General features: G+C 41.0%; 1 protein-coding gene across 1 annotated transcript; it reads left to right on the forward strand.

Annotated features, from left to right (window-relative positions):
* Nucleotides 1–20,416: 20,416 nt before the first annotated feature.
* KIAA1210 lies at nucleotides 20,417–59,847 on the forward strand (the record flags this gene model as incomplete). Its single annotated transcript, XM_081126360.1, has 11 exons — nucleotides 20,417–20,477; nucleotides 26,827–26,998; nucleotides 33,014–33,140; nucleotides 33,460–33,591; nucleotides 39,923–40,057; nucleotides 47,268–47,459; nucleotides 49,805–49,910; nucleotides 52,070–55,882; nucleotides 56,850–57,013; nucleotides 57,889–57,988; nucleotides 59,684–59,847. The coding sequence occupies 11 exons, from the start codon at nucleotides 20,417–20,419 to the stop codon at nucleotides 59,845–59,847; spliced, it is 5,166 nt and encodes a 1,721-aa protein (XP_080982486.1).
* Nucleotides 59,848–72,089: the final 12,242 nt, after the last annotated feature.

Here is a 72,089-nt window from a genome sequence, read left to right on the forward strand (position 1 = left end):
TGCCTCCATTCCACTAGCCTCATTGGCACTTTGCTTTAATCAAGTGAGTTGCTAGGTTACCAGTTTTGGTGTTTAAATTCTGAACTGGTTATTGTAGATAAGCTCTTGCTTAAGATAACTACCTATTAAATTCTATTATTTTCATAGACATAGAATGATAGCAGGTTACAGGAGAATTGTCATGGAATCAGTGAATACACTTACTAGTAGAAGGGAGAAAATAGTAGTAGTCTTGAATTATGTGATACTGTTTTATGCAAGTATATGAGGAGATGAAGGAAAAGCAAAATAACTTTCTTAACTAGACAAGATCCTGTAATGGTGGGATGGGTGAAAATATCTTCATTTTAAGGATGATGAAACTGGATCCCAAAGATGTTAAGTGATTCTCCGTAGGTCACACAGTCAATGACAATTCCAATATTAGAATCTTGAGTACCCTGCCTTCCAGTGTAGAGCTGTACAGCCTAGGATAGAGGAAAGATCATCCTCTGAGCAAAGGACCAAAAGCCTGCATTATGGAGTTATGTGGCTGGGACTGCTGGAGACATAGATTCAGCCCAAGGCAAGGTAGTAAGCTAGGGCAACTTTGCTGTTGGCAACCCCAAAATCTCCTGTTACAGCCCCTTTCCCATTTCAGCATCCTTTCTACTGCAGGTGTTCTGGGCCTGAACCTGGCCTTTCTCTCCAAGCCTGTCTTCTCAAGCATCTGGCATCCTAAGCTGTGGACTTCTCCTTGGCTAACACATTGTCATCCTGTGGTCCAGGGGCTAGCTCTTAAACTGACCTGTGATGACAGGATAGTGGGCATGGATGGATTAGTCCTGACAATGTGCATTTCAATAGGACCTGGATGCTTTTGTGTCACTTTGATGCTTGGTGGTCATCTGGGGGAGCTTGCTAGGTTGGTGGGCCCCTCACATCATGCTAGTAAGTTTTTCCCACTCTAAGAACGGGATTCAAGAAGGTGAGACTGAGCACTTCTGAAACAGGCACCTGCCACTTTACCAGGGAAGAACTATTGTAAATGATGTGCCGGCCTGCTCCCCTTGGCTCCAAATCTTCCCTGATGCCCTCCCCTCCCCAAGCAGTGTGGGCTGCTATTTAAGATTAGAGGCTACGAATACTGACATGTTATGAGTTTCAGTTGCTGGTGCACAAGAGGCCCATGCATTCTTTCTTGGCCCTGGGTAGGCCCTAGCACCCAGATGCTGGAGGATCCAACCTTGCAGATCCCTCCAGTGGCTGAGTCTCACCACCCTATCTGCAAGCTGTTCTCCTGAACCTGAGGCCTACCTGCACCCAGGGAGCAATGATGAAAGTGAAACCTGATCCTATGTGAGCTTCCAGTTGGGGAAGGCAAATATAGGCTAGCAGAAAGCAGCAGAAATATGTAGCTGCAACTACTTAGCCTACTAGCTCAGACCAAACTTCCACTCCTCACTGTAATTAAGACCATTTAATGTGATCATTAGAGATCCCTGTGGTACTTCACTTCCTTTTCTCATTCCCATCTTCCCTGTGTTTTTTTTTCTTCCTTCTAGTTTTAGGAGAAAAGCTGTTAACTCTAGTTCCCTGGCCAGGGGCCCAGACTGGCTATTGCATTTTGCTAACCTGCATTCACCCTATGGCATCTGTCCTAAGTACTTTCTGTTTCATTAGAGCACTCTAGGAAAGCGGATGGAGTGGCAGGTGTCCACCAGGGGGCAGCACTATCCCAGGCCCCTCCCCCCTCCTTTTCAGGGGGTGTGCGGTGGTGGTGTAGCATATTTACCAGTTTACCAAAAGTTTGTCTCTTTTGACTATAGCATAGTTAAAATATTTAACTCTAAAAATTCATTTAGGGGGGAATGGTTTTAAAGTCTTTTGGAGGTTTCTCTAAAGATGTAGTTGATAGGTTTCATTTGGTCTTTAGCAGCATTGGAAAAAGTGTTCCATATGTTGTGGGGAGGTTTAATTTCCTTGGGAATATGTTAAAAATGTGGAAAAATATATCATTTCATCAGTAACCAAAATTTCAGCTTTTTATATGGAAATATTTCCATTAGTTTCCCTTGAATCCTTTAAAAGCCCATTTTCTGTTGGGCCAACTTTAGCAATTTTGAGATTCTAATTTTTTTTGGTTATTTCTAGAAATTAGTGGGCAAAATATAGTATGCAGTTTGGTTGCTCCTGTCATTTACTAATTTATTTTCTACTTCAGCTTTCAATAAACCAATTCATTTTTATCCTTCCTTCACAATTTCATAGTTACAGGAAATGTGGGCAGCTAATTATACAATACATTAGAGTAATCCTTCATTAGTATTTTCACTCTCATTCTGCTGCTTTAAAATGTTTTATTGTTTTGAGAGAGAGAGAGGAAGGGAGAGAGAAACCAATTGGGTGTTCCACTTATTTTTTATTTTTATTTTTTGTCAATCCTCACCTGAGAATATATTTTTTTCACTGATTTTTAGAGAGACTGGAAAGGAGGAAGGGAGAGGGAGAGAGAGACACACACACATCAATTAGTTGCCCCCTGCGCACGCCCTGGCTGGGCCTGGGGCTTGAACTTGCAACCGAGGTATGTGCCCTTGACCAGAATCGAACCCAAGGCTCTTAAGTCCGTGGGCCAACACTGTAACCACTGAGCAACACCAGCTAAGGCAGGAACTGTTCTCAGTATTTATACAAATTAACACATTTAATCTTCCTTACAGTTCTGTGAATGAAGTAGGTACTCTTTTGTTTTCTTCTTTATCTTACAAATAAGAAAACTGGGTTACAGAGAGTATAGTATGTGACTTGCCTAAGGTGCCAGAGCTGAGATGCTACAAAATAGCCTGGCTTTAAAATCCATGCATGCTGTCCCTGGCCCAGTAGCTCAGTTAGAGCACCATCCCATTGCACCAAGGTTGCTGGTTTGATCTCCAATCAGGGCACATACAAGAATCAACCAACAAATGCATAAATAAGTGGAACAACAAATTGATATTTCTCTCTTTCCCCCTCTCTGCCTGCCAAGGCTCCAACCACTGACCTACACCAGCCAGGACTGTTTCACTTATGTGCATTCTTTGGTTAATTCTTGTATGTACTTTGACCTGGGATCCAACCTGCAACCTTGGCTTATTGGGACAATGTTCTAATCAACTGAGCTACCTGGCCAGGGACTCATTCTGCTTTATTTACTTAGTTATTTAATTTTTTTGCTTTTCTTTGTTTGCTTTTAAAAAATTTATCTTTATTTTTGAGAGTATTACAGATGTCCCCTTTTTTCCCCCAGTGCCCCTCCACCTGGTTCCCACCCCACCCCTTCACCACACTATTGTCTGTGTCCATGGGCTATGTATATATATTATACGTATAAGTTCTTTGGTTAATCTTGTGGGTTTTTAAAAATATTTTTTTGGCTGCAGAGATTATCATTTTAAAAAAATTGATTTCAGAGAGAGGAAGAGAGAGGGAAACATCAGTCCAACCCGCAGTCTGGGTATGTGCCCTGACCAGGAGGGAATCAAATCCGCTACCTTTTGATGTACCAGACAGCACTGCAACCAACTGAGCCACACTAGCCAGGGCTCATTCTGCTACTTTAATTGGTTTTTACTCTTCCATGAAATCTTCAATAGCTATTAAAACCATCCATTTAATGCAAATTTCTGTAAACTATGATTCACTATAAGAAATAGTTGTTTTCAAAAGGTCAGGTTTAGGCAGTGAAAAGATTTGCTGTTTGATTACTTCAAATACATATGCTGACCTTAACCCAGAGGTTCTCAGCAGGGGTGTGGGACTTTTGGCAATGTTTGGAGACAGTTTTAGTTATCAAAACTAGAGAGAAGGTGTGCTACTGACCTCTAGTGGCTAGAGGCCAGGGATGCTGCTCAACATGTAGGCTCTCCCTACCATGAGTAACAAGAAGAGCCCTCTACAACAAAAGATTGTCCAGCCCCAAATGTCAATAGTGTCAAGACTGAGAAACTGCCTTAAACTAATAACACTTTACCAAAGTAGAAGTCGGAGGAGGAACACCTTTAAGTATTTAGATTAGCGTTATTCAATAGAAGTTTCTGTGGTGATGGAAGTTTCTGTGGTGTTCTCTATCTGTGCTGTTCAGTATGAGAGCCACTTAGCCATGTGTGGCTACTGTGCACTTGCAGTGAAGCTAGTGTGACTAAGGAGCTGGCTTTTTAAAACATTTTAATTTTCTAAAAATCCTCACTCGATATGTTTCTTGATTTTAGAGAGAGAGGGAGGGAGAGAGAGAGAAAGAGAAACATCGATTGGTTGCCTTCCACATGCGCCCCAACGGGGAATATAACCTGAAACCTGGGTATGTGCCCTGACTGGGATTCGAGTCCACAACCTTTTGGTGTACAGGACAATGCTCCAACCAGTTGAACAACCCAGCCAGGGCAGGAGCTGGCTTTTAATTTCATTTCATTTTAATTAAAGTTAAATAGCCATATGTGACTAATGGCTTTCATATTGGACTCAACTTTAGTGGGACTGCAGTCTAGTGGAACGTGATTCTGGGATCAGACAGTCTTAGGTTTGTGTTCACGGTCTACCAATTCCTAGCTTTATGGTCTTGAGTATTTCATATAAGCTTTCTGAGCCTCAGTTTTCTCATCTGTAAAACAAGAGTGATAATGGTATCTACTCCTTGGAGTATTATGAATATCCAATGAAATGTTGCATGAAAAATAAAGCATGTAGCAAAGTGGGCATTTAAAAGATGGTAGTAATTTTTGCAAGAGATTTGTGATTAGTATAGTAATTGTCATCATGTAAATGGGGCTTCAGCAGGACTTACAAAGGAGATCTCCCGTGGGATATTATTTAAAGGCCATTTCAGCCCAGCTGGCGTGGCTCAGTGGTTGATCATCTACCTGTGATCCAGGAGATCCTGGTTGGATTCCTGGTTAGGGCACATGCGAGGGTTTTGGGCTTGATCCCCAGCAGGGGGCGTGCAGGAGACAGCCGATCAATGACTCTCATTATTGATTTTATCTCTCCCTCTCCCTTCCTCACTCTGAAATCAATAAAAACATATTAAAAAAATAAAAACAAAAACTTTTTTAAATTTTATTTTGTTTAAAATATTACAGATGTCCCTTTTTCTCCCCAATGACCCGTTCCACCCCATCCCATCCCCCTCCCCAGTCCCTCTCCCCACCATTGTCCATGTCCTTGGGTTGTGCATACATGCATATAAATTCTTTGGTTACTCTCTCCCCCTCCACCCACCCGCCCTCCTCCATCACTCTGACATTCGTCAGTCTCATCTATGCTTCCATGTCATTGAATCTATTCTGTTCATGTTTACTAAGTTCTTTACATTCCACATATAAGCGAAATCATGTGATGAAAAACAAAAACTTTTAAAGGCGATTTAATAAGTAGAGCCCTAACTCTCAGCCCTCATAGCGTTACCATAGGCATGTCCCCATGCCTCTTTAGGCCTTGGTTTTCTCATCTGTAAAGTGGGAGTAATAACAAAAATGATAATCATTTATTGCAACTTCCCTGTCTATATCACAGAATAGTTGGGAGAGTCAAATGGCTGCAGAAAAGCTTTGAAGAGGCCAAAGCTCTCTGTAAGTGTAAGGTTAATGTTACAAGTTGGCACAAAAGAGTGCATTTATTTAGATTCAGTGCAAAGTTCTGTCTTGGTAGAATTGCCTTAAATTCAGAATGAGAGTGCCTGAATTGGAGAAGTTGTACTGGAGAGCAGCAGGAGGCCAGGAGCGCTTCAATGTCAGATTTGCCTCTGTTCGTCATCCAGCCAGTAGTGTTTTAGGAGAGCCCAGGCACCACTTTAAGGATGCATGGAAGTTTGACATTTGGGGTTGGACAACCAGAGCGGTGTGTGGACCAGCTTGCCTCCCAGGCTACTAATGAAGGAGCAAGGCATCTGGCACACTGGGAGAGAAGAGGGCTCCTCCCAGGAGCTTTTAGTGTGCTATCAAAGGCCATACTGCTCAAGGGCTCAGCCACCCAGCATCGTGTTTGGCCCAAGAGATACACATGTACACACACTGAAAATATTTGGCACTGGAGCTTTGGAGTCAGACATGGGTTTGAATCGTCACAGTGCTACTTACTAGCTGTGGCCATGGGCGAATGCCTTCATCTTTCTGAGGCTTAGTTGTCTCATCTGTAAAATGGAGATAATGATTTCTACCTCACAGGATTGTCACAAGGATTAAGTCAAGTAACTGGCAGGGATATAGGCTGCTAAACATGAGTTCCTTGCCACCTAATGTTGATGAACAAAGAGCAACTTTTAACCAATTAATTAGTCATAATCCCATTTCTGTTTCTCTGAGATGGAAAAAGGAAACGGAAGTTTCTGCTGATGCTATGGGAAAACCATACAATTCTTTCTTGAGAAGAGGAAAGGGAAAAGGACCCTCCTTGCTGTGCCACTACCATGTCTAGAAGAGCAGTCTGAACTGTTTATGGACAGACTAACAGGAGTGATAATGGGACCTACTCCTTGGAGGATTATGAATATCCAATGAAAATGAAGCACAGGGTTCTGAGTCAGTCATAAATACAGTGTTAATGAGGAGCCTGAGCAGCCTCACTTGGACTTGGGAGTTTCCCACAAGAAATTACCATACTCTGTGTGCCCAGAGAGAGGCTTTCTGGAGACAGTGGGTTTCCCAGGCATCTGGAATCTAAACTCAAGCCATATCTGTGGCTGGTTGATCCAGTGGCAGCTAAGGAGCAAAGGGCACAGACTGGATCTCATTGACTTTTCCCTCACACAGCTATGGGTTCCATCCCTCAATGCAGATAGCTATTTACAAAGCTGCTGGTCATCAGGGGACTGCTGGAGAGAGTATGGATAACTGGAGGAAGTCTCATCCCCTACTTTTGAGAAACCCATGGAGAACAGGGGACCTAGTTCATTATCACCATGGGAGAATAGTAATGATAATAGCTAACATGTATTGAATGCTTCTTATATATTACACTCTATGCCAATACCTTTATACGTGTTACTTCACAAAATTGTTTGTGAGAGCAGAACCCTTCTCTTTTTCAAGCACTATTTTGATCTCTTAGCACATAGTAGGTACTCAACAAATAGTTATTAAGTGAATGAGTCCTCACATTTAACCTATGATGGAGCTACTGCTCTTAGCCCCACTTAAAAAATAAGGAAATTTAGGATTTGAACAATTAAGTGACTTGCTCAAGATCACAGGCTAGTAATTGACAAAAGCCAGGAGTCAAATCTAGATTTGTCCAACCTCATAGCCTAACCCTTCTGCAACTATGCTCCCTCCTCAGAAGGCCAAGTTGCCAGATTTCTCCTTCTATGACAAAGGAACATCTGCTCAGAAACTACTGGATCAGAAAATCAAAAACACTGCAAAAGAGCATGATATTGTGACATTCATACCTCTTTCATCCTTGGGAGGAGGGAGGAGGTTCATTTTATGGATAAGGAAACTGAAGCATAAAGAAATCACATGACTTGTCCAAGGCCACACAGCTTGTGACGATCTTCATTAGTTAGATGTTCTAGTCTTCGGAAGACTCAGAGCCTGATAGGGAGAGAAAGAATTTTATCTATTGGCTCCAAGGCTAAATGGGAAAAATTTAACAAAGGGCCCCCTATTGTTAAAATGGCTTCTTTGAATTTCTTTGATAGTAGAAACAAAACATTTTACTCATCTAACCCGAACATTTGGAACTGTATTCCTTGTTATAAACACAACAAATTATAACAATATAATTCAGTTATCTACTATAGCATATAAGGGAGATGTTCAAAATGAGGAATGGGGAAAAAAGAGAAAGAAGAGTACAAACATGGGAGGGTCTAGATATAGATTTTTAAAAAAGTAACAAATGTAGGCACTGTTATTTCAGAAAAGATTGCTACTAAAAACTGGTAAAGTCACGTTGTGCTTTTATATCAACAAGGTCATTATGTCTTATTTTCCATCCTGGGAACCCCATGGACCAAAGACCAGTTCACTTGATAAGCTGTGGGTTATGTTACTAAGATTTCCTTATTGCATTTAGAACTCCCAACTGTCTTGGAAAAATGAAGAGGGAAGTAAATGAAAGGGAGAGTTCTGAGACCCATGGGGGTTGGGGAAAGGAAAAGGTCCTGGGAGCCCAGGCACATCTGCCTGCACACATTCTGAGCAGAGCCCAGTAGATAAGCAGGAAAAGTTTACTTTCCCAAATTTGCATAAAGCATATGGACAGAGGTTTCTACGTTAGTTCACTATTCATTTGTGGTAGTTGGAGAGGGTTTCCAGAAGCCCTTTAAAGGAATCAGGTGGGAAAAATATCCCCACTAAACCTCCGTCACCTATTTTTGAAGGACATAATTTTGCTTTTACATGTGAGGAATGTTTATTTCTTCTGTGCCTGTGGTTTCAGAAGCCAAATATTAGTGATCCAAAGGCCTTATTTGATGCAGAAATGCCTGTTTGCTTATTCAGAGTTTGAAGAGGGAGGAAAATCTCTGGGACGTGGTAGTTTTCTGATAGGGATGAACTCTTGATTTGAAGAATTTTTTAAAAAATTGCTTTTGAAAGGGAAGAAAGAATGAGTGGGGGGTTTTAAGACAAATCTGAAACCCTGTGCATTTCTTAAATGGGAAAAATAGCTTAGTTTCTAAACAATCTGAAGGTAGAAGAGTTTTCTAAAAATACTGTCAGGCTTCTGAAGGGTTGCTCTGAAGGCTGGTTCTCCGTTGGCCTACTCAAGTAGGGCTTGTAGTGGGCTTCTGCAAAGTCTGGCTCTCTGGGAATGAACTAGGAACTTTGAAAGAGTGTCTGAGTGACTCAAAGAATCCCAGAATGTCTGAACTAAAAGGAACTTTGGGCTCAAGTCTAGTTCAAGTGTAGTTCAACCCCTTAGTTCTTAGGTGAGGAAGCTGAGGCTTAGAGAAAGGACTTGGTGTGCCTGAGGCCTCACAGCTAATTCATAGCAGAACTGAGGTGTCAAGTCTCAAAAGTTGATTGGTCATGTTGAAGGCTAAAGTCTTAGAGATGTTTATTAAAAACACAAAATATCTTCTTTTGTGGTCACAATCCTTCTTGGATATCAGTCAGTTTCCTTTTTCTTCACCACCCTTGCCTTGCCATCCATTTTTTATTTCCCCAACACTTTATTATGAAAAACCTCAAATATACAGAAAAGTTTAAAGAATTGTATATAGTACAATGTTGTTATACAGTTGTACATTGAACACTCCTAACCCACTACTTAATTTCAACAATTCTAATTAAGTTTCAGACACTTAAAGGCTTCATGTACATATTATAAACTAAAACTTAATATTTTTTTCATCTTCCAATTACAGTTTACTTCTAATATTATTTTGTATTGGTTTCAGGTGAACAGCATAGTGGTTAGACAATCATATATTTTACAAAGTGTTCCCCCTGAGATTCCCAGTACCCAACAACCATCAGTCTGTTTTCTGTGTCTATGAATCTGTTTCTATTTTGTTTGTTAATTTTTTTCCTTTAGATTCCACACATAAGTGAAATCATATGGTATTTGTCTTTCTCTGACCGAGTTATTTTGCTGAACATTATACCCTCTAGGTCCATCCATGCTGTTGCAGTGGTAAGATTTCATTCTTGTTTTAAAAGTAATAAATATATGTTTTTTTATTGATTTCAGAAAGAGGAAAGAAGAGGGAGAAAGAGACAGAAACATGGATGAGAGAGAAACATCCATTGGCTGCCTCCTGTGCACCCCCCACTGTGGACCAAACCTGCAAACCGGGCATGTGCCCTGACTGGGAATTGAACCAGTGACCTCCTGGTGCATGAGACAATGCTCAATCAACTGAGCCACACCAGCCAGGCTCATTCATTCATTCATTTTTTTTTTTTTTTTGGCTGAGTAATATTCCAATGTATATATGTACCACCGCTTTTTTTTATCCACTCGTCCATTGATAGGCATTTGGGTTGCTTCCTGCCGTCCATTTCTTATGGCTTCCCAACATGACTTGCAGCAGGGTTTCCTTAAAGCGGGGTGTCTACCTCAGAATCACCTGGGAGTTTATGAAACATGCAGATCTCTGGGCCCCACCCCCAATGAAGAATGAGAATCCCTGGGGGTAAAGGCAGAGTGTTGACTTACAGCTTTCCTCCTCACTCATTTCTCATGCCATTGTCAATATCTGTAGCAGTGGTTTTTAAAAACCTTATTATTTATTGAGCACTTACTTTGTATCAGGTACTTTGCTATTTTTCATGCTTATCTCATTTATTCCTCAGATGCTGGCTGTGTGCTTCCTTCTCACTCTTAAGTGGACAACAGAGCAATGTCCAGCTGGGGTAAGGGGCCAGCCACCTCCCACCCTCAGTCAAGCTCTCTTCTGTAATTTTATTCCCAGGGTGGCATTTATTTCCCTAGGCCATTCTGACTAGGGATTCTTGTGCCTTAAAGTTTAAGGAAGTTCAATAGATTTCTACTCTCCTGGTTCTCACTGCCACTTTTCTTTTTCCCTCGAGGTGGTGACTCTAGTGGAAAGAGCTTTGCATATGTCATTTACTCCTTTAAAGAGACAATCCCCCTTCTCTTCCTGCATAGGAATGACTTCAGTTGAATGAGAAGGATTGTGAGAATGCTTTGAGCACTGAGTGTTGTGATCCTTTCTGCTTCTAGGCCTAAAGTGAACACAGGAGGATGGTACCAGGAATCTTTTTTCTGCTCTTGGCCATCTGAGCCTTTCTCTCCCCACTCCCATTAACTGTCTTCTAGCCTCTCCCAGTTCTAAGCCCTCCTCTTTCTCTGACCTCTTGCTGTCCTGTCTAACCCCGGCCCCTGGGGCACTCCATTTTCCAATCCATTACTATCTGGTCTCCCTTGTCTTGGAGCCTCCTTCCTGTGTCCTTCTCCAGAAGTTCTTTTCTAGGCAATGGATCAAAGAGGTACAAGAATCAGGTGTGAGAGCAGATTTGACCCTGGGCAAAAGGGATGTAAGTAAGCCAGGTGCCACCTATGCCTCATTGCCCCCAAGAACATCATTCCAAGTCAGAGTCCTCAGGCTCTTCCTGGTAATCCAGAGTTTCTGGCTATCATCTGCCCTCTCTGCCTCATCCCCAACTCACCTCTGCTGATTCTCAGTGCCTCAGTTCTCAAGCTGTTAACAAACTTTCTTACCTAGCAAATGGCCCATCTTAAGGTGGGCTTCCTTTGCTAGGCCTTTCATGGTTACTTTAGCCTACACCAAGAGGTTCCTTTTAGTCCCTTTTGCTGCTTTAAATGGAGCCAGCCACAAAAGCAACCTCTAGGACCTCCTGTGGCTAGACTGCCTCATGTCTCCTAATTCTTCCATCTGCTGTTCCCCTCTACTCTCACCTTCCCTTGTTCTTTGACCTCATTTACATCTAGGCCTCAGCTTTCTAGCCTTGCTTTGACACTCCCTGACCAACTTGGCTTTGCAATGTATTTTGGTGTTTGTTTGTTTTTGTGTGTGTGTGTGTTGTGTGTGTGTGTGTGTTGGTTTTTTAAAAAAATATATCTTTATTGATTTCAGAGAGAGGAAGGGAGAGGGAGAGAAAGAAACATCAATGATGAGAGAGTCATTGATTGGCTGCCTCTTGTAAGCCCTCGACTGGAGATAGAGCCCACAACCCTGCATGTGCCCTGACCGGGAATCTAACCTCTATCTCTTGGGTCCTAGGTTGATGTTCAACAGCTAAGCCACGCCTAGCCAGGCTGTTTTGTTTTGTTTTTGCAACATATTTTAGACACACTTCTCTGGCTTACTTTTGCCTTCTGCCTCATTTCTGCCCTCTGACTCCCTGTACCACACATGCAAGCAACACACTCTATAGCTTCCTGTTCTATGGTCCTTGCGGCCTATAGCCCCCCACATATACGATTTTCATGTTTTTTATTATTATTATTATTATTATTATTATTATTATTATTATTATTATCCTCAGGGAGTGAATGATTTTAGTGTAACACTTATGGGCTCTGGAGTCAAACTTCCCTGTTCAAATCTTGCCTTCACCATGTACTTCCATGTGACCCTGGGCAGTTACTTAGCTTTGTACTTTTCTCATCTACAAAATGGGGGAGGAGTGATAACAAATAGTACCTACCTCAGAGGATTGCTCTGAGGATTATATGAGATGATGTATGCAAAACACTTCAAATAGTGTCTGCACATATTAAATGTCCAGGAAATGTTAACTGTTTTATTTTGTCTTTGTCATTGCCTCCATAATACTAAAATAGGTTGGATCACAGAGTAGGTTGGCATAAAGACTTTGGAGTACTAAAGAGAGAGACAGACCCTGGGAAATAATGTTTTGACTTTGTTGTCTGGTTGAAGGGGAACAATGCTAATGGTGAATATTTTAGGCATCCACTTGATGGCCTTGGTGGTCAAATACCCACCGGTGAGGGTATGGAATGTAGAGAAGTGATCCTCTATCCCTTGTATGCCTTCTTACTGACACCCACGGGCATTTTGAGGGTTGGCTTTGCACAGGTTGCTGAAGATGTTTTTTCAAACAATGTTCCACAAAAGCCATGTTACAGTTACTGCTTTGGGCAGATATCCATCAGGGCTCAAGGAGCCAGGATAAATAATCATCAAGATTGCTGTCCTCTATCCAGGACCCCATGAGGGCACTCACATCTGCTCTTAGGAGCATAAGAAAACAGAAGTTCTAGAGCTAACTAGTTGGTCTAGAGCCTGCTAAGAGTTGCTGCTGCTCTTGGACCTTGCTGGGAAAATGCCAGTTATGCTGACTACCTTAGAAAGCTCTGATTTTTGCATGGAAACAGTTGTATCATGAGTGGAACATGGTATCAAACTCCTACCACCCCAAATGAACTCTGCCAATCAGTGAGGTGACTGTCCACATCAGATCCATCCTCATTGCTGATGGGCTCATGGAGCAAGACTTCTGGAGCTCACTGTGTGAGTCCAAGAGCTGGTTGAACCTCTAATGCCTTCCTGCCAATTTCATGCAAGGAAAAGAGGAAAGGGGAGTAGTCACAGACTCCTCTGCCTTGGAGGTTAGCTGGTTTTATAATTAATAAGGAGAATGGGGGCCTTTTCTGGTGTTTTCATTTCTGGGAGCAGCTCAGATTCCTTTATGAGTTGGCTTCCTGGAGGCAGATATTTCCTCTAGAATTGGCTGGGTGGTTTTAAGGAGGAAGGCATTTGCCATCATTCTCTCACCTCTTCTGTGCCAGAATGTTCAACTCTAGGACTCTTCATTCACTGATGGCAAATACATACACGCTGGTTGAGGAGATCACGAGTATAGCAATAGTTGAAAGGGGTTGGAGACATTCTCGTGTGGGTAGAGAAAGCCATCTCAAACAAGGTAAGCCTTCAGGAGGCTTTTGCATGTTCTAACATTTTGGCAGAGCTTAACCTGCTCAGCTGTCAACTCACTTGAAAGAGTGGCAACTTATGTTCTTAAAAAAAAATGTTTGTGGTGGAGTGGGCTGGGAGAAGGGAGCCAACAATACCCTCATTGGCTTCTCACTGAGTTCTGTGTTGCAGCTTACATAGTTCCAAATTTACTCCACTTTACTCAGTTAGAGCTTGGAGGACTTGTATCTGTTTTCCATTGCTGTGTAAAAAGTTCCAAAAATTTTAGTGCCTTACAACAACACAAATTATCTCTCAGTTTCCATGAGTCAAGAGTCCAGGCATGGTACAGCCAAGTTCTTTGTTCAGGGTCTCACAAGGCCGTAATCAGTGTATCAGCAAGAAATAAAGACTCATCTGAGGTTCCAGGTTTTCTTCCAAACTGACTGGTTGTTGTTAGAATTCAATTTTTTGAGGTTGTAGGGTTGAGGTCTCTGCTTTTTGGATAGCTGCCAACCAAGGGTTGCTCTCAACTACTAGAGGCCACCTGCCATTCTTTGCCACTTGGTCCTCTTTACAACCTGGCAGTTTGTTCCTTTAAGGCCAACAGGAGAGTATCTGCTGTAGCTTCAAATCTCTCTGATGTCTATATGTGACCTCTAGACACTCTTTTAAAAAAGCTCACCTGATTAGGCCAGACCCACCCACACTCAAGGACCAGGGATTTATAGGGCATGCACACTGGGGGAGGGACAACAATCTTGAGGGCCATCTTTAGAATTCTGCCTACCACAGACTCTATGAAAAGTATTTCATCCTATCAGATTTTTTTAAATGAGTCCAGCTGCTTTCCATTAGCATTCCCCACTCTGGGAAGGCAGCAAAGTTGTCAAGTCATCTTCTGAATTCGTGAACCTGAACCAGACTGTAGTTAAATAATTTCAACAACCTTGGAAAATAGGCCTTTCCCCCTTGTTCTCTCTCTCTTCCTCTCTCTCTCTTTTCCCTAGAGCCCTTGTTGAGATCTCAAGTCAGACAGTCTGAGAAGGAAAAGGCAACTCTGGGGCTTAAGCATCTGGGGTTGGCCAAGAGAGAGTGAGCAAGCAAGCATTTAAATAATGACCGATAATGCAACTTTATTTATCTGTTGGGCCAGACTTTCTGATGACCATTATTACATGACTTTTATACTCCTTGGAAGTGGTTCTGAAGGCCTCTCATCATTTACTGGATAAAAACCTACATTATTTCCCTTTTCCTTACTCAGTTTGCCAGCTTTTTCATGGACTTAATGCAGAAGGATCTTTCACTGAAAGTGTGTCTCAAATTGTCCCATATGTTTTAAAAAAGGAACCACTTTTCCAACTGATTTCTATTCATCACTTCAACCCTCTCCTCCACTCCTGCATTCATCCATCTATAAAAACACCTAGTGAGCACCTTCTGTGTGTCTGGTATCAGGATAGATGCTGATGATATCCAGATAAGCAAATGTGGTCCCTGTCTTCAATGTGATACCAGCTATGACAGAGGCATGTGCAAAGGGCTGAAAGCATGGAGCGTGGGTGGTAACGTTTGAGCTAGATCTTGAAGAATGTGTAGGATTTCAAGGATGTGGGGACTAAAGGTTGGTATTACCAGGCCAAGTGGACAGTCTGTGCAAAACCCAAAGAATGTGAAAGAAGCCCAGCCGATGTTGCTCAGTGGTTGAACATTGAGCCAAGAGATCATGGTTCCATTCCAAGTCAGGGCACATGCCCAGGTTGCGGGCTACAGCCAATCAATGACTTTCATCATTGATGTTTCTATCTCTCTCTCTCTCCTCCCCTTCCTCTCTGAAATCAATAAAAATATATTTGGGGGGAAAAAAGAATGTGAAAGAACATGGTATATTTAAGGAATGACTAGTGATTCTGAGAGACCAGAACATGGCAGTGTGAGTGGGGGTGGACTGCTGGTAGAATGGAGGAGGACAGGAAAGGTCAGATTGTGGAGGGCCTTGAGAGTTAAGAACTTGGCTTTCATCCTGCAGGCAGCAGGAAGTTGGTGAACTAGTTTAAGCAGGGAGGCTCATGGTCACACTGGCATTTGGAGAGAACATTGTTACTTTTTTTTTGAGATACCAGTAAGGTGAAAGTAGTTTTTGCTGAATTTCATAAATAATAGACCAATGGAGGCAACCCCAAGGCTATTGTTAAAGAGCCCTGGTACGGTTAAGAAACAAATTAACTTTAAAACTTTATTAGCCGCAGCGAGAGACATGAAAAAAACACAATGATGCCTCTATGAGGTGATAGTGGGAAGCAAAGCTCTGGTTAATAAGTCAGCTTGGGGGCAAAAAGAAAGAGGTTGTGCCAGTGGTGGTGGCTATAAAGTAGGAAGGGGCAGGGTATCTGTTCCTGAAACCTCCTCCATGAGGGTCAAGGCCTAGCCCAGCTGAGTGGGGCTCTACACCAAGGGGGTCTTGTGGCTAGGACACCTGAGAGTGGACTCTATGCACCAAGGACAAGAGAGGCCCAAGAGTACTTGGTTCTGCACAGGTGAATAATTTTGGGGTGGGACCCACTTTGCTGGGAAGGAAGGCAGGTCCTGCTAAGTTGGGCAAAAAGGGGGTTCCTCTCCCAGGACAAGTCTTCTGCCTCCCATAGTACACCTCTACTTCTGAGAAATTGCTGACTGCAAAAATGGTTCTTACATTACTTCCCCTTCCTTTATTAAATTTGGGCATTCACTCAACAAATATTAATTGAGTGCTTGCTATGTGCCAAGTACCATTCTAGGTGCTAGGAGATCCAGTAATGAAAAAAATAGGCAAGGTCCCTGCCCTTATGGAGTTTACATTCTGGTAGAGGAGACAAACAAGATAACAGTAATGAAATTAATATAGAATAAACTTTTAGGTAGTGAAGTGATGAATGCTATGAAGATATTAATAAAGGATGATGTGACGAGAGAGACTGGGGAGGCTTTAACTAGGATAATCATGGAAGTCTTCTCTGGGAAGTAACATTTGAGCTGACTTGAATGCTACAAGAGAGTCAGCCAAGCAGCTAACGTGGGGGCAGAATCCTCCTGGCAGAGGGAGCAGCAAATGCAAAGACCCTGAGATTGAAAGGGGCGGGGTGTGTTGGGAGTTAGCAAGAAGGCCAGTGAGGCTGAAGCAAAGGGATGAAGTAAGGGGGTAGCAAGATCGGTGGGCACTGGGGCATTGTCATGGGGCCAGGTCACATAAGGTCCAAGGTAAGGAGCTGGGTAAGCCACTAAGGAGGGGGGGGGGGAGTGAGCAGAGGGCTGACATGACTGATATGGCTGCTGTGTGGAGTATAAGGAGGCAAAGATGGAAACAGTGAGACCCATTATTGCAGTAATCCAGCAAAAAGATAATGGTGGTTCAAACAAGGCAAGAAATGGTTGCATTACAGAAATATATTGAAGGAAGAGAGGAAGAGTCACAGAATTTACTGTTGGATTACATGTGGCATGGGAAAGAAATAAAGGAATCAGTGACTCCTAGGCTTTAGTCTGAGCATCTGGCTAATGGCATTTCTTGAGATGAGGAAAATGGGGAAAGACAGTATGAGGAGAACCAAGAGTTTGATATGCACTGTGAGGTGGAGATGGTAGCTGGGCAGTTGGTTATAGGGATATGGAGTTCAGGGAAGAGGTCTAGTCTGGATACAGAGATTTTGGAGTTCAGAATGTAAGTAGTATTTAAAGCCTGAATGAGATCACCTAGGATATGGTAGCCACTAGCCACATGTGTCTATTGAGCACTTGAAATGTGGCTAGCCCAAACTGAGATGTACTATATGTTTAAAATACAACCCAGATTTCAAAGACTTAGTATAAAAAAGAATGTAAAATATCTCATTGATATTATTTTTATAATGATTACACTTTGAAATGATAATTTGGTTCTATTGAGTTAAATAAAATAGTAAAAGTGACATCATCTGCTTCTTTTTGCTTTTTAAAATGTGGCTACTAGAAAATTAAAAATTGCGTACGTGGCTCATAGTAACATTTCTATCTGGGCCTAGGAAATGCTTGTAGATAAATTAGTAGGAGGGCCCAGGTCAGACCCCTTGGGTGCTACAACATTTCAAGTTTAGTGCAGAGGAGAAAGAACCAGCAAAGGAGATAGAGAAGGAACAGCCAATGAAAATTAGAGGAGTGGTTTTCGTGATAAAGGCAAGTGATAATAATATTCAAAAGGAGGGAGTGTCAGATGCTGCTGGAATATCAAGTAAGTGAGGGTTGAATTTAACAAGAGCAGTTTTGGTGAAGTGGTTTGGAAGCCATTCTGTTTGGAAGCCTGATTGGAGAGAGCTCAGGAAAATAAGAAGTGAAGACATAAAGATAGTAAGTATAGGTAACTCTTGAATTTTGCTTTAAAGAGATGCAAATAAATGGGGTGGTAATAGGAAGAAGATTTTGAATCTAGGGGAGGTTTGTGTGTTTTGTTGTGGCTGTTGGCTTGTTTGTTTAGAAGGGGAGACAGCTCAGCTGATGGTGGTGCTGTCCTCAGGGCCCTAAGATGCAGTTGGGGAAATAAGGCAAGTATGGCAAAAAAAATTTGAGACAGTCTAAACTCAAGAGTTAGTTAAATGGAATAATATTTACATTGAATGATTCTATTAGTGCTCTAGGGGTTCAGATGCTGCCAAGATGCCCCCTTTCTTTGTTTTCCCTTTAGTCTTCCATATGGGGTTCTCCCAGTAGTCTTCCATACAAAAGTAGGTCTACAGTTGTGAGTATGTGAAACAGAGTTTATTCTTGTATTAGTATTCATTAATTATTGCATTATTTTCCATATGAACAACTGCAAACTTACTTTTGCCCCACCCTATATATTTTCTCTTTGGTTGTTTCCCTTTCTTCTACTCCTGACAGTAGTGGATCAAGGACAATGTTAGTCTTCTATGGCCTGACATTTTGGAAAACAGGGTCCTTTTTCATGTTCTTCTCTAAAGCTCAGAGATAGCTTATTTCCCTAGTATCTAAAAAGCTTTCCTTAGTGGCCGGGGTGGGGTGTTGCCATATTTAGTAAGATGGTCCAGAAACTCACCAGTGATGGTCCAAGGAATTTTTATGTTCTTCCTCTGAATTTCTGAGGGGCTTCTGAATTTCCCTACCCCTTTGCTTCTTTCAGATGTCCCAATGGAATGTGTGTGTCTGTGTGTGTGTGAACTAGTGAGCATTGTGTGGGCCTGGAGCTTAGTCATCTTCAGGCAGAATTGTGATATTGGCTGATAGAGTTTGAGTGGCTTGAACAAAGTGTCAATAGCATTCAGCCAAAGCCCACCAGGAACACACTTGTTGTTCAACAAGTTGTGTTTATGACTCATTGCAGTGAGAAATAACTCATACCATTGGACTTTTCAGTGAGAGAGTCGGATGCCATCTTGACGTTAGGGCCCTGTCAGCTCTCACTGTGGTTTGGAAGCTTTTGCTTTCCAAGGCCTCATTCTAGTTGGGTGACCTCTCAAGTTCACCTTAACCTCAGAGCTTATGGTCACCCCTCTTTACCTCCAGAAGTGTATCAGGGGTTTATGATGTATGAGTGCCTATTTTTCCCATATATGACAGCAATGGAACATCATCAAAGTTAATTTTTTTTGACAACCTGAAAGGAGAAAATGTTAACTTTATATATGTAATTTTAAATATGTTTTTATTGATTTTAGAGAGAGAAGGAGAGAGAGAAACAGCGATGTAAGACGCCCCCTACTGGAGATCTGGCTGGCAACCCAAGCATGTGCCCTGACCCAGAATCAAACAATGATTTCCTGGTTCATAGGTCAACATTCAACCACTGAGAAATGCCGGCCAGGCCTAACTTGATATTTTGATTTACAGTTTTTAAATTATGAGTGGAACTGAGCCTTTCTTGATGTGGTTATTAGATATTTGTATCCCTTTTTCTATAAACTCTTTGTTGTATCCTTTGTTCCCTTTTATATAGAGTTGTTTGTCTTTTACTGATTTATGGGGATGGGTAACAGCTTTACCCATACTATACAATTAATCCATTTGAAGTATAAAATTCAATGTATTTTAATATATTCAAAGATTTGTGTAACCATCACCACAATTAATTTTAGAACATTTTCACCACCTCAAAAAGAAACCCTGTGTGCTCTGGCTGGGAAGCTCAGTTGGTTAGAACATCATCTCCATAAGCCAAGATTGTGGGTTCAATCTCTGGTAAGGGTATATATAAGAATTAATCAATGAATGCATCAATAAGTGGAACAATCTATGTTTCGCTCTCTCCCTCCCTCTCTCTCTCTCTCTCATCAATAAAAAAAAGAAACCCTGTATTCTGCCATTCAACTCCCATCCCCCCAAAAAACAAAAACAAAACCTATCTCCCCAGCCCAAAGTAAGACACTTTCTGTGACCATGTGTTTGCCTATTCTGGAATTTTATTTCAATGGAATCACTGTCTTTTTAAAAAGAAGGATAATTCTCTCTAATAGCAATTCCCTTTGTATACTTTTCTTGAATAATTTAAGACTCTAACTCAGCCATTTTCAACCTTTTCCATCTCATGGCATACAAAAACTAATTACTAAAATTCTGCAGCACACCAAAAAATATACATTTTGCCAATCTGACAAAAAATAGGTATAATTTTGATTGATTTACAAATACTACTACTAATAATAATTACCTACCTTTTTTCTTCCAAAGTGGCCTTTAAAAAAATCAGGTGCTTATACTTGGATATAAGGATTTTTGGTACTAAGAATTTACCAATCAGACACAACCTTATTATGTGACATGACCAATAATATGCAACTCTATTATATGACCTATATATTTACGGTTGAAGACAGGGCATTCACACCAGACAGCTATTGTTGTGTTGGCTGTTTTCATTTTTAATTTGACAATATAAGGGAAAAGAGGTCAGTGCCCTTGACTAGTCAGGTATTGAATGTTTTTAAAAATTCTTGCCTTACACCGGTTGAAAATTGCTGCTCTAATTGAAGGATAAGGGGTAGGGTAAAATGATTGTGTTATGTTCTGGATATAAGTGATGATTTTTTGTTTTTTTACTCTATATTTTACTTTAGTGATCTTAGTATGGCTGACTCACTAAATGAAGCTTCTGGCAATCTGGAAGTTCTGGAGGGCAGTGATGAGGGTAAGTAACACAAGAAAATCTTGGTAACTAGAACTAGATTTGTTTACTGTGTTTAACAACCCTAAGAAAGAAAATCAAGTCACAAGCAAACAAGTTCATATCAAATTTCTAACAACATGAAGTTCAGTCCACATTTACTTTTTAGTCTTCTAACCGCTTCACTTTCATTTCCAATCTGATACTCAAAAGGTTTGTCTGAGGCCCTGCAATCTTATTAGGGGATGGTTAACAGGTTCTACTTACTAAGGCAGGGGAAGTATTTCTGCTTAATCAGAAAAAAAAATCAGAGCAGCCCATGATCAGAGAGATTCAACTGAGGTTTTACTGTAGCTAGTAATTCAGATTTAGCCAATAGTAAAGGGGGAATAGAAACAAAATATGCCACCATAGGCTTCTGTTAAATAGGATTCAATTTAGAAAAATTTTCTTGTTGCAAAACTTACTCAGATGTTTATCTATTACTTAAATTATGGTACCAACTGTGAGTGATAGGTGTCCATGAGTGATAGAAAGGGAGGCAAAAATCACTAAACAATGATAAGCTTTACTGACACCAAAAAAAGTGGAAAAAAGGAATCTAAGACATAAAATGAGATATTGAACTTAATGACAGAACTGAATTTAACAGTTCACTGGGTTATTCTTCAATTTTAAAAAATATATGTTTTTATTGATTTCAGAGAGAGGAAGGGAGAGAGAGAGAGAGAGAGATAGAAACATCATTGGGAAATTCATTGATTGACTACCTCCTTCACACTCCCTATTGGGAATCAAGCCTGCAACTGGAGCATGTGCCCTGACCAGGAATTGAGCTGGTGACGAGTTGGTGCATGGGCTGATGCTCAACCAACTGAGCCACACTGGCCAGGGCTGTTCTTCAATTTTTGCTGAGTTTTCTTAGTGTATTGTGTAGAAGACTTGGTATGGAAGGACAGGGAGGGGAGTGCCTTTTTGTGGTTTCCTGGAGGCCTGACCACTGAAGATGAGAGGTGGAGGATACTGAGCCTGGTACATGGATCTCTGAGGAGAGGGTTTAAGTCTTCATCTCTGTGTCACCACTGTTTAGTATTACGCCTCAGAGAGAGTGATTAGACACTCAAAAATATGTAATGAGTGAATTAATAAATGAATGATAGGCCTCTTCACCCAGGCAGTCCCAACCACTAAACTAACTGACCTATCTTTTTGTAATGAGGTAGACAGATCCCTACAAACGAAAATGGCAATGTAATGCCGCTTGGTGAACAATGAAGGTAAGGAAATGCCTTTTCTCTATTCCCAAGATTTTTTTAAAAGACCAAACATTTGGGTACATTTTTAGTATTAGTCATTGCTAGCCAGAGAATAAGGTGGCTGTTGGGAGGTTGAAGGGAAGGAAGGTTAGTTAGAAAGGTTTTTTCCAAGCAGCAGTGCAACAGAACAAGGTCAACATTATGTGATGCATTTTAAAAGCTGAGTTCAACTTAGATGGGCTGCCTGTGTGCATGGTGGATAAGCAAATATACAACCCAGCAGCAATGATTCCATCACTGGATTTAATGGTGTTCTCTTCTCTGGGGGGGGGGAACCTGCCTACCATGGGCCATTTTCTGGCATGTGACACACTGCAGGCCCTCATTGGATGAGGGTGTTGAAAGCTACTGCCTGTTTGAGATTACATAGTCCTTAGGCTTGGACAGGGAAATGAATGGCTTTGTTATAGGAGAAGTCCAGACAGCTGTCAGCTCTCACCTGTCAGTTCACTGACCACCACTGCTGTACCTTATGGGGCATAAGGTACCCAGTGTATAGGTGATCTACATAAACATTTCTGGATACAAATGTCAGTTTTGACCCAAACCTGCTGCATAGGTCTATCTACCCTTTACATTTTTAGCAGCTCTTGAAACCAACCCACACAGGACTCAGTTGCTGGCAATTTAAAGGCACCCCTTTACAAAGAAAGCTTGAAAGGCCAATTTATACACTTGAATATATGGCAACTGTCTCAGATTCCATTAGGAGTTCAAAAGTAACATAGATGTGGACAGTTCCCAGCTTTGTAGCTCACTCCCAGGGCTCATCTCCATACATGGGATCTGATGTAGTTCAGGATGGGGAGGTCTCTTAACACAGAGTAGGCTGAAGACCTGGAATATTGCAGCTGACATTGACTGTCTGGCAATAGGTTGCTCAGTAAGGCTGTTTCCATCTGCCCTAGATCAGTGAGCAGCCAACCCACCATGTGGTATGGTTACCATCTCTTGGTGACCACTCCCAACTCCTCACCAACAAAACTATACTACCACTATACCTAGAGCTACCCCACAGGGAGGAGTGGACACATTCTTTTCCTCCTAGAGCCCAGAATAAATAGATACACATTGCTTAAGGCACTTTGAATCCTTATGGGAAAATAAGTTGTTTCAGCTCAGTAAAAATGGAAAATTGGGGGGGAATTGGAATATATGCATACTTAAATTTTAGTACCTGTTACAGTTCTAGAGTCTCTAGTCATTTTGTTAATTTAGGTACATAAAAATGTGTTAATAAATACTTTCATTTACTCATACAGTGGTTATGGCTGGTATGTTCAGTTTTGCAGCCTGAAAAGTTTATTAGAAGTGCTTTGATTCAGTTATTTTTTTGTTAATCCTCGCCTGAAAATATTTTTCCATTGCTTTTTCAGAGAAAGTAGAAAGGAGGGAGGGGGGATAGAGAGGGAGAGAGAAACATCCATGTATGAGAGACACATCGACTGGTTGCCTCCCGCACTTGCCCTGACCCAGGGTGGGGAGCGAATCCACAATTGAGGTAGGTGCCCTTGAACAGGAATTGAACCCAAGACCCTTCGGTGTGCAGGCGGATGCTTTAGCTACTGAGCCACACCAGCCAGGGCTTGATTCACTTAAGTGTTTGTAGATTGTGTGACAGATGTCTTTGCTGCTTTATGAGAAGCAGATTTGCAACTCCAAACCCTCCAGCTTTCTCCTCCTCCCTTCCATTCTGGCATTTTGATGCAAGAGAGGCAACAATCACTATGTTTCCAAACACTCTGAGCATAAAGTTGTTCCCCTTTCCAAAGACCAGAAAGAGATCCACCTGTCAAGAGTCAATCAATCATATTAATTCTGTTTGAAAAATGGCAATGCCTGCAAAGGCTAAAATATAGCATGCTTCTTCCTGTTTGTGAGAAGACACTGCCCAATTTGTCCTCACTGGGCAGAAATTACTTAGTGGTGTATTGGAGCTGGCTTACACTGGCTTGAGAGAGACTGTGCATATCTCTTCTTAAATGTCATGTTGGTAGCTTGACATTGAGATGGGAGTATTTACACCATAAAAATAGTCAAATACTACAAATAACAGCATTTTTTCCAGAGATTCACTTGGTAAATATTTTTCAGTTAAAAACTAATTATAGTAATTAGTGTAGTATAGTAGTGAGAATTTTGCATTAAAATCTCACTATTTCATAGATTTTAGAAATTGTTTTGGGGTGGGGAGATTGAGAGAAGGCCAGAGAACAAAATATAGATTATTTTAGAGCCACCCTACTCTGTATTGTATACTTTTTGGCACTTTCACACTGAATACTTATAGTAGTTCTATGAAATCAAACATTTTAAATATTTTGATTTTATTGTCATACAAATTAGTTTAATTTTTCTTGAAGAAAATTATAGAAGGGGACTTGAAAAAAATATGTTTTCTGTTGTATATTCATGTTTTATTCTTTCTATCTTTAGGTAGAATTGCCAAATTTGTCCTGATCATGGCCCTATATAGATACCTCCTAGTAGATGAGAAATTGCCCAACTCATACAAAACTGAAATTTCTTAAGCAACAATTATCAAGCAAACAGTCCTATATTTTTTCATTGCCCCTCCCCATGCTAGCTTCTGTTTTTCTAATCATGTATATTTTAGAGCTCACTATTGAGTTATAGATGTGAGGTTGCTTCCCTTTATCTATAGATAGATTAGATAGAATTGATAAGTCAGTTCTATAGATAAAATTGAATGTGGTCTTAATAAACAAGAAATTATTGACTACCTAATACTAGCTCAAACTTATTAGCACTTACTACATACCAGATACTATGCTAAGCTCTTTACCTACATTATTTACAGTTTACATCAACCCCAACAAGGGCCAGTGTTTAAATTATAACATGCTTAAGGATGACTCTGCTAAGTGATCTCAATTTAAGGGAAGTGACACTGTGTTGGTACTCTGCACCCCTCAGTGGACTCAGTTGTCCCTTGGATGTTACAGCTTGCCTTGCACTGTGCTAGTTGCTAAAGGGATGCTAAAGAGGGCCTGCCTACAGCCTTGATTGGGGGACAGTAGCTAAGACATAGAACTATATCTTATTCCTTTCTCATGATACTCAAAGTATAATAAGTGCTTGATATGTGCAGACTAGAGAGCATTCAGATACAAAACTCTTGGTGCTAACACTCAAGTTTTAAGTGTGCAGAGAGAAGTGTGAATTGTAATGATTGGTCAGAAACTGGACTTGAGGCAAGCCTTGAAGTTTAGAAACCTTTCTAATAGGCAGGGCCAGCAGTATTAAGTACACAAATAGGTTATACCATTTCAGAGTTAAAAAGAACCCTAGTTCAGCATTTCCCCAGTGTGTTTTGCCAGACATTCTGCTTGCATGCATTAGGGAGACAATATTTTTGTTCAGTTTCTTGGACAATATTTTTGTTCAGTTTCACCGTAGTGTTGAAGTTTCAGGAAAATCTTGCTGGAAAGCAGACCCCTAAACTTTGTCTTATCCAGTGTCTCCCAGGTACTGGACTGTAGACCCCTTTTTCATGCAACAGACCCATAAGTATCCCTCTGAACACACTTTGGGAGATGCTGATTAGTGTGATCCCCTCATTTTCCTGCTAAGTGCCAGAGAGGCTGAGTGATTTACCCAAGGTCACAGAGCTAATTGACAGCAGATCCAAGCCAAGAATTCCAGAGTTTTCTAACTCTTGGGAAGTGCTTTCCGTTAAGCCACCAAGCCTTTGTAATGCCAACTCCACTGGCAACTTCCTTGGTGAGTCCTTCACTGCCAGCACATCATTGCTGTGCTGGCAAGAGGACTTCCAGGGACCAGACTTGGGAATTGCAGTGAGACACCTGGGTTAGTAAATCATTGCATGTGAAAGCAATAAGAGCTAATTCCTTCCCTCTGAAGAATGTAACACAAACTCCCCTCCCCTTTCCTCCCTTCTATGGAGCCCCAATAAAGACATATGTGCTTATTAGGAAACTAAAGAATGCCTAAATAGAGTCTAAAGAGCATTTAAAACTCACATTCCTCACTGCTGTCCTGGTAGTTATTATAGATAGAACAACCTTTCAGTTATTTGCATGTGCAGAGGGCAGCAGCCCTATAGATTATCCAAACCAATCAGCAGTAATTGAAGAACACACACAATGCATGTAATACACACGCATGCAAACACATGCACGCCCCTTGCAAAACCCTTTGGTATCCAATTTTGTCATGCTTTTTGCACAGTCAGCTTTTCTTCTTTCTGATTCCAAGCCTTCTCCCTTGTTCATAAATTCCTTCCTCAAGGAAGTCTTCCCTGACTGCATCAACTGACCACATTCATTCTTTGGGTCTGCATCGTTTGAGCACACAGGCTAGGCAATATCAACTCCCACATAGATTTCTAAGGGTCCCGAAGCCCTGGGCAGTACCAACTCCCACTTGGATTCCACATGTGAAATCTTAGCTCCTCAACTGGATTGTGATGATTCCAGCCACCGGGGTGGAGTGTAGGGGGTAACAAGTGATTATTTTAGCTCAATAATTGCTGCATATGAATGAACTTCTTAGGGCCAGAAAAGAGATGTATATTAATAGTTGACATTGAGAGAAAAGTGAATGCCTAGTGAATTGGGCCTGAACAGAGGCTGCCCAAACACCACACACAAGCTGGGGCCTGAGCTTCTGCTCTCATCAGCAAATCAGATACTTTGTCACTGAGTTATTAAGAAGAGACCATCCATAGACAGTATTGCTCAGTGGTTGAGCCTCGACCCCATGCATAAAGTGGTTACCAGTTGGATTCCCAGTCAGGGCACATGCCCGGGTTTGGGGCTTGATTCCCAGTAGAGGCATTCAGGAAGCAGCCGAGTAATGTTTCTCTCTCTCTCCCTAAAATCAACAAAAATGTATGTTTAAAAAAAAGAAGAGAACAAACCAAATGAATGGTGCTGTGGTCCCTGGGAGCAAGGGCCAAGATCTGCAGGGCACCTGAGATCATAGTGCTTCTTCATGTCACAAAGACCCTGCTTCCTCTCCTGTCTTCCCATCCACCATCACACTCTGTCTCACTTTTCATTCCTAACTTCCAGGAAAGAAGAAATCCAAATTTAAAGCCTTAAAGAGTTTTTTTGGCAAGAAGAAAAGAAAAGAGCCTGAAGGTGCCCAGGGAGGGAGGAGCAGCCTGAAACAAAGCTCGTCCAGCAGCAGCATTAACAACTCTTCTCTGAATCTGGTTCAGGAAGGTCAACAACCTAAGTTAAGGTAAGCTCACTGGGTAGTGTGAGGGGTTTGGTGGGGGATGGGGACAGAGTAAGGGGCAGATTGCTAGATCCAGGTCCTCCTTTGGTAGCCAATCACCGGTGGGCCTTTGGTTCCAGGGACTTTTGCCCTCCATGCTTGTGGGGGCTGGGTCGGGGGCCATTGCCAATGCAACCATTTCCCAGTGGCCTGTCTCTGTGCTCATGTGTAGACATGTCATCTGGGCCACACAGCTCAGTGGGTTGGAACATGGTAAATGCACTCCCCGTTCCCCAAGAGCTTTTGGTGGAGGGTGCAGTAGATCAGGTAAACCCTTCCCTGTCTTAGCCACAAGAACTTGTATTTTGTAAGGTAAGGATAGCCTATATCATTCAGGAAGCTTGGTCTGGCTTGCTTGCCTGGCCCTCAGACTGCAGCTCTGTGATTACTGGGTGAGGGGAACTAGATCTCAGAATGTGTGAATAAAGTCTCAGTGAAGCCATATACCTGGGTTGGGACATAAGTGTGAAGTCACTGTATTAATGTAAAAATGAACAAATAAATAAGCAAGCAAAGAACCCAAAACCATTTCTCCCTCCATCCCAGGAGACTAGGGGAAATGGTGCATCTAGTCACAGAAGGGATGGTAAAGACTGTTTCTGCCACTACCACCCCTATTTAAAATTTCATCTGTGATGCTCCAATTTCTGTATCTTATTGTGGAAAATCTGGAGCTATTCCTGGCTCAGTCGGATCCCCCTCTATGGAGTTCCACCAGGGACTGTTCTCCTGACCTTAAACTCTAGACTTATCTGGACTCCCCACAGAGCTCACCTATGCTGCTCCCTATTATCTAAAGTCTTTGTTTGGTGGTGATGGGACAGTTAGCAAACATATTATACTATCCCCTAACAGCACATAGGTCTCTTTAAGGGGGACATTAATGCGTGCATTGAATGTGAGGAATTTCAGATAGCTTTGCCAGTGGGAGAGATGGTTTTGGACAGGGGCTTGTTTCATACCTCACAAATCATACCATTACAGATCATTACCTTATAGCTCTAAATAAGGCTAAGACTAGCCCTGCTAAAAACTGCAGGGTGGGGTGGGGAGGGGAGGGGCATTTGGATTTACTCTGTGTTGTCTCTACAAATTGGCAAGGGCTGTCTCCACTAAAATTGTATATTTCCCCTTCTTACTTGCCCCTCCCCCCTCTAAAATGGCTCGTTTAGTCTGCTGCATTTCTCCACACTAAGAAAGTGTGTGCATATGCACCTGTCTGAGGTGGGTGGGGAAAGGAGGGAAGGAACATGAGAATGAGAGGGAGAGGCAGTGCGTATAAGAGCATGTTGCCTTCACCACCAGGGCCAATGAGTAGCAGAGCTTTATAGGGAAAAGGTGGGTAGGAGTTTAGTACAAAGTGGCCCACAAGCCACCTTAGCATGGTGCCATTTGAATCTTCATGGCACCACACTGCCCTCAGAGTGTGTCATGATCAGATGTGTATGTCCTGTAGCCAGACAGGCTCACAATGACAGAGTGGGTGCTAGCCCTACAGTGCCTGAGGTGCTACTTTAGTTATCATTGTTTTTTAAAGTGCCAACCTATGTGTACTGTTTTGTAATAAAGGTAATAAGTGCAAAAAAAATATTTGAAAAAATTTTAACTATTTTATCCAATTTTAAAATATTTCAATCCCTCCCTAAAAGAAACTCTGTACTGATTAGCAGTTAATCCCCATTATCTCCTACCCCCACTCTAGCCCTAGGTGAGCACTTATGTATTTTCTGCCTCTATAAATTTGCTTATTCTGGATTTTATGTAAGTGGAATCATACTACTTGTAGCCTTTTGTGACTGGTTTGTTTCCCTTAGCATGTTTTCAAGGATTACCCATGTTGTATGTAGCATGTATCCTTTTATACTACTGAATAGTAGTATTCCATTGCATGGATATACTACTTTTTATCTGTTCATCAGTTTACAGATATTTGGGTGGTTTCCACCTTTTGACTATTTTGAAGACTGCTGCTGTGAACATTTGTGTAGAAGTTTTTTTGGATATATACTTTTATTTCTCTTGGGTATATACCTAGGAGTTGAGTTGCTGGGTCACATGATAATTTAATGTTTAATTTTTTGAGGCAACACCAGATTGTTTTCCAAAGCAATTGTCACATTTTACATTCCCACCAGCAGTGTATGGAAGTTCCAATTTCTCCACAGCCTTGCCAACCCTTTTATCATCTGAGTTTTTGTTTCTAGCCAAGTGTGAAATGGCATCTCATAATGGTTTGGATTTGTATTTTGCTGCTGACTGACAATATTGAGAATCTTTTCCTGTGCTCATTGGCCATTTGTATGTCTTCTTTGGAGAAATGATTTTTGGGGATCCTTTGCTCATTTTTAAATTTAATTATTTTATATTATTGAATTATAGGAGTTTCTTATGTATTCTAGAATTGTACATCTAGATGTACAATTTGCAAATATTTTCTCCCATCATGTAGGTTGTCTTTCCCACTTCTTGTTAATATCCTTTGAAGCACAAAAGTATAGTAAACCCTCAATTTTGCAGATCTCAATTTAACAGACTTTGGATTTAATGGACAAAATTTCCAGTCTGTATGTCATATGTGAAAATTAATATCCTGTTAATTTTAAAATGCTTTTAATCAAGATTTGCTCATAATTAAATTAACAGGTTATTTTTTTGTTATGAATTCACTGTTATTTTTAACAAATTTTAGCGAATAAGCCATATATTGGAAAAAACACTGTAAGAATTTCACCAACATAAATAAATATAACATATCTACAACTATAGTCTACATATTTAAATCCAAGCATCACTGCTTGTAAACAATGTCCTGAGAATGATTAGAAAGTGATCACTGCATTGAGAGTGGTAACTGGTTCTGTTGTTGCTTGGTGTGACTTTATGCAGCAGTTTTAACTCCTGCTGGCCAATGTTCCACAAACACTAAGCCATGCCCCAGCCCTGTGCATTTGTTTACTTGCAGTGACTGGTGAACTCACACATTTACTAGACCTATTCAGTATAAACTTAAAATTATTGTAATACATGTAAAAACTTTTTCATGAAATTAAACTTTTCATACATACTCCGTTTTAATTACACAAATGTGTTTACATAAGAAAAATAAGTTAACTAAATTTGTCATTTTTTTAACATACACATTCAGAAAACCTACTTTATTATATAATGGACTTTTGGCTTTAACGGATACCCCCTCACCCAAATTAGTAAGTTATATTGGGGTTTTACTGTATTTAATTTTGATGAAATTCATTTATCTATTTTTTTCTTTTGGCGCTTAAGCTTTTGGTGTCATATCTAAGACTTCATTGCCAAATCCAGGTCATGAACATAGACCTCTGTGTTCTCTTCTAAAAGTTTAAGCTCTCATATTTAGATCTTTGACCAATTTTGAGTTACTTTTTATATACAGGGTGTCCCCCAAAATGTATATGCACTTTGAATGATTATAAAGTCAGTGCTTATTACCATACAGTTCATTTTCAAAATTTAAAAGAATCTATAGAAATGAATAATATTGTTTGTCAATGCCTGTTTTCAAACTGATGACCACCCTAGACCAGGCACTGCTGATAACATGAAGCAATGGAATCACAAACATCAAGAATCATTTCGTTTGATATTTGTATGCCCTCAATTCATCGGCTCTTGACAATTTTATACTATAAACTGTATTATTTATGTATCCCCATTAAAAAAAGTCTAGTGGCACTTTAGGATAATTTTTCTTTGTTCAAAACTTAGCCTGGCTTCACCCATTATTTCAAACCAGTTAAACCTGAAAAGGAGTGAAATTTAAATCAGTTATCAGCTGTTAAAGTGTGTATACATTTTTTGAGACACCCTATATAGTGTGAGATAAGGATCCAATTTTATTCTTTTACATGTGGCTATCCAGTTGTCCCACCACCATTTGTTGAAAAAGCAATTCTTTCCCCCACTGAATGGTCTTAGCACCTTTGTTAAAATAATTTAACCAGAGGTTGGTGAGTTTATTTCTTGATTCTCAGTTCTATTCCATTGATCTATATGTCTATTCTTAGGCCAATGTTACCTGCCCTGATTACGTAGCTTTGTAGTCAGTTTTGAAACTGGCAAATGTGAGTTTTCCAACTTCTTGTTTTTCAAGATTGTTTTGGCTATTTTTGTTCCCTTGCATTTCACTGTGAATTTTAAGATCAGCTTGTTCATTTCTGAAAAGAAAAAAAAAAAGTGTTTAAAGGCAGCTGGAATTTCACTAGGGATTGCATTAAATCTGTAGATCAGTTTGTGAAGTAGTGCCATCTTGACAAGATTATTCTTCCAAGCCATCAATATAGGTTGCCTTTCTATTTATTTAGGTCTTCATTAATTTTTTATCAGTGTTTTATAGTTTTCAGAGTATAAGTTTTACATGCCTTTTGTTAAATTTATTCCTAAGTAGTTTATTCTTTTTGATGTTATTGTAAATGAAAGTGTTTTTTTTTTTTTAAATTTTCAGATTGTTTATTTCAAGCATTTAGAAATACAATCAATTTTTGTATATTGATCTTGTAGCCTGCAACTTTGCGGAACTTGCTTATTAGTTCTAGTAGTTTTTAATGGATTCCTTAGGAGTTTATACACAAGATCAAGTCATCTGTGATTAGAGATAATTGTACTTCTTCCTGTCTAATATGGATGCCTTTTTTTTTAACTTCCCTGGTTAGAACCCCCAGTACAATGTTGAATAGAAGTGATAAGAGCAGACATCCTTGTCTTGTTTCTGATCTGAGGGAGAAAGTATCCATTCTTTCATCATTAAGTATGATATTAGCTGTGGGTTTCTCACAGATGTCTTCTGTCAAGGTTGAGTGTCTTTAACATGAAAGGGTATTGTATTTTACAAATGCTTTTTCTGCATCTATTGAAATGATGGTTGGCTTTTGCTTTTATTTTATCGATGTATTACATGAATTTATTTTCATATATTAAAGCAACCTTGCATTCCTTGCAAATTCTACTTGATCATAGCGTTTAATTCTCTTTATATGTTGCTAGATTGTTTGCTAGTATTTTACTGAGGATTTTCGCATCTACATTCATAAGAGATAGTGGTCTATAGTTTTTTACCCCTGTGATGTCTTTGGTTGATTTTTTAAAAGGTAAAATACCTTCCCAAATCCCAAACGGAGTTTTTTGTGCCTTTAGCCTTTCATTTTTGTCTAACTTTCTTCTGATTTGTCTTAACACATAACTGTCATCAACCTGGCCCCATTCCCAATCAGAAGGCATTTCCATCAGGGTTTAGCAAGCTGTGGGTGTGCATGGGGCAGTGTTGGGTGCATAGGATGACTTTGAAAATAAGACAGATGTATTGCAGATCCCTTGTATGAAAGAGAAAAAAAAAACTGGTGCATGAAAATCTCCAGCATCTGGGCAGATATTTGATATTTTAAAATAAATAAAAACAAAAACACTAGAGAGAAATTTGGGTATAAGAGGTCTTTTATAACTCTTACCTTAATAATAGTAAGACTCTGGGTCTTCCCTTCTATTCCATGGGGTTGCCGCTATTGAACTGTACACTTTAAATGGGTGAATTGTATGGTATGTAAACCATATCTCAGTGAATATATTATGTAAAAAAGATATGTGTTAATTATTTTAAAAATAAAAATTATACAGAAGTACATCAAGTAGAAAATTATCATCACCTTCTTGTCTCTAGATCCTTTCCTCAGAGGAAACCATCACTAAAGATTTGGTGGCAACCCTTCCAGACATTTTTCTATAAACATAAATGATATATGTATGTAATATATATTCATATATTAAAGGGGACCATACTACTCTTTATTTTTTCATTTATTATCTCATGAACAACTCTCTGTGTCAGTATATATGCATCTTCACCCTCCTTCTGTGATGTCTTTGGTAGGCCATATTATAGATGTACATGTGTCATTGGTTCCTATGGCCCTTGGGCTGCTTTTACAAGACTTTCTCCTTCCCTTCCAGGGTCAAGAGAACCATGAGGAGCAAATCCTTGTCCCATGACAGCATCTTCATGTTGGATTCTGAGTCTGAAAGATCAGAAAGTAAAATATATCCTTCTCCGGAGCCCCAGAGAGGCAGAACTCTGGAGGTAATACTAAACTTGAACATCTGTGCCTAATTGGATTGACTACTCTTCCATTCCCTATTCCTACCCTACCAAAAAAAGAAGGGAGTCATTTGGCCCTATTTCTCAGCTGATTCCACCCCCACAGGGCTGTTGTAAATATTAAATGAGAGAATATACAAATATATGATGTGCTTACTTAGTTCCTGGCACATAGTGTTGGCTGGTGTTACCCCATTCACTTATTTTGACACACTCGAGAATGCTTTAAGTATTATAACAGTGATATTCCACTGTTAATGTGCAAGTGTTCCAACCCCCATGTCTTTTCTCTCTTCCACAGAGATCTCATGTTTCCAGAACTCTGCCTATCACTGGTAGTACACATAGATCTGTTTCTGGAGCTCTGCTTGAAGTTAAGCCCCATTACGTGCACAGAAGTGGCATCTGGGTTGGAGGATCCAAGATCACTGAGGTAATAGAGTAGAATTGTTAAAAGTATGGCAGCTAAGTCAGATGGACAGACCTGTGCTTGAATTCTTGATCTGCTACTTACTGGCTCTGTAACCTTGGACTGATTTCTTAACTTCTCTGAGCCTTTCTTTCCTCATCTACAATGGGTATGATATTAATATCTACCTCAAAGGGTTGCTTGTGAGGATTGGTAAAGACTCATAGGTGTTCAAGAAGTTGCTCAAGTTCTCCCAGATAGTAAGTGACAGACCTGGAAAACTGACCCAGTTGTGTTGACTTTAAAACCCATGGTCTTTCCATTACCACAGTCTCTAAGATGCACAACTTCTTTGTACCTGCTTCAATGGGGAGAGGGGTACACCTTTAGTCTCCATAAAATGCAGCATGTGCATAGGTCAGTCTTACCTCCAGCTAATCCTAACCATTGCTCAGTCAGAAATTTCTGGAGCTCTGATCTAGAAATGCTCCAGGTGAAGCTGGAGATATTGCCAGGGAGATAACCCTTAGCAGCTACCAACCTTCCTCCTTCTCTCAGCTTTATATCCAAAGTTCCCTGTGTAACTGGAAAGGCCACACAGGGAAGAGACCTTTCTCCACTGGAGAGCTGATTATTTTGTATTTGGCAAGAGGTTACTAGGGTTTATTTTTATTTAAAAATTTAAATTAAATTAAATTAATTAATTAATTAATTAATTTTAAAAAAATCTTTATTGATTTCAGAGAGAGGAAAGGAGAGGGAGAGAGAGAGAGAAATATCAGTAATGAGAGAGTCATTGATTGGCTGCCTTCTGCAAGCCCCCGACTGGGGATCGAGCCCGCAACCCGGGCATGTGCCCTGACTGGGAATCGAACCCTGATCTCCTGGATCCTAGGTCGACGCTCAACCGCTGAGCCACGCCAGCAGGGCTAAAAATTTTTTAAATAATTTTTTGATTTATTGATTTGAGAGAGGAAGGGAGGGAGGGAGGAAGAGAGAAGGAGAGACATTGATTTGTTGTTCCATTTAATTATGCATTCATTGGTTGATTCTTCTATGTGCCCTGACCGGGGATTGAACCTGCAACCTTGGTGTATCAGGATGACATTCTACCCAACTGAGTTACCTGGCCAGGACAACTTGAGTTTATTTTTGACATGGCTGCTTAAGATCCCATATCTCTTGCTTTTTTTTATGTACTGTACATGGAAATTCTCCTGGGTAAATTAGCTATTAAGGATAGAGAAGCAAACACTAAAATGGTCAGCAATGATGCTGATCTTATGGTTGTAAAGCAGCCCCTAGGGCAACAGATTGTTGCCCTGTTGTACTACAGTAGGAAAATTCACTTCCATGAACTTTCTAGTCCAGTTTTAAATGTCAGTACCAGCCCAGCCCCATGGCTCAGTGGTTGAGCGTTGACCTATGAACCAGGAGATCACAGTTCCATTCCTGGTCAGGGCATATGCCCAGGTTGCAGGCTCCATCCCCAGTAGGGGGCGTGCAGGAGGCAGCCGGTCAATGACTCTCATCATTGATGTTTCTATCTCTCTCTCCCTCTCCCTTCCTCTCTCTGAAATCAATAAAAACATATAAAATTAAATAAATAAATAAATAAATAAATAAATAAATAAATAAATAAATAAATATCATTACCAGCTTTTGCTTGTCTCCACAGCTATACTCCCTCGCCATCCAGTGGCCAAAATCCAGGTCTACATGACCACATGGGGTTATTTCTCATATTCAAAAAAGAAAAAAGTGTTTACTGGATTCTTCTCTCTTTCCTTCCTCTCTCAGTCCCAGAAAGAGAGAGACTTTTATAGCAGAGATATTTGGTTTTTAAAAAGATGATTTTTGTGTGTGAAAATTACAGAAAATATTCTAGGGGCATGTCCTCTCACAATGAAGGAGGTGGGGAAAGCCCAAAGGCAAGTTTTCTTAAATGTCTGGTTTGAGCCCACACCTCACAACTTTAGCCTACTCCCTTAGTCCCTCCCCTGGGAAATAGGGCTTAAGACAGCATAGAGTGTGCCCTGGCTTGTGTGGCTTAATTGGTTGAGTGTAGTCCCATGTACCTAGAGTTCACTGATTCCAGTCAGAGCACATGCCTAGGTTGCGGGCTCCATCCCCAGCAGGGAACATGCAGGAGGCAGCTGATCAATGTTTCTTTCTCTCCTTCTCCCTTCCTCTTTCTCTAAAATCAATAAAAACATATTTAAAAAATATTTTAAAAAAGACAGCATAGAGTGTTAACAGAACCTGAGTTGTCAACAACCAGATTGACTTTTGCATGGGAAACTTCCCTTAAGTGCCAAGGAGACAACCTTAAATGGCAAAGTAGTTGACAGAATTAAGTTGAGGGTCCTCAAACCCAGTGCTGCATAAAAGTTGGCCAGGTATGGATATTTTTAATGGATTAAGTGAGCAACTGGGAGACTGTGGGAGAGAAAATTCAGGTACACCATTTCTGTTAGAAATACCAAGACTGAGTCAGTTTTTATCCCCTGCCAGATTTTCACCTCATGTCCTGTCTGAAGTGTTATGAATGTGGGTGCCTAGATTACTCTTCAAGACATTTCATGTTCTTTTTATTTGAGGATTAATAGATAAGAAGATGTAATAGCAGATTGTTAGCATTTTCTTATTGTTGAATCAAAATTAACTCAGTAATTTAAGAAACTGTGACGGCGAAGCAGTTTTTCTTACTGCTCACAGGCCCGCCTCTCCCTCTGCAGCCCTTCTTAGTGAAGCAAGCACACCTCTGCTGGTTGTTGCCTTTAAACTTCCTGAACTTGAGCATGGGCCGTTCCCTTCCTGTTAGGAGACAGTACACAGTGGTTAGGAGATAGGAGTACACAGTGGTTATGAACATGGGCTATAAAGGCAAGCAGACCTTTCAAATGTATGCAGTGCTACTGTGAGAATTAGGCCAGTTGTGTCATCTCTCAAACCTGGTTTACCCCATTTATAAAATGGAGACCACAAAAGTGAATACTTCAAAGGATTGTTGTAAGGTTCAAATAAAAGACATCTATGAAGAGCACACCATGCCTGGCAGGGTGAATGATCTCAAATCAGAAACCAATCTCTCCACCTTAAGGACTAAGAAAGAGAAGAGCAAACTAAACCCAAAGCTAGCAAAAGGAAGGAAATAATAAATATGAGAAAGCAAAGTAAAACCCCCAGTAAGAGTTAGTTGTCATTCTTGTAGTTATGATTAGAATTGGGCTTAGGGAGGCTGCAGAGTAGCTAGAAGTTACACTCACCTCCTTCTGGCACCAAGCTGGATTTACAGCTTAATTATAAAGCAGTCAACCTGAACAACCAACTGAAGGCTAGATGAACTGAGGTATTATAACCAAGGATTTACAGAAGAAGCCACATAGAAACTGGTAAGAAGGACAGAGACACAGAAAGGGCTGGCCCCTGTGCATTGGTGTGGTGGCTAAGAAGCCAGAAAGATATCTTGGCTGCAAAACTTCCTCCCCCCAGAAGTGTGGGGTCTCAACCTCACTCAGGGATCCCCAACCCAAAGCAACAGAGACGGGAAGAGGAGCTTGCATAGCATCTGGTGGTGAAAATCAGTGGATATTCAATCCACCTGGGAGTGAAGGGCGTCTGCTAGAGACCCAGAAGACATCTTCCCAGGGTAAAGCACTCCTATTGTTATAGCATCAACAAACAACAAGTATTGTCCCAGATGTGGAGAAAAGGGAACCCTCGTGCACTGTTGGTGGGAATGCAGACTGGTGCAGCCATCGTGGAAATCAGTATAGAGTTACCTCAAAAAATTAAAAATGGAAATGTCTTTTGACCCAGTGATTCCACTTCTGGCAATATATCAAAGAAACCCAAAACACTAATTCAGAAGTATATATGCACCCCAATATTTGTTGCAGTGTTATTTACAATAGCCAAGAACTGGAACGGCCTAAGTGCCCATCAGTAGATGAGTGGATAAAAAAGCTGTGGTATATTTACACATATAGAATCTAATGAACAGAATAAACTGACAAACAAACTAGAAACAGAGGCATAGATGTATGGAACAGACTGACAACTGTCAGAGGAGACGTGGGTTGTGGGGCTGGATGAAAGAAGGTGAAGGGACTATATATATATATATATATATATATATATATATATATGACACATAGACACCAACAACAGTGTGGTAACAGAGAAAGGAGGGTAGGGGTAGGTGGAGGTGGGCAAAGGGGGGACAAATGGGGACCAGAAGAGACTTTGTTTTGGGTGATGGGCACATGATACCATGTGCAGATGGTATTTTGTTGGTTTGTACACTTGAAACCTGTATGGTTTTGGGAATCAATGTCACCCAAATAAATTCAATTAAAAAATAATGTAAATCAATTAATATTCTTATAATATGTCATTTATAGGTGATAAATGGTTATTTGGGTTAAAAACTCCACAGTTGCTAAATTATTGCTGATATTTACTAAATTATAGAACAAAGAAACATTTTTGCATGATTCCATATGTTGTTAAGAATGAAACATCTTTATTGCAAATAAAATGTGCTGTCATAATGTACACACACACAAACACACACACACACACACACAGAATTGGACTTTGGATGTTTATTCCCCAAAGCCTCTTCTCAAGATCCTCCAATGGAGCCTGGTATTAATAAAGGGTTGCCTTATACACTGACCAGGAGTATCCCAGGGGCAAAATCTTGGCAAATCCTCATTGTGGCCCTTTTTTTGGGCTTTGAAAATTTGAAGGCATCTCTTCTGAGCTGGAGCAGAGCCTATGACAGAAGCAAGCATTTCAGATCCATGCCAGCAAGGATTTTGTTTTGCTCATTGCTATAGGCCCTGTACCTGGAATGGGGTGTGGCATATTGTAGATACTTAGCCAGTATTTGTTAAAGATAAAATTGGGATTCTGATTCACATTAAAAGGACCATGGCAAGGACCAGTGCTTCAAATTCAAGTGTACCATGAGCTTCAAACTGGAATCAACTAGATTAGTCTGCTGAAGCCCAAGGAAAACCTAAATGATCAATTTTATCCCCATAGGAACACTAGTAAAGCAGTTATAACCAGGACTAGTTCTGTAGATTTTTTTTTTTTTAAATTCCAGAAATCCATCTTGACAAGATTAAGAGAAGCAACCAACACAGTCAAGATCTGATCCAGACTATTTCTAGAATGATAGGAGCAAGAATTATAGTTTGGATGCCAAGCCCAGACCATGACCCAAAGACTCACATCAACAAAAACTAGATGTCCAAAGACTGGGCCAAAAATAAAGTTTAGACTTAAATGAGATTTATAGTGAACATCAGTAGGACTATAACACCAGAATTCTGGTTTGGGTCAAATATGCAATTTGAAGTTTCTGTCTTTGTTTGAGGATTGGCAAAAGTGCAGCAACCCAGAATGTGAGCTAAGGCTATTGGTCTTTGGTGGGTAGAAGATTCTTTCTTGGCATGTTTTTTCACTTTGGATTCTTAGTCCTTTAACCATTAAGCAACAATAGAACACCCGTAATTTGTTTTTTGTTTGTTTTTTGTTGTTTATTTTTGTTTAAAATATTACAGATGTCCCCTTTTCTCCCCAATCACCCATTCCACTCCGTTCCCTCCCCCTCCCCAGTCCCTCTCCTCATCATTGTCGATATCCTTGGGTTGTGCATATATGCATATAAATTACTTGGTTAATCTCTCCCCTTCCACCCATCTACCCTCCTCCATCCCTCTGACATTCGTCAGTCTGATCTATGCTTCCATGTCATTGAATCTATTCTGTTCATCAGTTTATTAAGTTCTTTAGATTCCACATATAAGCGAGATCATGTGATGTTTGTCTTTCTCTGCCTGGCTTATTTCACTTAGCATAATACTCTCCAGGTCCCTCCATGCTGTCTTAAAGGGTAAGAGATCCTTCTTTACAGCTGCGTAGTATTCCATGGTGTAAGTGTCCCACAGCTTTTTTATCCACTCATCTACTGATGGGTACTTGGGCTGTTTCCAGATCTTAGCTATTGTAAACTGTGCTGTTATAAGCATAGGGGTGCATATATTCCTTCTGATTAGTGTTTCAGGATTCTTAAGATATATTCCTAGAAGTGGGATCACTGGGTCAAAAGGCAGCTCCATTTTTAATTTTTTGAGGAACCTCCATACTGTTTTCCATAGAGGTTGCGGCAGTCTGCATTCCCACAAGCAGTGTACTAGGGTTCCCTGTTCTCCACATCCTCGCCAGCATGAGCCGTTTGTTGATTTGTTGATGGTATCCATTCTTACAGGGAACACCCATAATTTGGAGGGAAGTGCATACGTTTTTAACTTTTTCCTTCTATACGCCTCCTTAACAGATCCCACCACTGCGCTCACGCCAGCCCAACATCAGCCCACCTCTTACAACATCTGACACAGTCTCTGATGATGATGAGTCACCTAAGACCCCACAAAAGAAGGATTTACTACAGAAGACATTGACGATGAAGAAGGTAAGTGTTAGCCTCATCTTAAATGGTAGGCTGTGTGGGCATGGTGGTAGGTGGAGCATAAGTCAGAGGCATAGTTTCTTGAGTTTTATTTTCTCCTGCTATAGCTCAGTGCTAGGGAGATGTTTGGGAAAGGAGATACCATTCTTGGCTTTTGATTTGCATGGTGGTTTACATTTTCCGTCTAATTCTAAAAGCCAAATAATCAGTCTTCAATTTATAAGCAATGGAAGGCAGTATCTGAACAAAAAAAAGTTTCCAGATGTTTTCAGTTATTTCAGGAAGAAAGCAATGGAGATTTTGATGGAAGTAAAGCCTTTACAGATTTAAATGCCAAAGTCTTAAAGATAAGGACATGTTATATTATTTGAGAGACACATATTCATACGAAAAAAATCATTTGACACATGAGAGGGCATGCATGTGTATTTCATACATCTAAGTTTGTCAACCAAATAATAGTCATCAACAATTGGAATATGAATGTATTGTGCCCATATCAATATTTCCATTCTCAAACTAATGTGTGGTTAATTTAGTTGGTATTGAACTTGAGGGGGTTTTTAAAGTGAAGTGGAATTTTGAACAATTAACATTGGGAACTAAAAAGTAAACTGAAAGGTAATTTATAATGAAGGCAATTGGCCAGTCAGCAAAAAACTATGTTTTGATGTTAAGATTCTGTAGAAGGAAGCAGCCTTCAGTTAGATATGTCAACCAAAAAAACAAAAACAAAAACAAAAAATTGCACAATTAAGCTGGCAGTAGGGGGATGGATGCTCACTGATTTATGGATTTAGGCTATGACTATCAGGTTTTTCTTCAGAATACCACTAAATCAGATGACATGGGACAGACAGCCTGAATTGGTGGAAGGATTGAATTAGATAACATTTTTGTTGAGGTAAAATACACGTAAAATGTAATTTTTTATATTAAAGTGTACGACCCAGTGGCTTTAAGTACATTTACAACATTGTGCAACCATCACTACTATCTAGTTCCAAAATAGTTTTGTTTCCCCCAAATGGAAGCCCCATACTTATTAAGCTGTCACTCATCCTTCCTCCCTCATCCTTCCTCCCTCCCCTCTGGATTTGTCTATTCTGCATACTTCATATAAATATAATAATACCGTATGTGGCCTTTTGTGTCTGGCTTGTCTCACTTAGCATAATGTTTTTAAGGTTCATCCATGTTATAGCACATATCAATACTTTAGTCCTTTTTTTTTTTTTTGCAGGTCTAATAATTACTGTAATTTTATTTTATTTTACTTTTTATTTTTAAATTTTTTTTAACTTTTTATAATTTTTATTTTTGTTTAAAGTATTACAGATGTCCCTTTTTCTCCCTAATGACCCATTTCCCCCGTTCCCTCCCCTTCCCCAGTCACTCAACCCACCATTGTCCATGTCCTTGGGTTGTGTATATATGCACATAAATTCTTTGGTTACTCTCTCCCCCTCCACCCACCTGCCCCCCTCCATCCCTCTGACATTTCATCAGTCTCAACTATGCTTTCGTGTCATTGAATCTATTCTGCTCGTCTGTTTATTATGGCCAAGTAATACTCCATTGTATGGATGCACTATGTTTTTTTAGCTATTCATCCATATCTACATATTGGTTATTGTAAATATTGTTGCTGTGAACGTTCATGTATAAGTTTTTATTTAAACACTGGTTTTCGATTCTTTTGGGTATATACCTGAGAGTGGAATTGCTGGGTCATATGGTAATTCTATGTTTAACTTTTTGAGGAACAATCAAACTGTTTTCCCTAGCAGCTACACCACTTTACATTTCCCCCAGCTATGTATGAGGGTTCCAATATCTCTACATGCTGGCCAACACTTGTTATTTTCCTATTTCTAAAAAAATAGTCATTCTATTGGGTGTGAAGTGGTATCTCATTGTGGTTTTCAGTTACATTTCCCTAGTGACTAATAATGTTAAGTGTCTTTTCATGTGCTTATTGACCATTTGTATATCTTCTTTAGAGAAATGTTTACTCAAGTTCTTTGACCGTTTTTAAATTGGGTTGTTTTTGTTGTTGTGGAGTTGTAAGAGTTCTTTATATATTCTGGATACTAGACCTTTGCCAGATAAAGATTTGCAAGTATTTCCCCCTATTCTGTGAATTGACTTTAAACTCTATCAAATGAACAAAATTGGTCAAAATTTTAAACATTTTAATAAAGTTTAATTTATTGCTTTTTTTCCTTTTAGTACTTAGGCTTTTGGTGTCATATTTAAAGAACCATTGCCATGAAGATTTACCCCGATGTTTTCTTCTAAGAGTTTTAGCTCTTATATTTAGGTCTTGAATTCATTTTGAGTTAATTTTTATATGTGGTGTGAGATAAGGGTCTAAACACCTTAATTCTTTTGCATATGGCTGTCCAGTTGTCCCAGCACCATTTGTTGAAAAGACTATTCTTTTTTCCTTTTAATGGTTTTGGCACCCTTGGTGCAAATCAATAGATAAATGGGTTTATTTCTGAACTCTCAGTTCCGTTCCATTGATCTATATATCTCTCCTTATGCAAGTATTACACTGTTCTATTTACTATAGCTTTGTAGTAAGGTTTTAAAAAATTTTTTTAAATTTAATTTTTAATTAATTTTTTTATTGATTAGAGGGGGGGATATCGATTTGTTGTTTCATTTATTTATGTACTCATTGGTCGATTTTTATATGTGCCCTGACTGGGGATCAAACTCAAAACATTGTGTATCAGGACGACTCTCTAACCAACTGAGCTACTTGGCCAGGGCTTTTTAGTAAGGTTTCAAATCAGGAAGTGTGATTTTTCCAGTTTTGTTATTTTTTTCAAGATTGTTTAGGCTACTTGAGGTTTCTTGTAATTCCATGTGAATTTTACAGTCTGTTTTTCCATATTTTCAAAAGGGCGCATTGGGATTTTGATAAGGATTGCAATGAATTTTAGGTCACTTTGGGGAGTATCACCATCTTAATATTAACTCTTCCAATCAATGAACATGGAATGTCTTTTCATTTATATAGGTCTTTAGTTTCTTTCAGCAATGTTTTATAGTTTACAGTGTACAAGTCTTGCACCTCTTTGGTTAAATTTATTTCTAAGTATTCTTTTTGATGCTATTGTAAGTGGAAGTGATTTCTTAACTATGTTTTTGTTTTTTGGTTTTTTTCTTTTTGGAACAACATTTTTAATTGAATTTATTGGGGTAACATTGGTTAATAAAATTACACAGGTTTCAGATATACAATTCTATAATACATCAACTGTATATTGTATTGTGTGTTTACCATCTAAGTCAAGTCTCCTTCTATCACCATTTAGCCCCCTTTTACCTTCTTCTACCTCCCCTCATGCTCCTTTCCCTCTGGCAATCACCATACTATTGTTTATGTCCATGAGTCTTTCTTTTTTTTCTTTGCTTAATCCCTCCAACCTCCTTCTCCTTCTCCTCCTCCTCTTCCTCTTCTTCTTCCTCTTCTCCTCCTCCTCCTTCTTCTTCTTCTTCCTCTTCCCCTTCCCCTTCCCCTTCTCCTTCTCCTTTTCCTTCTCCTTCATTAGTCCTCACCCAAGGATATTTTTTCCATTGATTGTTAGAGAGAGTGGAAAAGAGGGAGAGAGAGAGAGAGAGAGAGAGAGAGATCGATGTGAGAGAAACACATAGATTGGTTGCTTCCCAAACACACCCCAACCTGGGTGGGGATTGGGCCTGCAAACCAGGTACTTGTCCTTGACTGAAAATCAAACCCATGACCTTTTGATGTGTGAACCAATGCTTTAACCACTGACCCACACCAGCCAAGGCACCCTTCTTTTTTTACAAAATAAGTTTGTATTGGTTTTAGAGAGAGAGGAAGGGAGAGGGAGAGAAACACTGATCAGCTGCCTCCTGCACACCCCCTACTGAGAATCAAGCCCGAAACCCGGGCATGTGCCCTGACTGGAATTGAATTGGCAACCTCTTGGTGCATGGGATGATGCTCAATCAACTGAGCCACACCAGCCAATCACCCTTCTTAACTGCACTTTTGGATTGTTCATTTCCAGTGTATAGAAATACAATTGATTTTCGCGTGTTCATCTTGTTTTCTTTCAACTTTGTTTAATTAATTTATTAGCTCTAATAGATTAATGGGCATTCTTTAGAATTTTCTTTTTTATTTGTTAATCTTTTAATTTCTTTTCTTCATATTATGTCTTTTTAACTGACTATACAAATGTACTTGGTATTTTCTTGTTTTCATGAGTATGCAAAATCTATCTGGGAATCCCCCCCCCCGCCCCCGCCCCAGACATTGTAATTTTCAAGTCTGGAAATTTCTATTTTTTAAAATAGTTTTCATTTCTCTTTTAAATCCCCTGTCTGATCATTTATTATAACTATATTGACTATAACTATATCTATATATAGAATTTTCTGTATTTAAGATCATGTTATTTGTAAGTAGAGATAGTTTTACTTTGTCCTTTCCAATTTATATGCATTGTTTCTTTTTCTTGACTAATTGCTCTGATTAGAACTTCCAGTAGAATGTTGAATAAAAGTGGCAAAAACAGACATCCTTGGGGGGAACGCTTTCAGATTTTCACCATTAAGTATAATGTTAGCTATGGTTTTTTTAAATATATGCTTTCTATCTGTAGTTTGTTAGAAATTTTTAGCATGAAAGGTTTTTGGATTTTGTCAAATGCTTTTTCTATGCCAATTGGGATGCTGTTATTGTTTTCCTTCATTCTATTAACATGGTATATCACATTGAGTGATTTCATATGTTGACCCAATTGCCTTAATATGCTGTGGGATTTTGTTTGCTAGTATTTTTGCATGTGTATTCATGAAGGAAATAGGCATATAGTGTTCTTTTCTTGTGAGCCTTTATCATGCTTTGGAATCATGGTAATGCTGGCCTCATAGAATTAAGAAGCATTCCCTTTTCTATTTTTTTTGAAAATTTTGTTAAGGATTAGTGTTGTTTCTTCTTTAGAAGCTTGGTAGAATTCACCAGTGAAGCCATCTGGTCCTGGTCTTTTCTTTGTTGGGAGGTATGATTACTGATTAAGTATCTTTACTCGTTAGAGGTCTATTCAGATTTCCTGTTTTTTTTTGAGTAAATTTTGGTAGTTTGGGTGTGTCTAGGAATTTATCCATTTCATCCAATATCTCCACAGACCTCCCTGACTTTTTCTTTTTACTTTTAACTGGAACTAATGAGGTCTCAGAAAGAATAACTAAAATGATACAGAGGACAGAGATGGGTTTCCTTTGACAATTTCTCAGAAAGACAATGTCTTGGTGGAAGTTTTAACATAATTAATTCAACAGTTCAACAAACATTCATTGAGCAACTGCTATGGACCAAGCACATTTCCTAGTATTAGAGATACAGTAGTAAATAAAACAGATGAAAACCATTATTCATGGAGTTTATATTTGTAGTGGTGAAATAGACAATAAAACAAGATAAATAAGCAAAATATACAGTATGTTAGACAGTGATAAAAGTGCCAAGGGGAAAAAACATAGGAAAAGGGATTATGAAATGTCAAGGTGGAGGGCTAAAATTTTAAATAGGTTGACCAGCAAGGTGTCACTAGAAGATGGCTTTTGTGTCAAGACCTGAAGGAAGTGAGGGAACTAGCTACACAGGCATGGGGGAAAAGCATGTCTACAGAGGGAATAGTAAGTGTGAATGCCCTAAGGGAAGAGCACACATGGAATATTTGAGGAACAGCAAATCAGATGTGTGTCTGGAGCAGGAAGTGGTAAGCAGTATGGTCAGAGAGGTAATGGGGAGACATCATGTGAGGTTAGTGGGAACATAGATGTTGTCATCCATTGCCAAAAGGTCAGAACTACAGGAGCATCCTGAAGCATGAAAAGTTTTGAGAACAAAATAAGAGACATTACTCTGTACACTGAGTATTAAATTCATAATTCCAAGACATAACACAAGCCAAATATACAGTACCAAGAAGAGGTATTAGATAAATTAATGGCTAACAGTTGCAGAAAGAAGTTAGGAAAGGTTTGGGACCACTCCTAATTTTGTGTAATTGACCCCACAAAAAATAACTGTGCCATTCCTTCCCCTTTTCCTAAAATCTAAAACAGAATGTTGAGCTTGATGTATCATCAACCTGATATCATTAGCACTGTGTTAACTTCCCAGGCACTGGACTCACAGGCCATAAAATAACCATGTTTGGAACCAAGATAGTAGCAAAGGTTATCACTGGCTCAACGTACAATGGTGGTGGGAAAATGTGAAGGTATATGAAAGCTGCAAATACCAAAGGGGCCTTGGTTCTGTGTAGAGCTAGTTTGGAAAGAACTAGTGAGTAAATACAAACAGAAATTCTGTCCACCTGCTAAACCACTGGTCTCAAGGAGAGAGGTGGCTCATCACCTGGCCTTCAAAGGGACTTCTGCTAATCCAGATATGTGGAGATTCTTAGCAATGAGAGGTGTTCTAGGGTGTCTCTTTGAGGTGTGAAAAATGCTATCAGGAAGCCCAGAGGAGACTTTTTAGAAGCCCCTAACGAGGAACCCAACTAGGAGCTCCAGGACCAGATAGTTTAGAGAGGTGGAAGCCAGCCATAATGAGGACAAGGTGACATGTTTCATCCCCACACCATTGGGGGTGGAAGCACTCAGTTCTTCAGGGTGCTCCCATCAGCCTCTTTCCCATGAACAGTAATATAAGTAAGGGTAGTGTGTTGTCTATGTAAACTCAGCTTACAGACAAGCCCTCTTCCAACCTGATTTTCTTCCCTCCACTGAGCGCTCTTATGAAGAAATCCCAGAACCCTGATGGGTTTTACTGACACAGATTGTGCCTTCACCCCAATTAGCCCCTGTTAATTAAACAGAGGTACAGGACAAGAGAACGTGCATACCCTCTGACCTTGTAAACTCCATTAAATGGTTGGGCTCCTATCCTGAGGGCAAAGGGGAGCCCCTGAATGCTTTCTAAGCAGAGGAGCAACCTGAACTTCTTGTTTTCACCTGTTAGGGTACAAGCAGAAAGTGTGCACCTTGCCACTAATGATCCTTTTGACCTGAAGTGTCAATATTGCTGTAGTAAAAAGGGACAATGGTTCATGAAGGATTTCTGCTTTAGGAATTCTTCAACCAGAGGAATGTCCAACTTTGGAGGCCAGTGATAGCATAATGAGTTGACTTCTTTCTTTTCTTTCATTTTCTTCAGAGTGCCTTTGAGCCCTCATCTAGACCCATCCGTGCACAGTCCTTGACAACATTTGCCATGCTCAGCTCTCCCAGCAGCCCCCAGCTGCCTGTTGGTTTCAGCACCCCAGCTACCACCCAGGGCTGTCTGGATTCTTCAGCTGCTCGACACAAAATGGCTTTGAACCCCCGAAAACAAAAGAAGAAACTTCAAGTAAGTCCTTCAAGAGGCTTGGGAATAACTCCTGCATAATAAAAGATGAGTTCGAAGCTTTGCAAATTGCACCTAGGGAAGTGGTATGATTTGGAGGATTAATACTCTAAGTAGAGGTGGTAAAGTCAAGGGCACTGTCCCAGGCTTGACACCCTTGGAGAAGTGAACAAACTTGAATCTAGTAATTGAGATGTCCTATGCATGTGGAATTTACATAAAAGGGACTGAAGAAAGTAGAAATAGTAACCTAAACTCTCAGAAACTGCTTATTGTTTTAGCATCAGGGAATTCACTCAACCTTCTTTGTAGAGGATATTCAACTATAGCCTTAAATCAGGATTCTTTCAATTAATCAGGTAAAACCTATGTGTTACAATTGCAGCACTGTTACACTCATTTGGGACAACACTAAACATTCAAAACTCAGCTATTAACCCCTCTAAAGTTCTCTCAGTATCACATTGATGTCATAAATTCCTGTCTCATGACTTTCTAGCAGGCAGAGCTACACTTAGCGAGCCCATTCTTTTAAGAACACAGCCACAGATCAAACTGAGATCTGACAGCAAAGAGAAGTGACAGTTGATAGCAGAGAGGGGCCATTTAGTACAGGGATCAAGAATGTTGCCCACCTTTATAAGTCCCTCAGGGCTACACTGTATTGTAGTCCAATGTAATATGTAATGTTTATTATTTGCCTGTGCCATCAAGAAAAGTTAAACTGTATTCCCTGATTTCTGTTGAAGAAGGTAGGGAAGTAATGCCTTTGGGAAAGATTTTTACTAAAAGCTAAGAATTAAAAGATGTTGATGTTTATAAAGATGTTTCAGTTGGCTGGAAGATAATTCACTGGTCAAACACCTAATTTCTCAGTGACTGTGGGTTATAAGTAAAGGGCTATAAATCAAAACTGAATGAGTCTAAATGATTTCATAGTCATAGTATTTTACAGGAAGGAAATTAAAGGACGAATAGTTGCCCAAGGTCAAACACCCTGGTGGTGGCAGAGCTAAGGCCAGAACCCAGTCTTCTGACTTCCAACCCAGTACTCTTTTTACCCCACCTTGTTGCTCCTTAAGGCATCTCAATTACATCAACAAATACAAGTTGATAGAACAGTAGGCAGGGCAGCAGGCCCAGGGGGCCCTCTAGTGGCCCTGAAAGAATTTCCTTGGTTCTGTGTCAAGCAGAGGATGACTAATTACTATGCATTAAACCCTGCATATGCACATCACCTGGACACTTCAGAAACCTGGGAGATGGAGAATGTTGGTTAAGGAAAAGTTAGTGTGATCCTTCTGCACAGCCTAATTGAGGAAAGGCCTGGGCAGCACTCTTTAAGAAGGCTGGGGTATCTACTTCTTCCTTGTGACTCTCTACCTGACACTTGAATGAATATAAAGGGGTCCAGGATCATATATGACACATAAGCTGCTGCCACTTTCTCCCTGTTTTAGAATTTCTTAGGCCTTCAAGTCCCATAGGAGGTTTCCCCTTATCCCTAATTTATAGATGTGAACACGGAGATTTAGAGAATAACTTGCCCAGGGATCCACAGAGAGTAAATGATGGAGTAGAGATTTGAACCCAGGTCTCTCTGACCTAATTTACTCAGAAGTCATTTTGAGCTGAGTCTGTGCACAGGCACGTAAAGTGGGAGCATAAAGAGTTGTATGTTTGTCTTGAGATGTACATCATAAAGGCTTGCGTACATTAAGCAAATTCTGGACACTGTTCATTATAGTGCTACTCTGACATCTCTAAAGTTGCACTGTAATTATCTGAAAACCTTGTTTATTCTAAACCAATTTCAACCCCTTCAGTATAAAGACTGAACCCTTCATCTTTTCCTCTGTTCTTTTCCAACAAAACCCCGATCCTCTTTCTGCTTTTGAGCTGTAAAGACATAATTCATATTTTCACTAAATTCCCTGGGGAACAAAAAGCCAAACGGGATTTGAATTTCGCTCCTAGGTCTGATGAAGCAAATTTCGTAATTCCAGTGTTGCCAAAAATATGATTGTTATCAGGTCCAACACCCCATTTTCAGATTTATTGCTTTGCAGTGTGTTTCAGTGGCCTCTGGGGGTGTTTTAGAGAGTTCCCTGCACCATATCACTCAGAGATTAGAAACTTCAAATGTAGGTGAATGACTTCCAATAGGTAAAATGATCACCAGGTGATGGATGCCATTGGAAAGAGTTTTCATTGTTAATGGTATTGTTATGTTCCCAGCAGAGCCGTTTGGACATTAGGGATGTTTTTCCTGATTTTTCCCCTTTGGCAACTATGCAGGGGTGGGTGAGCACTTTAGTCTGATTCAAGCTCTTTCTTCTCTCTTTTAGGCAAAGCAAAAGCAGGAGGAGCCAAGCTTTCCACTGGTTTCTGAAGAGGAGAGTAAAACCAAACTGCAAGCAGCTAATCAAAAGAAGCTCAAAAAAGACAGTGCAGGTTGGCATATCTTCCCCCTCACCCAGAAGCATGCACTACAAGCTTAATTGCACAGAGCTATATGATGGGAGCTATATAATGAGAGTTACCTAGGCCAGTTGTCCTTGGTTCTCAGAGAGCTTTCAATTTAAGATGCATACTAATGTGGTCCAGGTGTCTCCATCTAAACTGCCTAATTAATACAATTGCCACTTGCATGGGATTTAGGGAAAGGGTCATAACTGGATCCTATTTTTGTCTGAATGAATTTCCAACCAGAGATGTTTTGTGTTTGTAAATTTAAATTTTTTTAATCCTCTCTAACTCTAATGTACATGCTGAGTTACTTAGTGAGCCCATATATCTGAGGGCAGCCAATAATTTCCTCTTTAACATTCCCTCAGCAACAGAACCAGACATTATTATAGAATTGGCCCCAAACTAGTTTTTTAAAGTTGCTTTTCTCTTCCAGTAGAGAAAAAAGGTCTTGCATTAACAGTGAGACCAATTTCCATACCCATGGGTAAAGAGGGCTGGGGCAGCTGTAGACACATGTCCTTGACAGCCAACACCCATCAGATCACCAAATAATACCACAGGAGTGAAAAATCTCTTTCTGTATGTATGTGTGGATGTTGGCTCCAGCTGATGACAACCTAACTTCAAGCAATACTTGACAAAACAAAACCCCAGTTTCACAAATTAAGCCAAACAGTTATTTCATATTTTTTCCACAAGGGATTTCACATGTGAGTTTGAAGACAGGATACTCCTAAACAATTTTTTTAAATATCTTTATTGATTTCAGGGAGAGGAAAGGAGAGGGAGAGAGAGAGATAGAAACATCAATGATGAGAGAGCCCACAACCGGGGCATGTGCCCTGACTGGGAATCGAACCCCGATCGCCGGGATCCTAGGTCGATGCTCAACTGCTAAGCCATGCCCAGCAGGGCCTAAACAAATTTTTTCATGAAAACAAATCTGTTCGGCAGAGAGAGAGAGAGAGAGAAAGGGAGAGAGATGAGTAATTCCTTTTACTTTTTATCATTTTTTCATATTTACTTTTAATAGTTGTCCCTTTTATGCACAGAGGATAGAACTGATTCAGTGTCCATGGGGGCAGATACTGATTAGTTTTCCATATAATGAGAATAAGTAGTTTGGAGTGTACCCAGCTATGCTCATTGTTGTATGCTGGATATGAAGCCACTAGGTGGAGCTAGGGATGCAGTGGATGATGGGGGAGGAAAGGCAGCAAGGGCCCTCCTTTCTGGGCATCAAGCTGAGTTCCTTAGTAAAAGTATACAGAGGAGAGAAACAATCTGTATAACTGTTGCCTTGTACTTGACCTGAAGTCTATGGAGAAGCCTTAGTGCAATTAAGGCTTTCCAAGAATTTCTTTGTATGTATATTATATCAGATTATTTTAATATAAGAGAGTGGCCCTGGATGGTGTGGCTCAATTGATAGGGGCGTTGTTCTGTACACTGAAGGATCCTGGGTTCTATTTCCGGTCAAGGCACATGCCTAGGTTGCAGGTTTGATCCCTGGCCCTTGTCAGGATGCATGATGGAGGCAACAAATCAATGTTTTTTTCGCACATTGATGTTTTTCTCTGTCTTTCTCTTCCCCTTTCCCTTTCTCTAAAAACAAAAAATCAATGAAAATGTCCTCAGGTGAGGATTTTAAAAACAAACAAAACAAGAGAGTAGAAAACAGAAGAAAAGGGAGCTATAATTTTACCTCCCAGATAATCCCTGTTGACACCTTTCTTAAAAAATGAAGGAGTACCTGCATATGATATGAAAATTAAGTAGAATTAAATAGAAAATATAAATACTAATTAGAAAGTAAAATTTCCCCTTGCCCTGCCCCAGTCAATTTCCTAAATGATAATTATTGCTGCAAGTTCAAAAATTGTCTTTTGATGTGTCTCATTCCTAATGGTGGACCAGGCTATTGATATAATGGTAATGAACCAACCTTAGAATTAGTTCATAAAACTGGGATTTCACATCAATTTTAGTGAACAAGTTGCTCTCTATCTTCTGAATAGCTACTTCTTCATGCTAGAAAATTCAATAGCAAATAGGTACTCATTAGGCCAAGGAAAATTGTTCTTATTTTAGGAAGTCAAAAGCCCACATATTTTTCCTCTCCTTATTTTTATTTGGTACAGGTCCCTCAAGTCAGGAACAGAGCAACAAAACTGAGATTTATAAGACAACAGATCAGGCTGCAAACACAGATGATGCTGAGAGTCAGGGCTACTCATGGCCAGCAGCATATGGCAGACGACGTGGAAGAAAAGAATCAAGTGCTTCAGGCACGAGTGAGTGTGGATCCAGAGGAAGGAGCTCTAAACAATCCATGGAAGAGCTTGGCTTAGGAGATAGAGCTGGGTACCCACCTGCCGATAATATCACCAGGGGTAGCCCTTTCCAGCACTTGTCCTTGGAGAAACAAGCCATGAAGCAGCCCAGAGTTCTGCAATTAGAAACCACTACTCCTCAGGAGTTGCTTTCAGATAAAAATGACATGGGAAGGAGAAAGGCAGGTTTCGATTTTAAAACCCAAAAAGCATCGGTATCATATCCCATACCTAAAGACATGAAAGAGTCCATGGCTAGTGGTCCATCACAATATCATGAAGAAGGGGCTTTTGGAACCAAGAAGTCAGAAGCCAGAGCTTCTCTTTTGGTGGAAAGCTCTTCTACATCCCAAGAAGATGTCATGTTCTCAGTGCCAGGGGAGGCTCAGGTGTGTTTGGATCCTTCTCATAGCCAGTCAGAAGAGGAAGATTCCTCCAGTTCTGATTCAGAAAGTGCCCAGTATGAAATGGAGTCAGTTCAGGATACCTCAACTATCTGCAAAGAAAAGCCTCCTGGAAATGTCCTCCAGGCCTTTCCAGCAAGTGTTTTGGATGTGGCAAGTGCTTTAGCAGAGGGAGGCATTTCCCAGTCTTTGGGGAAGCCAGAAGCTGAAGGAGTCTCCTCAGATTCAGATAGTAATTCGGAGGTGGAAAGTGGTTCTGAGCAGCAGCTGGGTCCTGGATACTTATTCCAATCCTCGAGGAAGCCCGAAGATGAAGAATTCTCCTCAGATTCAGAGAGTGCCTCTTCAGAGGAGGGCAGTGGTTCTGAACAGCAGCTGGATCCCAAATATTCTTTCCAGCCCTTGAGGAAGTCCAAAGATGATCAAGAAGCTTTCACAGAATCAAGCAGTTTTGTTGGGAAGTTGAGCAGTTCTCCTGAGCAGCTGGCTCCCAAATGTGCTTCCCAGGCTTTGGGGGAGCCTGAAGACAAAGTGTCAACAGAATCAAATAGTTATTTTGAAAAATGCATTAATGCTAAGGATTGGAGCAGTTCTGAGGAAGATACACCTCCCAGGAACCCTTCTCAGGCCTTGGGGAAGCCCACAGACGAACAGGAAACCTCAGTTTCAAAGCGTATACTCGAGGATTGGGGTGTATCTGTGGAGCAGATTTCTCCTAGACAACTTCCTCAGCCCTTTGTGAAGCCACTTGTTCAGCAACAACTGTCTTCAGGTTCAACGAGTGCTTTTTCGGAATGGATGCCAATGCCTCCCAGGCACATTTTTCAGCCCTGGCTGAGCCCTAAATCCGAGCAACAAGCCTCTGCAGGTGCAGAGAGCACTGCTTCTGAGTGGGGCATTTTTATGGAGCCGCTGCCTCCCAGAGTACCTTCAAAGCGCCTGATGAGGCGTAAAGTTGAGCAACCAATCTCTTCAGGCACAGAAATGGCTACTACTGAAGGGGCCACTTCTCTGGAGCTGCAGCCTTCGAGAAATCATTCTCTGCCCCCAGGGAAACCAATAGTTGAGCAAGAAACCTCTGCAGATCCAGAGAGCCCAGCTGTAAAGGGGAGCATCTCTATGGAGCCTCTGCCTCCTAATGTTACTGCCCAGCCCTTGATGAGCCCAAAAGTTGAACAAAATATGTTCATAAGTTCAGGGGTTGCTGAGAAGGTCATTTCAGTGCAGCCAACATCCTCTGAATGTTGTCCCCAATGCTTGACAAATCCTCAAGACCAGCATATCTTCTCAGAAAACACTGCTAGTAATGAGACTATGTTTGTGGAGCTCCCGCCTCCAAACTGCCCTTGCGAGCCCTTGGTGAGGCCTAACATCCAGCCACAGGCTATTTCCTGCGACCCAGGGAGTGCTTCCACAGAATGGAGCAGTCCCGTGGAGTCGATGCCTCCCAGACACACCTTCTGCCCCTGGGGGAGCACCAGCTTTGAACAACAACCCTCTGCAGATCCAGAGAGCACTGCTCAAGAGTGGGGAATTACTGTGGAGCCACTGCCTCCAAGAATGCCTTCTCAGCCCCTAATGAGATCAGCTGCTGAGCAAGAAGTCCCCTCAGGTTCAGTGAGTGCTCCTGCAGAATGGAGTGGTCTCGCACAACCAATGCCTCCCAGATACAATTTCCAGCCCTGGGTGAGCTCTAAATTTAAGCAACAAGCCTATGCAAGTCCAGAGAGCACTGGGACTGACAGGAGCATTTCTATGGAGCCTCTGCCTCCCAGAAAGCCTTCTAAGCCTGTGATGAAACCAGTAATCAAACAACCGATCTCTGCAGGTCCAAAGAGTGTTGCCACTGAGGGGAACACTTCTACAGAGCTGCCACCTCCCAGACATTGGTCCATTGTGAGACATAAAGTCCAGCAAATGATGCCAACTTTTGAGAATGCCGCTGTTGGATGTGTTTCTGGGAGGCCACTGCCTCTTGAATATCCCACCCACTTCTCAATAAAGTCTAAAATTCAGGAAATATCCTCGCTTCCACAGAACACTGCTGTTGAAGGAGGCAAGTCTAAGAAATCGTTACATCCCAGGTGTCCTTCCCAGTCATTCGTGAAGTTTATGGCACAAAATATATTTTCAGAGAACCCTAGTATGGAGAAGCAGGTTTATGTGGATCTTCTGTCTTCAAAACAAGCTTCCAAATCTTTGTTGTGGCCTACAGTTGAGCACCAAGCTTTCTCAGGTTGGGAGAGTGCCGATATTGAGGGAGGCATTTCATCGAAGCTGCTGCCTATGCAATACCCTTTACAGTCCTTGGGAAGGCCTGAAGACGCACAAGAAGTTTTCTCATATTCAGAAAATGCTCCAGTGAAGTGTAGCTTTCCTCAAGAGAAGCTGCCTCCCAGATACCTTTCCCAGGCCTGGGGGAAGCTTGAGTACGAGCAAAAAGTCTCAGTTACTAAGAGCTCTCTTGAAGAATCGAAGTGTTCTGGAAAGCAGCTGCCTTCCAGATACCCTGTCCAAGCTGCGGATGGGGCTGGATTGCAGCGACAGATGACCTCAACAGGCTCAGTGAGTGTACCTGTAGAGTGGAGCAGTGCTGAGAGTCACATGCTTCCCAGACAAGCTTTTCAGGCTTTTGCAAACCTTGAATATCAGCAACAAGTTTATCCAAGAGCCATGAGTGCTGCTGCTAAGGGCACCATTTTTGAGAGCAATCCTAGAAGGTGGACCCTACCAAGAGGTCCAGCTTCTCCAAGCAAAACCAGGAAACACAGCCAAGGCTCTGAAGATGTCACTAAGAACATCTCGACTCCTGCTACCAAACCTGTGAAGTTCACCGTCGCTCCTACCTGGCCACCATCCACTTCTGGAGACACTTACTCTAAGGAGGAGGTTCTTGAGAGTAGTGATCCAAATAACAGCTATTCAAATTTATCCACCAGTGAGGCTGATGTTGAAAACCTTTTTGGAGTCCGACTGAGGAGGACCCCTTCCTCTCAGAAGTACAAGAGTAAGGAACAAAGCCATTTTAACAAGCTTCCTTCACTCTCCTTGGGCCCAATTTCATCTCCCGGAGATAAACCACAAATCAGAAGTGCTTCCCAGGGGCTCCTGGGCATCACAGAGAACCTCACCGCAACATCTGACATTGCAGAGAAGCAACAGAGCAAGCCAAAATCTGAGAGCATGATCAAGAAGCAACCTGAATACAAAATCCCAGGTGAGACTTTATCTTTCCAGATGCAGTTAGGTACCAAGTGGAGGGAAGAACTGGAAATCAGTCTTTAATGGGAAGAAGTCTGTTCTAGCCTTGTCTGCTGAGTTTTTCCTTTGATAAGGCTGGTTTGTTGATTTAGGGGCAGGATAGTGGCCCATTCTAGATTAATGGATTCTCTAATGGATACATGACCATGTCCTCATTCCCTCTCTCCCACCCTCTGTACACCTTACATTTAGATGGAATTTTATGTTTTTCTCAAAACACTTTTACATGTATTATGCTCCCCCCAACACCATGTGGATTTTTTAAGCCAGCTCATTAATAGAGCACTATGTTCAGACTCTCAGCTTGAAATCTTAATTTACTGTGTTTGTACTTTCCACAGCTTCTTCACTCACCTGAAATGTCTAAGACTCCAGAGCTAGGTGATCTTTTGAGCACTAATCTCTAACAAAGCCTTTGCACCTTCAGACTCACAATCATATAGTCTTGTATATGCTTATAACCACACCCACACAGTCTTGTATGTACTTATCACCACAGCCACACACTTGCATGAGGAACTATGAAGTAACAAATATTGTAAGCATTTCCTTGAAGTTAGAGGAATGACATTAATGGCCAATGGCCTGAGCCTCTGGCCTCCTAGGAATTTTTCCAGCCCACCTGGCAACCATTGTCCTATCATGATTTGGAGATAGGAAGAGGGAAGGACAAGGGAGGGAAAGGGACCAGTAAGAGGACAGTATGTAAACTTCTAAGTACAGCTTCTTATCTACCCAAGGAACTCCTGCCTTGCCAGGTTGTGGGGAGAGCACAAAAGAAAGGGGCCCTTCTCTATGTGATATCTATTTTCATTTGGCAATTCACAAGGATACCATTGGGACATTATTGTGGGTAGGCTCCAGCCAGGCTCAAGATTCCGCTAGCCTCGCTTCAGTTCTAACTCCTTTAATTCCTTTCTCAGGAAAGGCTCCTGGTCAACAATCAGGTTATGCCACCTCACAGCCATCTTGGGTAACCATGGCAAAGCAGAGACAGAGGAATTTCCCTACCCAGGTTCCTCTGAAAGAACTGAAAACCAAGACTAGAGCTGGAGCAACGGCTGACACTAAGGCGCCTAGATATGAGGTAGGACCTGGGGTAGCCCACAAAACACTCCAAAAGGTTGCATTGGGAACTTTGCCAGTCACGCAGCTCTCCACTTCTTTGGTTGCATTAATCAAGATGAGGACTCTTCAGGGGATAAGACTTGCTTTGTACTCAAACAAACGTGCCCCGCTTTGTGCTCTTAAAGGGTATGTGAAAGTAATGAATGTGAGAAGATTCTGTAAATCAGTTCATGTCCTAAACATTCTAAAGCAGGATTCTGTGAAACTGGTTGAGAAATAAGGAGTAAGTCATAAAAAAACCCAAAGGTAACCACTGGGGTGAGAGTTGAGTAACTATCCTTACAGATATTTTATACCTATAAGTATATATATACTCATTAATTTAGACCAGTATGGAGAGGTTAATTTGAAAAGCTTAAACTGTACAATTTTGAAAAGACCTACAGTTATATTGTTTTCTAATGCAAGGAGTGCAAGTCAGATATCAACAAGTTTTGCTAAATAGAAATCCTATGGAACTCACTTCAGTTAATTGATAAGATTTGTGTGTAATCACCATACAAATGCTGTTAAGTGCTAGGGAAAAGGTTGTTCTCAAGTTAAATAATTCTCATGTTAACCTGTTTACACTATATATATGATTAGACAATCCTTTCTTCCAGATCTGAAAAGTGGTTAAACCTGAACCAGCTTAGGTTTTGTGAACCTAAATTCTGAACCAAGGGGCTCTCACTGCTATTTCTTTTCTTATCTTTCTCTATCTCTCTTTTTTAAAATTAGTGTTGACCTCATAATACCCAGGACAGGGTTTACACCTTGTGATCTTATGAATAAGTAATTTTCTTTTTTCATGTTAGGACTTACAAGCTTCCTGTTTTCATTTTTGTATTAAAGGGAGCTGGCCTTGCACAAAACCAACAAACAGAAATTTCCACTTCCATTGTCAATAGACAGAAGATGGCACAGATGAAGCTACTGGAATCTACCAAAGCAGGTAACACACACACACACACACACACACACACACACACACACACCCCTCAAATAGCCCTGGCAGAATGCTGTGAAATTATTGCAATTTCAAGTTCAGACAATATGTCTTCCCCTGGCTCCTGGTCAGCTTCATGATTCTTTCATGGCTCTTCCATTAGATATAGATATTAGTTTGTTTTAGGAAAACCCAACCATTATGACTGCTCTAAGTCTAGTGTATAACTTTCAGAGTAGCTTCCACTCTTTTATGGTATTGAGGAAATTGTGTAGGTACAAAATTGTGATGATGTACTAAAATGTTCCTGAGGCTAGTATTCAAGAGGAAACAACCAAGCTACTTTTCAGTTCATAGCAAAGCGGTGTTTCCTCACCTTCTATATTCCCAATGAAACTATTAAGAATAATCCACTATAAAGACCCAATGGTATTGAATTGTTTTTTAAAACTATTTAAAAGGCTTGTTTCAGCTCCTCTGTATTCTGAGCAGGGGTATGAGAGGTGGGGAAATGTTGAAAGCTGAAAAAACATTATGCTGGGATAGATAGAATGTGATTTCATCAGCAGAGTTATATGCCAGAGGGATTTTTTTTTTTTCTTCAGCAGGAGCAGGGGGCAGGGAGGATGAATTTATATTGAATCATCTTTGTCCTTTCCCTTAGTCCCCCTCATGAAGAAATTAGACTAGTAATTTAGGAACTCATTGTCTCGCCATGAAATAGCAGCACCTGATCTGCTCATAGCTATTAATAATCTCATGGGCACTATACTCCTATCAAGTGGTTCTCAACTCACTGTGTATTAGAATCACCTGGTGAGCTTTTAAAAAAATTGCAGATGGCCCTGGCTCCATTGCTAGAATTCCTAACTCAGTTAGTTCAGGAAATGGCATGGGCCTTGGTATTTTTATTTATTTATTTTAAAATAGTTTATTGATTTTTAGAGAGAGAGGAAGGGAGAGAAACATCAATGTGAGAAGGCAACATAGACGGCTGCCTCTTGCATGCTCCCCACCAGGGATTGAGCCAGCAACCTAGGCACATGCCCTGACCAAGAATTGAACCCGCATCCCTTTGATGCACAGGCTGATGCCCAACCAACTGAGCCACACTGGCCAGGGCTGGGCATTGGTATATTTAAAAAACTCTAGGTAATTCTTATGTGTAGCCAGGGTTGAGTCTAAGCCACAAGTTAATCAACCACAAAACAGGATGAGGGAAGGAGTAGAATTGGGGAACAGGAAGGTAGTCTGCTTGGTCAGAGTAGTTGGTACAGTGTTATTTAGCATAGACTTTTACTGAGTGGAGCTATTTTGTCATCATTTATGTCATAGAACATCATGGATTGCCAAAGGAAAAATAATATTACCTTCTTGGAAATTTAAAAAACTGAAGATATCATACAATATGATTTCTCTCTAGTCTCAATTCAAAAATATAAGACAATCCAATAATAACCACCCAAACACTGGCAGTTAAGCTGTAAGCATTTTCTCTCAGACGGTCCCTTGTCCAAGTCCCTGTGGCCATAGTCATATTGATTTTACCCCTTTGTCATACCACCCATGGCATTGTACATGCATTGAATTTTAGAAAGCAGAGTAAACATGAGAGGAAAATTTTTATTGCATTCTATAAACACAGGTCAGTACTTCTCAGGCTTCTTACTGCTTGTGTGTTATTTGCTGTAGTTCCAGTAGGATTTGAAAGTGAGAAGATATTTCAAGTGCCTGCCATGAGAAAAGAAACCAGACCATCTTCAGCTCACCCAGCCATGTTCCAAGAGCCAGTTGAGCCAGTCTGGTTCTCCATGGCCAAGAAGAAAGCCAAAGCATGGAGCCACATAACAGAAACCATGCAATAAATAGTTCCTGGGTGGAGCATCAGCATTTCAAATGATAGTTGCCAAGAGTTGCATTAATGCCATATAGTGATTTATTTACTATAATCATTTTTAGTAAGCAAAAAAGCCTTAAAATGGGAATTAAAGCTAATAATTGTGTGAGTGAAACAAATGCCAGGAATGCCTAATGTTTAGTACAGTCACTGCCAGCATCTGAAAACCCAGCATTTTCTCTATAAAAACTATGTAAAATGTTTGCAGTACTGTAGAATTTGGAAATCTTTTACTTTGGATAATGTGATTTAGAAGGGCAAAAGCAAAAACATTTTGTTGGAGCAACTAAGATAAGGGCCATTTCCCTTGATCAAATGAATTAATTTTAGTGGAAATAGCCAGATGATTTGGTCCAAGGATTGGCTTTTAGGTTTATGAGCCTAGTTAAGTGCTTCAGTTCTTTGGTTGCTGCTCCAAGCTTTGCAAAGGCCCCTAGAAGAGGTGGTGGAAGTGAAAATTCTGGGTCTTCAAGAAAAATTTTGCACCTCCTGTCCCTCAGTCAGCCCAGTGCCTTTTGAAACACCTTCTTTGTATACCTGGGAACCTCCAATGCCTGCAATTTATTCAGAGCTCTCTTTCCACATTCACCATGTCAACCTGTCGCAGGTCTGGCAGCAGTGAATACCTTCCTATGAGACAGAATTTTTCTTGGGGATTATCATGCTCCTCTGGATGGTTAGTTCATCACTGTTTGACTGCTTGCCCCAACGCCACTGTGACTCTCTCCAGTTGCTCAGAAGTGTACTAGATATCATACATATCTTGTTTTATAAGCACTGGAGACCCTGTTGAAATTCAAAATTCTGCTTTGTTGTTGTTGTTAATCCTCACCCAAGGATATTTTTTCCATTGATTTTTTTTTTTTTTTAGAGAGAATGGAAAGGAGGGGGAGAGACAGAGAGAGAGAAACATTGATGTGAGAGACATAGATTTGTTGCCTCCTGCACTTGCACCCTGACCGAGGCCAGGTTTGAGACCACAACTGAAGCATGTACCCTTGAATAGAATTGAACCCAGGACACTTCAGTCCGCAGGATGACTGAGCCAAGCCAGCCAGAAATTCAAAATTTTGTAGATGCCCAAAATTTTGTAGATGCCAAAAAATTTACTTTTAGTCAAGAAACGTTTTCCTTCCTTCCTTCCTTCCTTCCTTCCTTCCTTCCTTCCTTCCTTCCTTCCTTCCTTCCTTCCTCCCTTCCTCCCTCCCTCCCTCCCTCCCTCCCTCCCTCCCTCCCTCCCTCCTTCCTTCCTTCCTTCCTTCCTTCCTTCCTTCCTTCCTTCCTTCCTTCCTTCCTTCCTTCCATAAAAATATTTTTTTCTTGATTTCAGAGAGAGGAAGGGAGAAGGAGAGAGAGACAGAAACATCAATGATGGGAGAGTCATTGATCAGCTGCCTCCTGCACGCTTCCTGCTGGGGATCGAGCCCGCAACCCAGGCATGTGCCCTGACCAGGAATCGAGCCACGATCTCCTGGATCATAGGTTGATACTCAACAGCTGAGCCACGCTGGCTGGGCTCAGTCAATAAACTTTCCATGAAGGAAGTCTAGGGCCACTGGAGAACTACCTTACCCCCTAGTTCCAGCTTTAAGGGTAGAGACCTCTGTATAGCCCAGTTTCTTTTCTCTTTCCCTCAGAAAACTCTATTTCACAAGATTTTAGCCTAAAACAAGACTGCCATAGAACAGTTAATTTTTTGCTAACTGGAAGCCTTAAGTGATTAAATCAGCCTCTCCTTGCCCTTTTTCCTAAAGGCACACATCTCAAAAGTCACTAAGTTTAACAGCCCCCACCTCCCCAGTGAACCACTCAATCAAGTCTTGTCCCTCTATTCCATTCCCCAAACACACCAAACACTAAAGTAGCACTTCATCTGGATGCCTGGACAGCACCTTGCTCACTTTCTTAGGAGACCCAGAAGTGTCTTCTCATTACAACTTTCACTGTGCCTACCTCTGCCACCTTGGGGCTACTTTGCTTAAACAGAAATGGCAGGGATAGACATAACTGCCTTTAAGTTCGGAGTGGGGTGTTGCTTCATGCAACAAAATTCAGATGGACAGTGAGATGCCAGAGCTAATTTAAATGTTTTTGATGCTTGGCTTTGTTGATGGTATAATGTAAGATTGTATAATCATATGCTGGATTTTGCATTTTCTCTATAACACATCTATTTTTCCTGATACTGTATCTTTACCATTTAAAAAAAGTATATATCTTTATTGATTTCAGAGAGAGGAAAGGAGAGGGAGAGAGAGAGAGAGAGATAGAAACATCAATGATGAGAGAGTCACTGATCAGCTGCCTCTTGCACATCCCCCACTGGGGATTGAGTCGCAACCCGGGCATGTGCCCTGACTGCAGAATGGAACCAAAATCTCCTGGATCATAGGTTGATGTTCAACAGCTGAGTCACGCAGGCCGGGCTCTTTACCTGTTTGATAATGCTAGGTTTTTTATTGATTTGGTTTGATTTCCTTTGTATTCCCATAGTGAATAGTTCATTAAGGTGATACCCTTTACCCAGGTAATCCTGTAGATTTGTTGCTATATCTCCCTTCCCCCTTCTCTCAGGGTGGACCACTATTAGGTTATTCTCACTGTAAGAACACTCCATTAACAATTTATTTTTCACAGTTAATAACAAAACTCTGTTTTTAAGTAGAAGATAAGTTTTTTTTTAATGCCTAGAGGCACATTCTAACAAGTTTTCAGCTTTTAGCATTCTTGATTTTGGCTGTATGCAAAGCAAATAAACTCAATAAAGCTTGTTCTGTAGTCCGTCTCTGTCTGTCACATGGGGAAGGAAATAAAATAGAATATTGACAGTTCATACCTGAGGGTTGTCACAGAAACAAAATGATCTTAAGAGGTTGTGTGTGGCATAACCAAGTTGTGCCTGACCAAGCTGATGGCCTCCATTTGGGTATTTGTACAGGAGAGGGCCCTAACCAATAGGAGGTTCTCATCTGTGTAAGCATGTGGGGAGCAAAGAGAGTGGCAGGAGAAAGAATGCTGATAGAGATGAGTAGAGGGGGCAAGGTTGTGGTTGTACTCCAGCCTGGCCCAGGGACTGGGTCCAAGTACTATAGCAATATGGGCTTTTGGAACAAGCCATTATCAAAAGGAAAGGGCCCTGCTGTGCTCAGATAAAGTGTAGCATGGAGTGAGCAAGGGGAAGGGGTGCTAGATCAGATATTTAACCTGGCACTCCTGCAGCATTTGTAAAATTTGTGGGATTCAGAAAAAAAGTTCAATTAGGGATTCACATACCCATATGTATAAAAGTATTTGAAATATTCAAATCAACCAATAAACCATTAAACAAAGTAAGTTGGAGAGAATGGCACCCTAGTACACTGTTTGTAGGAATGCAGACTGGTTCAGCCACTGTGGAAAACAGTGTAGAGTGTCCTCAAAAAATTAGAAATGAAACTGCCATTTGACCCAGTAATCCTACATCTAGGCATATATCCTAAGAAGCCTGAAACACCAATCAGAAAGAATATATGCACCTCTATGTTCGTAGCAGTGTTATTTACAATAGCTAAGATCTGGAAACAGCCCAAGTGCCCATCAATAGATGAATGGATAAAAAAACCCAGTGTGGTACATTTACACCATGGAATACTCTGCAACTGTCAAAAAGAAAGCAACTCGTAACCTTTGAGACAGCATGGAGGGACCTGGAGAGTATTATGCTAAGTGAAATAAGCCAGGCAGAGAAAGACAAAAATCATATGACCTCGCTTATGTGGACTCTAATGAACAAAATAAACTGATGAACAAAATAGACCCAGAGACATGGAAGCATGAAACAGACTGACACATAGCAGAAAGAAGGGGGGGGGGGACAGGAAGAGATTAACCAAAGAACTTCTATGCATATATGCATAACCCATGGACACAGACAATAATATGGTGAAAGCCTGGGGAGGGGGCAAGAGGAGGGTGGCAGAGGTCAGTGGTGGGGGGAAAGGGGGACATCTGTAAAACTTTCAACAATAAAGATAAATTAAAATAATATTAAAATACTATAAAAATGAAAAATAAGTTATATCTTCTTCCATGACAAATGTACCTTCATAACCACCTGAAAATCCAGGTTGGGATTTAGAATTCTCAGATTCCTGTAAGTCCTGCTCCAATGGTGTGAGAAGAGGTGCCCCTTTCCCCATCACCTAAACCAGACTCTATCCCCTGTTCTGGATATCCCCTGTCCTACCCCTTAGGCCTGGGATCACAGGCCCTCCCAAGGACAGCTCCAAGAGAAGCGTGCAGGCCCTGGCAGCAGGCTTGGGACTGTGAAGGTGTGCCAGGTACCTGGAACATGGGTTAGCAGGGGCATACCCCTTGTTCTGTGGGCTGGGCTCCTGGCCCTATGGGGAGGGGCATGCTTGGAAGATGGTAAAAGTAGGGACTCTAAAGCATGGAGCTCAGGACAGAAGTCCCTCTTGTCTGGGTCTAAGAGCAAAACTAGTATCAACTTATACAATGTAAACACTGACAAATCAGAATCAATTTGAAGGTGCCCAAATCATACTATATAGAAACCTGTCTATTGGCCTGCCCTTTCATTTTAGGTAATGATGACAAGGGGCCTGTGCCTCTCTGTTTCACCATGTGGTTCCAGCCATAAGGAATACATAATACATTTTAAAACATTGACATACAAAAAATGATCCTGGAAGTGTTAAGTTTGCTTCACTTTGACACGCATTAGTAGAACAACCTACTAAGTGAAAAACTCACTTAGTAGGCTTTGGAAAAGAAAAATAAAACCTTTTACAGTCCCAACCATTCAGAAGTTCACAGTCCAGGTGATCGGGGGGGGCGGGGGGGGCAGGGGAAGTAGACATACACACATATATAAATAATGCACAAAAAAATACTTGGACATGAATGTTCATAGTAGCACTATTCATAATAGCCAAAAGGTAGAAACAACACAAATGTCCATCAACAGAAGAATGGATAAACAAATTTGAGGGATATGCATACAATAGAATGTTATTCAGCCATAAAAAGGAATGAAGTACTGATTCATGCTACAACATGGATGAATCTTGAAAACATGATGCTAAGTGAAAGACACCAGACACAAAAGGTCAGATATGATTTCATTTCTATGATATGTCTGGAATAAGTAAATTTATAGAGGTGGAAAGCAGATTGGTGATTGCCAGGGGCTGGGGGAATGGGGAGATGGGGAGTGACTATTTAGTAGGAACAGGGTTTGAGGGTGATGAAAATATTGGGTACTAAAGAATTGATAGATGCACAAAATTGTGAATTTCACTGAATTGTTCACTTTTAAATGGTTAATTTTAAGTAAATTTCACCTCAATTAAAGAATAATATGTTAGAATATGAGATGTGCTACCAACAGAATATAAGAGAAGGTATCAGTACCACCAGAGCACTTAGAAAGACTTAACTAAATGCAGAAATGAGGTTGTCTAGTTTCAACCCCAAGAGCCCTGGCCCTTCTGATCCTTTGGTCAAATATGACCATCTTTCCCCCCCTTTAAACAGTCTACAGATTAAGCCCATTCTCTCTCCCTTTCCTCTCTTTATTTTTCTCATTTTTATTAGGAAATATCTCAGATCTACACAAAGGTATAGAGAATAATACTATTAACATCTGTGTATGCACCACCCAGCTTAAGATATGTAACATTACATTTCTTAAGTTGAAGCCCACTGTGGAACCCTCCTCAATAAATCCCCTTCCCTTTCTTTCTCCAAGAGGTAACCATCATCCTAAATGAGGTGTTTATTTTTCCCGTGCATGCTGTTGCACATACTACCGTTGTAAGCATCTCCCATATGCATGTTTTTTACTCAAAATACTTGTATCCACAATCAATATATAGTGATAATTTTGCATGTTTTTTATACCATATATATTGTATTTGTATCCTTCTGGAACCAGCTTTTTCCCCTTATGCATTTTTCTGCTGCCATCATCCACTCTTACCCCCCGTCTCTCAGTTCCTGTGAGTTCTACTCTTCCCAGTCTAGCCCTTGCCGCCCTGTTCAATTTACCTGCAACAGTCCCAAGCCAATGAGTTAAGGCTGGTCCTACCATAGATGAGTCTCAGCTTCTTCCCCTGTGGCTTTAAACTAGTGCTTTTCAAACCTGAGATGCATCAGAATCCCCTGGAGAGCTTGTTAAAACCCAGGTTGCTGGGCCTACCCTCAGAGTGAGTAAGTCTTGGGTGGAGCCTAAGAATTCCTGGGTGATGCTCATGATGCTGTTTTGGGGACCAAACTTTGAGAACCAGTGCTCCAAATTAATATCTTGGCCCAAGCTCGGCAGCACCATCTGGCCTCCAGGCATGTTGGTCCATCTATGAGGTTTCCTTCTAAACTACTCTAGAGCCTCTCTATCTAGCAGACATATAATGCAAGTCACATGTGTAATTTTAAGTTTTCTTGTAGCTGCATAAAAAAAGGGCAAAACTGATTTCAATAGTATATTTTAACTCACTATATTATCACTTAAACAGGTAATTAGTATACAATTTATCAGTGAGAATGGTAACACTTTTTATAGTTACAGCATATCTCAAATCAGACTAGCTAGTAACTAACATAGTGGACAGAGCAGCTCTAAGGCTTAACATCCATCTCTCTCTTTACAAAAAATTTTTTTCAATCGACATTTGAATTTATTTTGGGGTTGCCATAAGATAATTTAAAACAGGCTTACAAAGTGGTGGATAGTGAAACCTTTCAAAACAAAGAGGTATGAGAGAGATTTGAGTAAGGATTATTTATCTAAGTAAACTCTGCCTGTATTTCAGCTTATTAATTAAAACAAGCTTATTTTAAACTAACACAAATGCTGTAAAATATAGCTATAAGAAATAAAAGTTAGATATCACTGGATAGCAATTTTTGGGTACACTTTGGAATGATATCAGTGTTTAATACAATTAACATGGACTTCTGAAAATGAAAAACCTAAAAAGAGTGAACAAATTCTTCGTCCATCTTCTTTCTAGTTCTCCAAACTGCAGGATAAAATGAGAGAAAATTAACACTTTCAAGGCTTTAACCAGCTCCAGTGACTTTCTAAATTTAAGAAAAGTCAGCCCTATGCCTATCTGCTGCACTTGTGTGCTATATCTCAACAAGTAGAGAAGAACATGTTTCCTTCTTTTAACCTGCCTTGCAGGTCATTTGGTTCTTTGCAAGAGATCCTTTGAGGCATTTGGTCCACACTAAAAGGTCCTTGATATTTGGTCCTGTCCAGAATGTCCAAGCTTAGAAAACATCTTGGGTTCAAGTAGTCCATAATGTTTATTTACACTTCTGGTCTACAGGATTAATACATAAAAAAAATATACCATCATGTTTTATGGGTCCAATAATTGTATTGTGGCCGTATTGTCCATAGTAACCCTTCTTGCCTTGGTAGCCTAGCTGGTAATGGCACATGGGGTTAGGTAGATGGTTCAGGGCTCCAATCTTCAGAAGAGCGGAATTTAAATAACAAGGACGTTTTGTCTTGGTCCAAATGTCTCCATGGACAGTTGGGGCAGGAACAAATATCCACTAATTGTAACCTGCACTTTTGGACATAGGGTGCTACTGTACCCCATGGCTTCAATCATGATCATACCAACCTCGTCTCCCTCTTGCCTAATGCCATAAATGCTTTCATTCATTTTGAGAGGCCATTCTGGGATTTAAATAAATCTCTTCACCTTAAAAGCCTGTGGTCATTCCACAAGTGACACTCCCTGTCCCTCCCAGACCCTCAGTTTCCATATCTCCCATATGAGAGGCTGTTATGAAATACACAGTTGTGAAAGTGCAAAAAGAGAGAAAATTTAATCATTTAAATATACCAAAGATAAACCTTGAGACTTAATTACCCATTCAGTGATAAACAATAATCATGCTATGACTACATTTCATTTCTTTTGATTGTCACATAAATTACAAAAATCTACAACCAAACGTTTAAGTATTAATCATTAGATATGGTCCTACTTGAAATTGTTAAGTTTGGGGAGGGGGTGGGAGCAGGGTGGAGGGGGTCAATGGGAAAAAAGTGGACATCTGTAATACCTTCAACAATAAAGATAAAATTAAAAAAAAGAAATTGTTAACTTTTTGCTATTTGTAAGTAGTCCTTGTCTCCTAGTTAGTATAGGAGACTGGTTTCTTTTTTTAACTTTATTTTTGTTGTTGACAGTATTACAGATGTCCTCACCCCTCCCCCTTTTGCCCACCTCCACGCAGCCCTTGCCCCCCTTCCCTCTGGCCATCACCACCTGTTTTCTGTGTCTATGGGTTATGCATATATGTTCTTTGGATAATCCCTTCACTTTCTTTCATCCAGTTCTCCCTTCTCCCCTCCCCTCTGACAGCTGTCAGTCTGTTCCATGTATCCATGCCTCTGTTTCTATTCTGTTTGTCAGTTTATTTTGTTCATTAGATTGCACCTCACAGTGAGATCATGTGGTATTTGTCTTTCTCTAACTGGCTTATTTCACTTAGCATAATAATCAGACTGCATTTCTGTGGCCAAGCAATGAAGGCCCAACTAACTAGTACATAGCACAGCTACTTTAGCTGCTGTATCTAGTAACAGTTTTCTAAACAAATATTGGCCTTGGGTACTGAGACATTTTCCATTTGTCAGTAGTCTTTACAGGTAGAGGACGGAAGGCCTCATAAGAACAAATGAAAAGCCATGAAGTATATTTCAGTACATAATGTGTTTTGTATTACTAGTTGTATTAGTATTGTATTAACAGTCTAAGTAGATAACATTGAATTTTAAAACTAATTTTAAACTTTTTTCTTAATTTACTGGGAGAATTAAAAACCAGTAATGCTGTAACAGGTCCATGCCTGGCATGGCTGGGTGATATTCAAAGCTACACACAGATACCTGGATTTTCCGGATCTGCTCTCTGCTGGGTCCTCATCCTTTTCAGGTCCTTCTTGGTTTTTGTTAAACTCTTTTTCTTCCTTACTTTCAGCACCCAGGGCCTCTTCCTCAGTTGTTTCTTTAGTGGTGAATAAGACAGACTTTGGGATCAGACCCTCACAGAAGAAAATCCCAATTCATAACGAATGGGGACATACAGTGCTCCGCCCTCAGGAGAAGCAGGAGGAGGGAAATAACTGGGAAAACTTAGGCAGCTTCCTCCTAGTTGCTACAACACTCTCATGGCCCTCACATGTCTGCTGCTTGATTGTTTGCACAGTGACATTATTTCTCTGTGGTAAACCTGTGCTGATGCTGACTTCTGGCCTTTCAGAGAAGAAGGGATCAGAGTCACCCGGGTCTGGGGCATTCTGTGCGTCCTGGTCACAGCTTTACTGGGAAAATATTTTTGCCTCAGCGACAAATTCTATGGTGACTTTCAGAAGCCATGAACGAAGCACGAGGTATTCCATCTGCTTGTTTTTTAACCTCAGATTCCCCTCCCCTGTCCTCCCGGTTCGCTCCTGAACACCTGCCCCCTGGGACCCAAGGGCATTCGTCTGTGGGCCACGAACTGCACGGACGAGCTCAAATCTCTTAGCAGAGGTCGGGAGAGGGCAACGTCCAATTTTCTAGGCGGGGAAGGTCGGTATGGAGTCGGGCTTCTCCGTGGGCCCAATCGGCCTGCAGCGTGTTGAGGGCCCGACCCACCCGAGTGAGCTTGACGGGCCAGGGCGCCAGCTGCACCCAGCCGCAGCCTGCTGGGAGGCTGCCCGCCCGCCATGGAGCCCCCCGGCCCTGGTCCCCACTCTGCCCGATCCTCACCCTCCTCACCTTCAGGGGCTTTGGTCTCCTGCAAAGGCTCCTCCTCCGCCTCCTCCACCTCCTCCGCCTTCTCCCCAGCGGCAGACTCCTCCTCCACTGCGGCCTCGGCCTTATCCTCAGGCTCTGGGAGGGCCAGAGACCCCTCTCCAGAGCCCACGGCTCCGTCTCCGGGGCCCGCGGGCAGCATAGCTACAGCCCCCTCTCCGGAGGCCTCGGGCACCGAGAGCACGCGGATCTGGGCCGCCTGGCCAGCCACCTGAGGTCTGGGCAGGATGATACTGTGGCCCCCGCAGGGACGAATGAGGATGTGGTCGTTGTGGTACAGGCGGTGCAGCATTGTGCGCACTAGGTCCAGGAACATGATATTGAAGCCCGCCAAAGGTAACTGATTGGGATCCATCACCATGTCCGGGCCCCGCTCCATGTTCTCCTCCCCGTCGTCGGCCAGCCAGATGTCGGAATCTTCCTCACTGTTGCTGCCCTCCAGGGCTCCCACTGCCTCAGGCTCCTCCCCCAGGCTTCCCACAGCTCCTGAGACTCCCACCGCCCAGGCTGCGGCATCCCCGCCCCCCTGGGGCCCCGAGTGGAAGATCACAGCATCCTCAGCTCCAGCTGCCCTGACCCAGGCTCCCACCTCGCCCTCGGGACTCTCCGGGCCACCTGGGGCCGGGTTTCCATCATCCGAGTCAGACATGGCACCAGCTAGTACCTCAACCACTCAGCGAACAAGCTGTGCCGTCGAAGGCCAAGATGGTGGCGAAGGAAAGCAGGCTGTTGACAGTTGGGCCCCACATGAGGTGGGCGGGGCGGCAGAGGTGCTCGCTTTCGAGGGGACAAAAGTCTTTGGTGGTGCCTGAAGAGGGCCCACCACCAGAAGGACAGGGGGCAGATGTCAGGGACCACTCACCAAGGCTTCACCAGACCACCATGGACGGGGCGGGACAGGACGCCGGGGGCGGGGATAGAAGAGTCAACAAAGGGCTGTGCCTGCTTTTCACAAGCTTCAAGCTCATTGGCTGAGAAGCGAGGATTGACATGCCGTGTGTCCAATGCATGGCAAAGGCCCTTAGGTTCTAGGGGCTCACAGTCACCTCTCTTTTCTTTGAGGCCTTAGGGTCCTGAGCTACCTGTAGATCCACACAGGTCCTGCTCTTTCAACTTTAAGATTGTCTAAAAAACTATAGTAGTTCCTATAGGAGTCACCCTGGGTAGGTGACACTTATTCTGTAAAGCAGCAATTTTCAACCCGTGTGTCACAAGAATTTGTAAAACATGCAATATCTGACTAGTCAAGGACATTGACTTCTTTTCCCTTAGATGGTCAAAAAATAAATAAATAAATAAAAAATGACAACAGCCAACACACCACTAGCTGCCAGTGTGAATGAATCAAAATTACACCTATTTTTTTGGTAAGATCAGCAATAAATATATTTTTGGGTGTGCCACCAAATTTAAGTAATTAGTCTGTGTGTGCCATGAGATGAAAAGGGGGTTTGGTAACTCAGAAGTACATTTGAAAACGCTATGTAGATACTCATTTAACAAGAGAAGGAACAAGTTTCCACAAATATTTAATTGTTGAAACAAAATATAATACTAATTGCATATAATTTTTTATGAGAAGAGAAGAATTCTTTTGGGAGAATAACATTTTGCTTACTTGGGGTTCAAAGTTAGGAATTTCTATCAAAATTTATTGCATATGTTCACCTGTTGATCTGTAATGAGGTTTTACGTAATTTATCTTTTTAGAAAATATGCTGAGCATTTTAAAAAATACATTTGTTATTGATTTCAGAGAGAGAGGAAGGGAGAAGGAGAGAGAGATAGAAACATCAATGATGTAAGAGTTGTCATTGATCAACTGCCTCCAGCAGGCCCCCTGCTAGGGATCGAGCCCGCAACCCGGGTATTTGCCCTGACTGGGAATGGAACCAAGATCTCCTGGATCATAGGTCGATGCTCAACCGCTGAGCCACACCGGCTTGGCATATGCTGAGTATTCTTAAAGGGTTTAAAAAGCATGTTCAATTAGCATACAGTCTTTTCTCATTTATATAAAAGTTGCATTTTCATGTCCTTGAGTATAGCAAAGGGTTAGAATCTGAATCAATTTATGACTTCGGAGATATGCTGTTTCAAAAATGTATTCTATGGAATTTACTTCACTGCTTCTACCACTGATCCTTTAAATAAACAAAGTAAAGATGGTATAATCCCTTGAAACTGCTTGTAAACACTAGCATTTTAATTGAAATACAGGTAAAAACCTAGAAATTCCTGGTACAGTGTCTGCACTTGATCTTATTTAATATAGAAATTGAATGCACAACAAAAAAATAACCATTTTATTTATTCTTATAGCAGAGGGAAGGATAGAAAGGAGAGGTGGAAATATGGTCACACTATTGAAAAGCTGAATAGGAGAACAA

The sequence above is a fragment of the Miniopterus schreibersii genome (assembly GCF_964146895.1).
Source record: "Miniopterus schreibersii genome assembly, chromosome: X".
Classification (NCBI taxonomy): domain Eukaryota; kingdom Metazoa; phylum Chordata; class Mammalia; order Chiroptera; family Miniopteridae; genus Miniopterus; species Miniopterus schreibersii.